Below are 71,140 nucleotides of genomic sequence, written 5' to 3' on the forward strand. Positions count from 1 at the left end.
TCCCGAAGGGAGATCCCGGGAGCAAGGGAAAGGCAGGATGGTCCCTCCTCCCCCCCGCATCTCCGCGGTGGTTTCGCCTCATCCCCCCCGGCACGCGCGTTGGTCCCGCCCGGCCGCCCCGCCGCACTCCCCCTCCGGCTGTACCAACTCGTCTCCGCGGGGGAGGATGGAAGAGGGCGGGAGGCCGCGCTGGATGGCCTCACCGTGTTGGCGGCTCTCTCTGTTCTCTATCTGAGAGTTTTATTGAGAGAAACCCCGGGAGGCGCTTTGGGGAGAGCGAGAAGGCGAGCGCGACAGGGGTGCTCCCCCCGCGGGGCGGTGGGTGGCACAGCCCGCCCGCCCCGCGCGGCCGAAGCCGGAAGGTGGCGGCGCACATGGGAGCGGGGCCCGGGCCCGGGGCCGGCACCGGGATCGGGATCGGGATCGGGATCGGGAACGGGGCGGGAGGAGCCGCCGGGGCGCTGGGCGCTGCCGTGGCTGCCCTCTACACGGCCACGCTGCCGCCCGCCCTGCCCGGCGGGGATGCGGGTAACGTACCGGGTCACGGCTGGTGCATGGCGGGGGCGTGAGGGGGACGAGCCCTGAGGGACCGGTGCGTCCCCGTCACCCCACGGGAGCTCGTGCATCAGTGACACCCACGTAGGGTTGGTCCCTGCAGAGGAGCCGGTGCGTTGATGTCACCCCTGGAGGATCGGTGTCACCCCGCTGGGTTGTCATCACAGCGAGCTGCTCATTCCAAGGGGCTGGTGCATTGTTGTCACCCCATGGGCTTGCTGTCACCCCATGGGGATGCTCATCCTATAGGGGCTGGTACTTCACTGTCACCCCATGGGGATGCTCATCCTATAGGGGCTGGTACTTCACTGTCACCCCATAAGGATGCTCATCCTATAGAGGCTGATACTTCACTGTCACCCTATAAGGGTGCTCATCCTATAGGGGCTGGTACTTCACTGTCACCCTATAAGGGTGCTCATCCTATAGGGGCTGGTACTTCACTGTCACCCCATAAGGGTGCTCATCCTATAGGGGCTGATATTTCATTGTCACCCCATAAGGATGCTCATCCTATAGGAATGGGTGCATTGCTGTCACCCCACAGGGTGACTGGTGCATGGCTCTCACCCCATAGGGCTGTTCTCTCCAGAGGGGCTGGTTCACTGCTGTCACCCCTTTAGGCTGGCTGTCATCCCATAGAAATGCTCATCCTATAGGGGCTGGTATTCCCTTGTCACATCATATAGTTGCTGTTATCCTATAGGGACTGGAGCATTAGTGTCACTCCTGGGGGTTGCTGTCATCCCATAAGGATGCTCATCCTATAGGGGCTGGTATTTCATTGTCACATCATATAGTTGCTCTTATCCTATAGGGACTGGAGCATTGGTGTGGCTCCAGGGGGTTGCTGTCACCCTTATCCTATAGGGGCTGGTATTTCATTGTCACCCCATAAGAATGCTCATCCTATAGGGGCTGGCACTTCACTATCACCCCATGGGGATGCTCATCCTGTAGGTGCTGGTATTTCATTGTCACCCCATATGGTTGCTGTTATCCTGTAGGGACTGGAGCATTAGTGTCACCCCTGGGGGTTGCTGTCACCCCATAAGGATGCTCATCCTATAGGGACAGGTGCATTGCTGTCACCCCATGGGGTTGCTGGTCCCATTAGGTCCCTGTGGCCACTGGTGAGGTACAGCCCCTTTTGGGGTGCTCATCCCATTGGGGTTTGTGCATTTAAAGCTCCCCACAGCGGGGTGCAGCAGGGACACCCTGCATTGGGGTGTGCACCCCTCGGAGCCAAAGCAATGGCCCAGTGGGGTCAGCACAGCAAGGTCCCCTCTGGGGTGGTGCCCTCGGGCCACCCCATAATGGTTTGCCTGTGTTTGAGCCTTTCAGAGAAGGATTTAGCCAGGGGACAGCTGGTGGCTTTAGGGGACAGATGTGGCATGATGCCAGCTGTGCTGTCACTGCTTGGACTGTCACTGTCCCGGGCTTGTGCAGCAGGGGAATCTTTGGATCTGCCTGTGTGCAAGTGCAGCTTCCTAGCAGTGTCAAACTGAATTTTTGTGTGGATTTTACTGATTTAACATGTTCTTGCTTTAAAAATACTTCGGTTTTCTGTGTGTGGTTTGGAGATAGGAGGGCTTGTTTTTTCTTGGGAATGTGATAATTTTTATTCCATGGAACAAGTGTCCAGGATACTTCCTTTCTGTGTCATCCCAGAACAGTTCAGTGCTTCTGCTTAATGCTGTGTCTCCTGGTCACCAGCAGTTTCAAATCCAAGCTGTGCATGAAATTCCTTCTAAATAAATGGCATTTTAATGGATTAATGTGTTTTACAGGCTCAGGATGTGTGGGGAGAGAGAGGGGCACTAGCCAGGCTGGCCATGAGCATCCTGATGGCTTTTGTTCTGCTCCCAAGTTACTAAAAGTGCTGGGTTTGCTCTTTCTGGGTGTGTTAATTAATATGTGATGATTGATATATTTACAGTTGTTACCATTTTGGTTTTTATGATAATTTTTGCCTTTTTTTTTTTTATTGTCTGTGGAAAGCACCCTGTGCTCTGAGCTGTTCATGTTGCACGAAGCCTCAGGAATTTGGTTCTTAATTGTGCTTGAGCCTGGATTCTCCTTCTGGGATGCAAATAAGCCTTAGCAGCCTTTGCAGAGAGGGATGCAGGTTCTCCTTAGGGTGTCATGGATGGATGCTGGGATTTGGTTTTTTGTTTGATGTGAATTATCCCAGTAGATAGAGCAAGCAGCCAAACAGCACATGGGTTCACCCCACTTTCCACAGGTTATTGTGGTGTTAGGGGAAATCCCTCAGGACAGTGTCCCCTGACCAGCCCTGTGACCTCGCTCCTTGTCACTCCTTATTTATTTATTTTTTGAATTTTCTTCTAAATTTGCTGCCTGACTTCCTTGTGGTCACTGGGACTGAGCAGAGGTGCTGTCCCCTTGTGCCTGTCCCAGCCAGCATCATGTCCCATCACAGTGTCAGGAGTTTTTTGGGCATTATTCCCCTGGTTTCTCATGGCTTGAGCATGGAATGCCTCAGCTGGAGTCCCTGGAATATCTGTGTATGGCCCTGCTCAAGGTGTTTGATTTGCCTGTGCCTGAAACTTGTGCCACCAAAAGCACTGAGGCTACTTGTGTGAGTAAAGAGCTGCTTAAGGATTTGCTGTATCTGCTTCCAAGCTGGGAGCCTAGTATTTTATTTATTTTATTTTATTTTATTTTATTTTATTTTATTTTATTTTATTTTATTATTTTATTTTATTTTATTTTATTTTAGTTATTTTTAAAATTTATTCTTATTTTATTGTATTTTTAAGCTATCTGTATTTTTAATTGTTCCCAAAATTTGCACTAATCTAAAAATGTCAAAGGCAGTTGGAATTTCCATTTCCTCGTGTTACTTAGTGTTAGAATAAAGAAATTAATGGGAGAATAATAGGGGCAGAAGGAATTATAATTCAGAAACATCCACAGATGTAAAACAGCTTAAAAAGGGATCAAATAAAGTTAAAAAAAAAAACAAAACAAACAAAAAAAAAACAACCAGATGTTCACTGTGATGTTTTGAACATCATCTCCCAAACTTGCTGGGAATAAATCAGAGTTCAGGCAGCACTGGGGCTGTTGCCTGAACACCTTTATGGGGGAGTCAGAAAGTAATTTACATTCGGAATCATGGAATATTCTGAATTAAAAGGGGCCCACAAGGATCACTGCTCCAGTTCCTGGCCCTGTGGAGTTGGAGGGAATAAACATTTCAGTTTGAGCCAGTGCCTGGAGATGCCACAGGTCATTCTGTCTCACAAGACGTTGAAACCAAGTTTGTGGGTGCTGTAATTCTTCCTCTGTGTGTTTTGTTATTTTATATCAGTGCTCCTCACTCCTCCAGCCCATGGGGGCTGTGAGGCATGCTCCAGTGTGTGGGTGGGAGCTGTAGAATTAACCTTATCCAAAGTAGTGGCTCTTATGTCCTTATTTTCATTTTCCCACTGGAATTCAACAGGCCTGCAGCCTGTGAGCTTATCTTTTTATGCTTTTTTTTTTTTTCCCCTTAATTCTTACAAGGCAAAGTTTTGCTGTTGTCTTTCAAAGCTTGGTGGTGGCTTCCACCAGTGTTTTATTTATATAATTTCTGCAGCTTCCTGTTTGATTTGTGGCTATGTTTCTTTGGGGCTATTTCTGCCTTTGATATAAATGTCACAGCAATGTGAATGAAGTTAAATTTTTGCATTTTTAGATGCACATATTGCTGCATCCCAGGAAGGACTTTAGTGGAGGTGAATTCATGCCTGGCTTGGAAGCATGTGGTGGGTGATGGGCATCACCAGCTGCTGCACACTGGGCAACCCCCACAGTACCAAATTTAGGGTTTCCTTTATTATCACCATCCTTTGCTGTGTGCAGGAGGATTGATCCCTTCCCAGCCCTGGAAATTTTGGAGCTGCTGACCTCTGAAGGGCTCAGAACTGGGATGGGTGGTTTTCCCACTGCATCCACTTTTTGGGGGCTGTTTTGCAGTAGGGTGACATTTTCCTAAAATAAGAATAACCAGTGTTTGCAAGTGCAGGAGACTCCATGTCTGAGAGATTTTGGTGCAGGAAGTGGCAGGTTTGGCCCCAGTCACTGCCAGCCCACAGCTCTAATTCTGCAGAAGTTGCCACCAGCAGTAATGGGTTGACTTGAATCTTCATTTTAAAATGCAACATTTACTGCATTTTACTTTAAATCCCGGTGTCAGGACTTAAAGGTGCCATTTGTACAATCCCCCCTGCCCCCCTTTGCATGGCATGATGAAGACGTGATTGTACAGAAATTTCAAATATTGTTAATTTAGCATTTAAAGCCACCAGCGCCCTTCATTTGTGTATTTCCCATCTAACAATGCTGCCATGACCTTGGTGCTTGCAAAATTAGCAGGACCAGTAAAACTGGATTATGAAATTTGAGGGAAAGAAGGAAAACCAGCCGCAATTTTTAATTTTGTTTCTCCCTGAATGCATTATGCTCATTGAATATATTCAATGTATGTTGTTCAGGAGAGTTTGCTGCAAAATGTTCCAGTGTCGAGTGCTCTAAAAATGCCAGCTATTCTGCTAATGTGGCAGTTTATTTTTGTGGCAGTTATTTGTCCTGGCATAAAATACAAACAAAATGCAAAATCTCAATGTTGTTTCTATTGGGAGCTGAGTGCAGCATCCACTGACAGGTAAAAGTGAAGCAGAATTAGCTTTAGCATCAAGGGAGAGCAACCTTCCCAAATAAATGGATGCAGATTTCCATGATCAGTGATTATATTTTTCCTCTTTAAAAACTGCAAAACTCTGGTTTTGTTTTGATTTCTATTTTTTTGTTGTTGTTGTTGTTTTTGAGAAACAACTGGGCTGTTGAACAGACAATTCAGCTTACACGTTTCAAACTGTAGTGCTTGAAAGTTATTGAGTCAGATGGTTTTAAATTAAAAATGCACACACACACAAACGTCTGCATTTTGAGTGTCTCGGGCCATTCTTTGCCCGAGCCTACCTATATTTTCACTTATCTATTCATAAAAGTCTCGCGAAAACATACAAAAGATATTTTGTGCAATGACATCAGAGGGAGAAAATATTCTTAGAAAATTTCATGCTGTTAAATCTCCACAGATTTACAGTTTTATCCAGTCAAATTAATGCAAAACCCCAATGCAAGCATTTGGATTTTGAAAACTTTGGAGGAGTGTCATTTCCTAATAGTAATTATTGGTTTTACATTATTTTTTCACAGGGGAGCTGATCACAGCCGCATATGAGCTTGGAGTAAGTATTAGTTTTATTGTTTAATCAATGCTCTCATTAACAGTTTTAGGAATTAAGGAAGTTTAATTAAGCATGGAGTAAAGTAGATTAATTTATTTTCAAACCACAGTTTTTACTAACTTATAAGTACAGCACGCGACAATTTACTTCAAGTTTTAAATCCAATTAAACTAAATTATAAAGCAAAGGCTTTACTGTATATACAGTAGCTGGCTTATTATCAACCCAAATTTTGTATAAGCTGGGGAGAATAAAATAAATCGGGTTAACAATTTTAATAAGTTTTATTATTTAATAAACTTTATTATGGTGCATGATCCCTTTAGGCAAGACCTTAGGACTGTCAGCGCGGTGGTAATCCGATAGCAGTGTGGTCTTTCAACTTGCTAACCAATAAAATAGTTGAGAAGCTGCTTTTTTTCTAAAAAAAAAAAAAAAATTGGGGAAAAAAAAAAAAAACAACAGCCTTTTGAATGACCCTAATATACTGTGAACCCAAACAAGGAGCCCTTTAAGGCACGCTAATGAAACGTGGCACCTCCTTTTCCTTGCTGCCTCATTATTATGGACGAGGCGCGGAGCCAGATCCACTGAGGGAAAAATCTTGCTGGGGTTGGGATGGCTACCAGGGTTTGGGATGGGTATGGGAATTTGGGATGGGCACTGGGAGTTGGGATGGGTATGGGAATTTGGGATGAGCACCGGGAGTTGGGATGGGTGTGGGGATTTGGGGTGGGCACCGAGGGTGGCTCGGGGAGCGGAGCTGCTCGGGGCTGCCCCGCTCCCATTCCCGGCCTCTCCCCCCATTCCAACCCCGTGTCCCTCTGTCCGTAGGTCGCCCACCCTCCCGGCTACCCCCTGTTCACACTGCTGGCCAAAGTGGCCACGGAGCTGCCCGGCGGCTCCCCCGCCTTCCGAGTCAATCTCCTCTGCGGCTTGCTGGGAGCAGCTGCTGCCTCTTTGCTTTTTTGCACGGTTTTCAGGTAAAGTCCTCGGGGGTGCTTTTCCCTTGGCTTCGTGGTGCTTCCCCGGCGGCTCGGGACGTTCCTGAAGGCTCCCTCTGCTCCCTGCTGCCCTTCGGACAGGCGTTCCCCCCCCCTTCCCTAATTAGTTCCTCTGATTAACCTAACAGCAACTTAATCTGAATTTGGCCTTCTTTCCCGCACAAAAGCCTCCCCCTCTTTTATTTTTCCCCCCCCCTTTTTCTTTTCTGTTAAATAATAATAATAGCAATAATAAAAAGTGCGCCCTTTCCCTTGCCCAGCTGTGACAGGTTGTTCAGGCTCATTATCACAAATCACCGCTCGGTTTAACTAACCAGAACTAATGAAGTTTGTCGTTCTCGAAAGATGCAGATGGTCTGTTTAAATTAACAGGATGAGCTTCACCTATCGGGAAACCGTGAACTTGGTTTAATTGCAGCTCCCGGCGGAGGTGGATGGGCAGTTGCCTGCCCGTGGTACCCAAGGAGCAGGGAGAGCATCCCTGCCTTTCCCTGGAGCAGCTCCGGGCTGTGGGGGGATATCCAGAGCCTCCTCTCTGCACCTCTAACCTTGGGAGGACAGGGAACAATCGGGATGCTCACGTGGTTGCGGGGTTTTCGTTAACCCTGCTCGTCTTTGATGTGCAAGTTCTGGCTGCTCTTAACCTCAGCCTGACCCATATTTGAGAGGATTATGGCAACCCGCATAAACAATTTCTGATGTTCTTTTGCAGGGAAAATAGGGCACGTTTTGAGGCTGCAAATGGTATCGGGGCGCTTCGGGATGAGACGGGGTTTTTCCCGACCCAGATTATTTTGACAAAAGCCCTTTTTCTCCCTTCCGTTTCCAGAGCTACCCCTAAGGGAAACCTTCCCAGGGAAGTGAAAGCAACCTAGAAATAAAAGCAGGAATAAATGGGGAGGTGGTAGGGTGCAGATTCTGCACAGCTTGAGAGCCCTGAGCTCGCTTAAACTTTGTTCCACAGGGTCCATCTCTCTGTGCTGAAGAGGAGCTGCTTTTTTGCACATCACCTCGCACATAGCATCAGCTCCAAAGCACACCTACTGGAATTGCTTGAGTAGTTCCTAAGTATTTCTGTAGGCATTTAAAGTGATTGCTTTCACTGGTGGGTAATACATGTAATTAAGCCGGCGTTATTTAATTTAATATCCTGTATTTCACAGCCGATTTGGGAAGCTGGAAGCGGCGCTGCCTTCCCGTGCACAGCACCCAGTGCAGCATCAGAGCACGGCTCCATTCTGTTAAAAACTCCTGCAAGGAGTTGCTAAAGGTTTTCTATATTTGATTCTGATTTCTTTTTTAATGATGGTTGTTCCCATTATTGAAGATCTTCCCCAGTTTTCAGTTTGAACCGCAGTGTGACAGTTCCTTGGGTGCCCGCTTTGTGCTTTGGAAATGATGCAATCACTCCTTTAGAGAAATAAGGACACAGGAGAGAAATGACAGGCTAAATTTCAGAATTATTTTGGGAATTACTTTAGCACTTCTGAAGGTTTAGGTGTTTTCTTGGTGTTTAATTGGATTTGGAAGATGGCACTTCTGTCAAATTTAGAATTTGCGTGAAGGAACGGAAAATGTGCAAGTGAGAGATGATAAAAACTATTAAGACTTACAGAAATTATTTCATAGATACTGACAGAATCAATTATTCAGCCTTGCAGTGATTGCTTTTTTTTTAATAATTTTAAGGTCAGTTTTATTTCCAAATTAGAATGTTAGAATTTTCCTTTCGAGCACCTTAAAATTGATTTATTTTTTGGGACATTCATTTGGCTAAAAAAAAAAAAAAAAGGAAAATTACTGCTTTTTTATTTACTTTTAAAAGAAAAAAAAATTAGAAAGTGTTCACTGGCACTGTCTGCTTGAAGCTGTAGCTGTCTGGGGGTGATGTGGTGTGTTTTAAACTGGGCTTGTCCATCTTTACAAAGGAACTAAACGGGTCTATCAAATCCCCCCGTTATTTTTGTGTTTTAATAAAATTATCTGATGGGGTAGCCCTTACGAGGTACCGGTGGCAAAATCAGCACCTGCTCCTCTTGCCGTGTGAAACGTGGCTGTTAATATGAAAATATGTAGATGTTAGGAGTACAAATAATTGATGAAGTACACATCCTTGGGGAGCAACACGGTTCAAGTGGCAAATCTGCCTGCTCAAACAATAGCCACCCTCCAGCGGGGAGGAAGCCATCTCTATGGAAATGGGGCTGACGCTGCCCTATTGATCGAGTGAAGAAGACATTATACAATGTCAGTTGGGTTGTTACGATTTCATTTGTCGTCTGACCTGAACTTAACCTCTAAAACCTTTCTTCTCTCCCCGCCAGCCGGGCAACGTTGCTGTTTACCCTCGCGTGGGGGTTTTGCCGTGCCTCCCTCCCTCCCTCCCAACATCCCCATACAGTAAATCTCTCCCTTTTATTTTTTTATTTATTTTTATTATTAATTTCCCCATTGATTCTTTTTGTTTGAGTCATTTCCCGCAGTTTATTCCTCGGCAGGTCGGGATGATTTTATTGCTTAAGGAGAAGAGTCGTGGTTCCCTCCGTGGTGTTTGGGATGTTGTGGCACGTGTGGGATTAGGGTGGAATTTATTCCTTGAGCATATTTCTCCTTTGCCAGGTGATGGCTGGTGGGATGCTCCACGCTGTGGTCGAGAGGAAGCGGCCGCCGCATCACTTCTGTTTGTTAATTTTATTGTGTTATAATATACAATATTACTCATTTAATTACATTTTTTTTTTAAGCCTGGATTGTTCTTCTCGGAGTGAAATTATGTCGCAGCACATTGATGCAGAAAGCCTTTTTGTCAGTAATCCAGACTATCTCTGAACGAGCTGTTTGCTCCTTTGAGTTACTTCTCAAGTATGGATTTTTCCCCCCCTCTGCACAGTCTTAATAAATTGCTTGTAATTATCGTAAAATGCCATTTACAAAGAGTTTTCTCAGACTGCTTGTAACTGAGGCAAATAATTCATCTTTGCTTTGAAGGAGGGGGGAGCTGCTTTATGTTTTTAGGACTCAGCGAGTGCGGCTGTAGGATTGTTTCTTTAAACAACTATTTATTTGTTTTACTGTGGGAGGCAAAGCATAGCAAGTTTACAAAGTAAACCAATTATCTTCTTATAATATGATTGCCAAAGTGTCATTTTGTGCACAGGGGATGCATTCTTTGCGTTCTCTGCTGCAAAGAGAAATAGGAAGCTTTCCCCTGCTCTAAGTGCATTTTTTTTTCAGTCTATACCTTTCATAGTTTGGCTGTTTTGGGGTTTCTGAATACACAAAGCTGTTTTATTGCAGAGGCAGGAGCAGAGGAGACGGTGTCATTGCCCAGGTATTTTTAGGAAGTTTTTGCCAGCTGAGTTGGACACAGGGTTTTGAAAAGGGGGAAGATGTTGCATTAAATTAAGCAATTCACATCTATTTGGTTTGCTGTTCTGGGTATCGTGTTAACTTTGGTACTAATACATTACACAAACATATATTTATATGTATATATATGTATTCCTTGCTCACTAAACCTTCCAGGCAACAAACTGTGAGTGTGTATAAAACCCAGAGCCAACTCTTCTCCCACCACCAACAGAAAGGAGAATTAGGCATGTTGGAAAATGAAATAATCAAAATGATTCCATCATTTTGAAATCATAGGAATGTTTTGGAAGTGCCACTTGACCCTCTTGATGGCACTGAGCTTTCTGGCTCCCAGGATGTGTATTCTAGAGCTCTTGTGGGAAGGTCCCTGTGGAGGACCAGGAGGATCTGTGACCTTCATGGCCATCCCAGAGGGACCTCATGGCTGATGCTCCCTTAAAACTGCCCAGTGCTGGGAAAAGTTGTCTGCTGCCCCAGTGAGTGAGGAAATGCTCCATGTCTTTGGCTATATAGGTTTGCCAGAGCAGGATTCATCCCTGAGAACAGTTTGACCCCTTTTTATATGAACATGACTTGGGGAAGATGGAGGGATGAGAGAGGAGTCCAAGCCTGCTCAGTCAGAGTGGGAAATTAGGAAGTTGGGCTTTGGGGAAGGAGGAATCTCCTTAGAGGGCATGTTTGGATTTTTCCAGATTACAGATTATCGTAGATTATCTCTGTTGTAGCACAGCAGGAATGTTTTGGGTGTTTGGGAAGCAGCTGTGCTTAGTGAGAAGTAGTTACAAAGTTTTAAGAGGGACAGAATAAAAGAATGTACTCAGGTTCTAATTTGCTTTTAGAAAATCTGCCATGACCTCTGGCTAATTGATCACATATCTATTTTTATTTTTTTCCCACTTGTCCCCAGAATAAACCGGAGTTGAGTTCAGTCTGTTTGAAGACGCTGCCAAATCTGTTCATTTGCATTTGGCTCTAAAGTAGGCACACGAGGCTGCAGTAACTCTGCTTCATTTTGAAAAGGGTGGAGCGGGGGGGGGAGAGAAAAAAAGCAGGGCAAAAAAACTCTTTTTTTTTTTTCTTTTTTTTTTTTTTTAAAGACTGAAGAGTCTTTTCTGACAGCTAGTCAGAGTTAGAATTAGTTCAAGGAAATGTTAATAATGCACTGCCTGGCTTAATCCCTTTGATATCACCAGGTATCCTCCTGTTCATGGGTTAATTGCTTTAAAAGCGGAGGCAATATTCTGAGCGGTGGGCCGCTTCACCTTTTCACAGCTGTTACCATTGAGTGACAACTAAATCCCATGTGTAAGATGAGGAAGAGCTCAATCTCCAATTGGGAGAAAATTTATGTAAACCGCAATCCCTTCAGAATGTGCGGAAGTCACAGACTTTCTTGATTTACTCTGCTTTTCCCAGAAAGCTCCATTGTTCCCTTCCCTAAGTCCCATCAACCCTTTGTAGCAGAATATCACAGCGGCGGCAGATAGCTTGAAATATATAAATGCTATCATAGCTCTGATTAATAGCGGCGCTTATGAGTCAAGTCTGATAACGGAGCAGCTCTCCACTCAATTTCAGATACCGCTAATGGAATCTGTCTCCTGCAATTGTAATGTGAGAAGGGCTAATTTGCCATGGAGCTTGGAGCTGTCACCAGCCGGGGATTGGGGGGTCAGATGGGAGCTGCCAGGTTTTTGCCCTGCAGCTTGTATCTCTCGCTTTGAATAGCGCAGCCCCCTGCCTGCCAGGGAGCTGATAGGCCGCCGGGGGGTTTATGCCACTCGTACAATAGCGAAGGGCTGCATGGGCTGACTTGGTAATTGTGAAGCTAGCTCATTTTTATTTTATTTTATATTTTATTCTATTTTTTTCCCCCTCTCAACTCCTTCCTTCCCCCCCCCCCCCCATTTTTTTTAAATTTTTTCTTCTTTTTTTTTTTTTTTTCTGCGGCTGCATAATTTCTAATAAGGGGTTTTAACAAATGTCAGATTAGGAAAAGTTTCTGCAATTACCCAAAAAAAAAAAAAAAAGCCAACTTATAAAACATTTAAATAGCTCAAGTCGGCTCCTACTGCGGGTTGGGGTTTTTTGGCTGCTGGAAGCAGGCACTGGTTATTACAGGAGCCTGGGATAAAGGTGTATCTATTTTCCAAGGATTGTGAATCAAATAATGGGTTGAACTAATACACCCTTTGCACTTGCAAAGACACCAGGAGAGAATTTCTCATTTGTAATGGCTGGAAGCACAGTTTGTACAACTGAAATGTGAGTATGGGGTGATATTTCTTAAAGCAGAGAAGCCCTGCGTGCATTTTATAGCTCTGTCATGAGCTGTTCCACTCGTTGAGCTGCTCTGGAATAGCTTGGCATGGAGGTGTTGAATTTAAATACCAAACTTCCTTGTCAAGGGGCTGCTGCAGGCAGGCTCTGCTCCAGTGGTGATGGACATCCTGGAGCCTGGAAGGGGTGAGGTTGGGATGTCTCCTTCCTCGCTTCCCTGACGAGTTGTCATGGGGGCCTCTTCCCATCCCTGGTGTCCAGACCCAATGTGGACCCACAGAGGTTTTTGCTGCCATCCCAGAGCAGTTTGATCCTCCCAGCAAGAGGATCCAAGGTGACTTGGCCCCAGGGCACAAGGGATGGGGTGCAAGATGCCTCTTGCACGTGCTGGTGACCTTCACAGGTCCATGTTTCCAAAGGGGTGGACAGAGACAATATCCTTCAGAGCTCCTGTCCTAACTGAGCACCTCCAGTCCAGGAGGATGTGTGTGAGAGGGTGCAAGGACCATCTCCCCTTTGCCAAAATCCTCACTGGCTCAGCACTCCTTAACACCCTGGACCATCCGCTCTCCAAATTCTGGTGTTTCAATAAAATAACTACAAGAAAGAAACGTCAAGAAGTGGTGGCAGTCCCTGGCTGGGTGTGAGGCATTCTGTGCATATGGTGGAAGGTGAGGGTGCTGCCTGCTCACCCCCATCCCAGAAATCATGGGTCTGTGGGAATTCTGGAGCTGTGGGAGGCTGAAGTCCCATTTCACAGGAAGGACAGCAGCTGGTTGTGACCAGCCTGGTTTGGTTTTATTTTATGGTGGCCCTGCCTCTCTGCTCGGTCTCTTTTCCCTTCGCTCCTTGTGACCATGGGACTCAACCAGGAGAGATGAGCCAAGCCCTGCTCTCCTTCCTCCTCCTCCTGCTGCGGGCAGGGCTTAAGTGGCTATTGAGCTCCAGGTCCTTGAGGAAGAATAAAATCTGGTTTGCTATTCCCTGTAGTACCTGAGCTGGCTCTTCAGCGCTGAGAGCAAGAGAAACCGCCTTTTGTCATGGAGTGTTTGTGGCTAAGAGGCAGGCAAACCCAGAGGGATTGGGGTTTTTGGGGATAATTATTGTTACTTAAGCCCTAAACTCCTGTTTGGATTTTAATTTTTAAATAATTCTTCTATTTCAGCGCCGATTCGCGTGCACGCTTATAATTTATCGGTGGGAAGCTTGGTTGTTGAGTCTTCTATGTCCCTTTCTGTTTAACCTCATAAAAAAAAAAATAAAAATTATTAACAAGCAAAACCTCTCAAAGTCAAAATGTTAACTCTTTAGTGCACTGCCTTGAAATGAAAATGCAAAGCCACAGAATTGCAGAGACTGAAGTTGCTGGAGTCTGTGGAAGTGAACAGGGAACCATCGACATCAGGGTCATCATCTGCAGGTGCACGGAGAGACAGAAATTTTTAAAAATCCATTATTTAGTTAATTAGTAGAGATTTTATAAATCAGGAGAGTTTTTCTTATTCTACTGCCTGGAAAAAAAAAAAAAAAGATGGAAGGCTAAGATCTCCTGCCTGTAAAGTTTTGGAGGGAAAAGAAGGCAGAAATAATCAGCTTATTTCACTAGGTACAGATAGGTGTTGCCAGTGTTAAATACATCAGCTTCAAATATAAACCATTCCAATTATCTTACTTTTCTTAATGAATCCAGTGCACTGAAGATTGCAATTAACGAAAACATTTTAATTAAATTCCAGTTCCCATCCATGTATAGCTTTATGCCGATCATTTAATACGTTTTGGGGAATTATTAAATATAGAATGTCTGCCATTGTTTTATAAATAAAAATGCTGGTGGTTTTTTTGTTAAATGCATATGACTTGTAACGTTGGCTAAAGGAAAATTTTACCAAACTTAAAGGAAAGGCTAAATTTTAAATTCCAGTTTTGCTTGTTTTAGTGATTGCCAACAAGTGAGAAGCTAAAAACTGTAATTGCAAAAAAACAAACAAACAAACAAAAAAAAACCCAAAAAAAAACCCAAAAAAACCCCAAAAAAAAAACAGGTTAAAATATTTAATTTCAGTTTTCCAAAATGTTCCTGCAAACTCTTAATAAAAACTTGTAGCTAAAATAGTCCCAATTAAGGCAAATTCCTACTGGCTGTATCCTTGGAGCTGAGATCCAGCAGCACATTCCTTCACTTGCATGCCTGAAAAGGAAAACAAAATAATATTTTTTTTTTTTAGTCTTTTCCTTTTATGTTTGGGGATGCCATGGGAAAATATTTCTCAAAAAGGACTGTGTGACCTCTCCTTTGCTGACTCTTTCTGTCCCTTCTGAGTGTGATGTTAAATGATGGTCATGAAGACTTTCCCACTTTTTGCCATGGCTTCAGTTCTTTTCTTTTTCTATGAGCTGGCTCCTGTGTGCTGGGGCTGTTCTTTCTCATACTGGGCCCAAAGACTGGGGAAACAAGCTGGATTTGGAGAAGCAGCTATCTACCCTCCCTGCTCCCCAAAATACTGGGATAAAGCTCTCCTAAGATGTTGTTTTTCCATGAGGCCAGTCGAGGATTCAGCTGTTGGGTGCCCTTGCCATGTTTTGTAGCACCTCAGCTCTATTTAAAAAATGTTTTTAAAGACAGAAGCAGGAGTAGAAGTTGAGTGAGGATAATTCTCTGCTGCTCTCAGCTCTGCAGTCCTGATGTGCTGTCAAAAGGAGAGACAGTGTTAAGCAACTAGAAGGTATTTCCAGGAAAAATCCCAAATGTTTCCTTCTCCCAACATGGGAAGACTCCAGCCAGTGCAGAGGGCAGAGTGTGGGGCTCCAGGCTCCAGCTGAGCCCAAAGGCTCTGTGATTCCATCTTGTCCAGCAGGGCTTCATTGCAGGAAATATTTGCATTGTCAGTGCCAGGCCTGATGTTTGATTTTGGTGAGACAAGTGACTGTATGCTGTGAAAAACTTCTTCCACATAACAAGTGACCTCTGTCTCCACATTGGTCACTGGGTTGCTGAGCTCTTGCTGGACTTAGGGGAGGTCTCCTTTAGCTCTTGCATTAACCTTCTTCCACAAAATACTCTGTCTTAACCACAAGGATTCCCTCTGTGCCTGTAATTAAAGCAGCCATTATGTTCTGGCCCCCTAATGTCCTGCTGCCCTATGTAACATGTCACCAGCATCTCCACTGTGCTCCTTTGCAATTCTTTTTGTTCTTTTTAGAGAATCACAGAATCCCAGGATGTTTTGGGTTGGAAAGGATCTTGAAGCTAATCCCGTTCCAACCTCCTGCCATGGGTAGGGACACCTTTCACTAGACCAGGCTGCTGCAATCCCCATCCAACCTGGCATGGAACCCTTCCAGGGATGAGGGAAAAATCAGTTCTTGCCTTTAGGCTTCTTGACCTCAGTTTCAAAGCTGTGTCCCATTCCTTTGCTTTTTCAATTTTTCACATTTCTGTTTAACTCTCATCTTTGTTCCATTTCTGGAGAGTTCTTTCATCTCACTCTGCAGCGCTGAACACCCATCGGTGTCTTTTCCACCTTGAGGTTGGTCTTTGGCCCAAAGTGGTGTAGGTGGCTGAGCTGTCCATGCCTGAGGTTTTTTTGTCACCTCCTTGGACAGCGTGCCATTTGAGGTCATCTTGGCTCTGAGGCAAGAGAGATGTGACACATTATCACTCTGTGCTGGAGAACTCCAAGAGGCTGCAGAGGCAGAGGAGCATGGAGACCCTCATGTTGATCAAAATGAGCTGTATGACCATGTTATCCCAGCTGCAGGGCAGGATTGATTTAATTTGTCCCAAAATCATGCTGCTAATCGCATGGGATTAAATTCTACTTGTCCAGCTGGTGCTGCTTTGTGCTGTGGATTTTTGCATTTCTTCTGCCAGGTGCTCTTCATCCTCTTCTGGAGATGCCTGCTCTGATTGCTTCCACTTCTGAGAGTTTCCCTCTGAATCAGCAAACTCAGAAATCCATTCTTTCCATTGCTGGTAACAGAACCTGCAGTAAAACTCTTGGTCTCCAGCTTGCACTTCCCAAAGCTGTTTTCTTGATGTTCTTCAAGAATGCAGCACATTACCATTTGGTTTTTTGACATCTATGGTACTTAGAGGAGCTTAGTGCTCCGAGCATGAAATGGGCTGTCACAGCCTGGATTTCCCGTGAGTTTCCTAAGGAAGCTGTTCAGCCTGGAGAAGATTCCAGGGAGACTTTAAAACCCCTTCCAAAACCTAAAAGAGCTCCAGGAGAGGTGAGGAGAGACTTGGACAAGGGCCTGGAGTGACAGGACAAGGGGGAATGGCTTGTCACTGCCAGAGGGCAGGGTTAGGTGGGATATTGGAAGGAATTCCTGCCTGTGAGGGTGTGAGACCCTGGCACAGGGTGCCCACAGCAGCTGTGGCTGCCCTGGAACCCTGGCAGTGCCCAAAGCCAGGCTGGACAGGGCTTGGAGCAACCTGGAGTAGTGGAAGGTGTCCCTGCCCATGGCTTAGGTTGGAACAGGATGATCTTTAAGTTCCCTTCCAACCTAAGCCATTCTGTGATTGTTTTTATGATTCTGTGGGCACAGGTGTGTGGGCTGTGCTTAGTTTGGGCTCCTGACCTTGCTCTGCTCAGTGAGCAGAGGTGTCCTCTGTCCCACATGGCTGGGATAAATCTTTCAGCTTTGGGTTGAGTGGCCTTTGCTTAAGCCTTGTTTCATAAAACTCTACTCACATGTTAGACTTTTTGTCAGGAGGATGGGATTGCTTTTATCTCATTTGAACTCTGATGATATGTTTTAGTCTCTTCTGGGGAAGACGAGAAGAATTGGTGAATGATTGGGATGTTTGCCTAAAATGCTGCTTTTCTGAAGATTTTTGGAAAAGTTGTATCACCTTTTTTTTTTTTTTTTTTTTTTTTTACCTTATTTCCCTGCAAGAATTTCAAAGGGGTTTATGGAGTTGTTCCTTTATAACTAAAAGTTTGAAATGTTTAAATGGTTTAGTCAAAACAGGAGCATCATGAAGTGGATTTGTGTATTGGGGATAACTTGGTTTTTCATGACACATGGTCCTGCTGCCCTTACCTGGTATTTTTCTTTAGGTTTTTTCCCAACTCTTGATTTTTTGAGATTTCTTCCCACAGTCTTGATGTTGAACTCTCTGTCACCTTGAGCTTGGCCTGGAACACCTCAGAATTGTTTCCTTTTTTCTCCATACTTTTCACCCTTTGGCTACATCCTGCAGGTGCAGATCTCAAAATACTTCACAAAGCAGATAAAAATCATTAGTGATATTTTCCAGATACCTTCAGCTACTCTGGCAAACCAAGCAGAGGAGCCATTGTAGAGAGGGTTCCATCAGGAGCTTCCTCATCTCACAATCTCATGTGGAAGTCACACGTGTAGATTGATAAAGAGGTTGGGTAGTTTATAATTTTTTTGTCTTAAACCTGCTAGAATTGTTAGGATTAAATGGAACTGTGTGTGTCTGGGGTGGAATTAGAAAACTACCCAATTTGTGGTGGAGACTAGCTGAGTCTTACAGTGGAATGGTGAATTTCTGGAGTGTAGCTTTGACCACAGCCACAGCTATTTGTGCTTTTGGATAAAGCTTGGTTGAGCATGTTGTGGTGCCCTACACTGTGTTTTTTCAGGGTGACTTCCTAAAGGGGAGAGCTTCCAGACAGGCAGAGCCAGAGCTGCTCCCAGTGAGACTGGGTGGGAAGAGCCTCTGTGGTGGAATGGCTTTCCTGAATTCCACCTCGTGGCTGGCTGCAGCATCCAGCTGAGCTGGGCAGGCAGCTCCGTGGGGAATGTGCCATAATCCCATCTGGGAGTCACAGAGATGGCCAGCTTTGGGCCCACAGCCATCCCAGCTGTGGGTGCTTCACCCTGTCCCCCCTTGCTGGAGCATTTCCCACACTCCTGAACTCTCCCTGCTGGGACTGTGGGTGCTGCAATGCCCAGGACACCAAAACCCCCCCAGGAAAGCCCTGCCAATGCTGTCCATCCTCAATAGCTCTAATCCACTCTTAATTCAGCTCCTGGATGAATTGAAGGCTGTATCCTTGCTGGCATCTCCTCCAGAGTATCCCATTAAAGCCATGACTCCCTGGCTCTGTGCACCACGACCCTCTGGGCCTTCCCTCATCAGGATTTCTGAAGCAAATTGAATCCTGGAAGTTTTCATGGCGAGAAGAAGCAGATTCTTTGGTGTTGGGTGGCTGGCAAACAGGCTCTGCTCTTTCCAATGGCAATCTTTAACAGAGAAATTATTAGGGAGATCTTAACCATATAATGTTTTGGCAGGGTGCTGGGTGGCACTCATTGCTGTTGCTGCAGTATGTTTTTTTTTTTTTTAAATTTAAAAAATAAGGACAATAAAGTAAGCTTTTTTTTTTTGTTGGAAAAGAAGATTTCATGTTATCTGTGTTTGCAGGCTTTCTGGCTCATATGCTGGAGGAATCCTTGCTGCGGGGGTGTTTTCATTTTCTCGTCTAACATGGCAGTGGTCCATCACGGCGGAGGTTTTCAGCTTAAACAATCTGTTTGTGGGGCTGCTGATGGCTCTCACTGCTCATTTTGAGGAAGCATCCACTGCAGAAGAGAGATCAAAGGTAAAACATCTCAAGAAAAGTGAATGGTTATTTTTTTTGTTATTGGTGAGCACTTGTTTGTTTAATTTCCTGTTTGTTTACTGCTGATTTAGTTTTGCTTAAATAAAAAGGCCAAGTTTTGGGTCTTGTTTCAGCACCTGTGCTGGGTGGGGTCCATCCCTGACTTACCTGGATGTTCAAAAGTGGCAAACATTGAAAAAACCCTGCCCACTTTGCTTGAGGATTGAGTTGGGACCTGTTGGATGGGTTTAGGATTGATTTATTTGATACTCACAGGATGGCAGCAGGAAAACCAAAATAATTTCAATCTAAACATTTTAGTTCATCCTGCTTCAAAGACACAAACTAGGCTGTGAGTGTTCAAGGTTTTGTTTAAGAATTGGTAATTTTCTTCAGGGTAAATGGATATATTTTACAGAAAACTTCATCTAATCAGAAACCAGGTTCCAACTCAAAACCAGGGACGAGCAAATTTTCAATCAGTTTTTCTTTTGAAATTAAATGTGCCCCTAAAATAATGGCATTGTTAAACACAGAGACTTTAAATTTCATGCTGTATTTTCTACTTTATAAACAGACTAGTCAGCCAAATTATATTTTTGCTCAGCAGTCTTGTTCTTTCTACTTTTGTTTGCCTGAACATCTGATCTCTTTTCCTCCGACAGACTTGCCTGCTGTGACTCCTGTAAATTGTGTGAATAAAGGGATTTTTGTCGAGCTAGGCTAGAATTTCGGGAGTCTGCAGTGGTAGTTTACTCAGCTTCATGAGTTCTCAAATAACATGTTTTATCAATGGCTACAGAGATCTTGTTTCACCATTGGATTTTTTTGGGGTAATTATTATTTTCTAATGAGCAGCGTCCCAAGATCCCCACAACCTGAACTCTACAGACATGGAGCTGGGCATTTTCCAACCTTCTCCCATGTTTCACATGCCCAGTTTCCAATGGGATTTTCAAAATTAGATTTTCAGAAGCAGTTAAGGAGCTTGTTCCAATGTTTTTTTGAGTGTCTGGCATCCCACGCCTGGAAGAGGCCAGGCTGCCAACAGCAAGCTTGCAGTGCTTTTCATAAATCAGATGCTCATGCAGGCATCATATTGGAGCTCATCCATGTATTTAAAAAATGACTGAGGTGGTTCTGAGCCCTGCCAGGCAGCTCTGAGACCCACAGAGGTTTTTCTGAACTTATGGCAAGGTGCTTCCATGGCAGGGCAGTGTCCAGCGTGGAATGCTGAGCAGTTAATTAAAATTTACAAGGTGATCCCATCACTACACCAAAGCAAGTGGTTGCATCTCACACACCACCCTCACCAGGGGCTGAAACACGCAGGGGAGGTTTAGGTTGGATATCAGGAAAAGGTTCTTTCCCCAGAGGGTGGTTGGGCACTGGAACAGGCTTGAGGTTTTGGAGTAACGAGGAGTGTCACCTTTAATTCCCTTGCTTTAGGAAGTTTGTGCAGCCCTGACTTTAGCCCTGTGTGCCTAACAAAGAGGGAAAAATCGTTCCTGTTACAAAAAAATTAAATTTCTGTAGATAATGGCTTTATTTTAGAACATTTCTGAAAAATCACTCCTAGTGAACTTCTGGGCAGTCTCTGCTGTGCAGCTGGGCTCAGGAATTGGACTCATCCCATCATTAGGATGTGGTGATGCTGCACAGGCTCTCTGTGTGCATAGAAGCATGGCTGTTCAGCTGGACACATCTTAAAGAATTTTTTCTGTTAAACTGTTGGAATCTCCCTGTAACAAATAAAAAAATCCCTTGAGTTCTGTGTTTCAACTGACCAATGCTCACTGGTGTATTTGCCTTTCTCCTGTAAGGATGCTATGCTGAATCTTTTTTGATCTCTGGATGTTTTTGCAAACTTGTAAATAGTAATTCTGACTTTTTTTTTTTTTTTTTCTCCTCTCAGATCTCTAAATTGGGTGCCTTTTGCTGTGGGCTCAGCCTGTGCAATCAGCACACCATAGTGCTTTATGTTGCTTGTGTTGTGCCCTGGGTTCTCTCACGGCTTTTCAGAAAGAGGGTATGTATTTACACACTCACACCTTTGTTTTTCTAAGGCTGGGATTAATTCTTCTCCCCCAGAACTTGTGCCACTTTTAACTTGATGCATGTGATTAATCATGACCCACTGAAGGTCCAGTCTGACACCACAGCTACTGATCTCAAGGGGGTCTGATTTAAAGAGGGTCTTCAAGAAGGCTTTTGCAAGGGCATTGAGTGATAGGACAAGAGGCTTTAAACTGATAGAGGCAAGGATTAGATTTAGATATTAAGAAGAAATTCTTCCCTGAGAGGGTGCGGAGGCCCTGGCACAGGGTGCCCAGAGAAGCTGTGGCTGCCCCTGGATCCCTGGAAGTGTTCCAGGCCAGGTTAGACAGGGCTTGCAGCAGCCTGGAACAGTGGAAGGTGTCCCTGCCATGACAGGGGGTTAAAACAACATGATCTCTAACTTCTCTTCCAAACCAAACCATTCTGGGGTTCTGTGATCACAATTTAGGGCCTTTGCTCATGCTGGTGATCTGTGACCCACTTGTGTCCCCTGGCACAGGAGCGCTCTGCCCCAGCTGCTTGCAAATACACTGTGAGCTCAAATAATCCTTGGAACTGAAAACTCAAATTTCCCCATGCCATAGCTCACCTGGAGATGAATTTATGTGTGTTGGCTCTCTGGTGGCAATCAGCAAAAGCCACATCCACCCTGTGGTTCTCAGTAGTGTCACAGGGCATAACTAAGCCTGGGTGAAGCACATGAGCTGCAAGAAATGTGATGCAACTCAGACAAGCTTAATCCAAAATCTCTTCAGCATCCCCAGCAACCCCCTTTTCTGGCCATGTATTTCCATTAACACAGTCAAGTATCACTTCTGCAATATATTTGTGTTCTTTAAACAGTTTGTTTTGGGGTTTTTTTGAGCAGGGAGGTCTAGAGAGACCTCTGGGATTTCCAGCAAAGGCAATGCTGTGCCAATGTGATAATCCTGGGAAATACATTGGACAGCCCAGTAGTGCCTGCTGCAGGAAACCACTGACTAAGATAGAAATGGATGGAAAACTACCTTTTTAAAGCACAAATCAGACACTTTTCTTCTGGAGGAGCTCTGACCACCATCATTATCAAGCTCCTTTCTCTGCTCCATAGATCAACACTCCCAGTAACCCCAAATGCTGAGGAAGTGCTTTGATTGACAGGGCACTGGCTAACGACAAAGCAAGCGTGCAATATTCTAGGGTGGGATTTTCCAAAGCACTTAAAGGAGTTAGGCACAGAAGTCCCTTTGAAAGTCTTGTCTCCCTGACCCCTTAGGCAGTCTCGAAAATCCCACCCCAAAAGTTGGCCTATCCAATTTAGCCAGCGTAATCACGATCAAGTAAATGGCAAAACTGACTCCTGATGATGGTGATGATGTGTGCAGTTGTACTAGAGCAGCATTTATGTGGGGTGGTTTATTTTTTTTTTTTGCCAGATGGAAAACCAGCCAACTCTTAATCGCTGCAAAGTGGGTTATCTCAGCCTTGCAGTGCTTCAGCCATCTATGCATGTCATGCCATGATTTAAATGTGAAAGATGCAATGAGTATGATACTCATGAGTCCTAGCTAATATTATTTGCTTCACTTAAATTTCACCCTGCCATGCAAAGGAGATCAGTTTGATGCAGTTTCCTAGTAATCCACAAAATCGTAAGGTTTAACATAGCATTTTGTAGGGACTTACTATAAATTGAGAGATCAGCTCTGTGTAAATATATTTGATGTTTTTTCTTTATCTGTTCTTGAAGTTCCAGCGTGATTAAACTAAAATAAACATTGTTATGCAATATGACATATTTTGGTGCAGGAATTGTCCTTAGGCCATTTGCTGAAGTTGGGTTTATGCTTCTTGGCTGGTTTGCTGCCTTATCTCTATCTGCCGGCTTCGTCCTACCTCAATCGAGCCCGCTGGACATGGGGAGACCAGACGACTTTTCAAGGATTTTTGACCCACTTTCTGAGGGAAGAATATGGGACATTCAATCTGGTAAACAAGGGTCACTTCCTAAATTGCTTCCTCTTCACTTATGCAACAGCAGGAATGTTCTGTTTGTGATGATTAAGGGCTTGCGGGGAAGGAAATTGAAAATGTTTCATTTTTTAAGCATTCATTTCGGATTTCGACCTCCTGACCTGTCAGGTTTTCTGGGAATGGGTCACATGGCTGGGAAAGCAAAGAGATAATTCTCATTGCCTTATGGGGTGAGCCAAATTATTTCCTGGGAGCTATATGGGTATCTTATGTGTGTAGGAGCCCAAAGAACAAACTGTGCCAGAGGGAGTCGGTGACATCAATCTTGTGTTTTTAAGATGAATATTGTCTTATTTTTCTATTTTTAACTCAGACATTTAAAGAGGTCACAAGTAGTTTTCATTTAAAAACTATTCCTCTTTAATTTACTGATGTTGAATTTAAGTGAGTGGTTGGTTTGAGGGTTCTAAAGTATTCCTCTTAACTTACTAATGTTGAATTTAAGTGATTGGTTGGTTTGAGGGTTCTCAGGAACCTCTGATTTGAGTTATTGGGGTCCCTGCTCTTTCTAAGAGACGGAAAAATCCATGATTGCTTTCAGAGTGTAGGATTTGCATCCTTATCCTCCAGCCCTGACTTGAACATTGGGCTCTGGCCACCCAAGAAATCACCAGCACATCACCCCAGAATCTGTCCTGCTTCCAAGCTTTCAGGGCAGAGGGCTGGGAAATCACACCACTGGGAGGAAAACAATAAAAAGGTGTAGTCTACATGTTCTGTCACTCCCTGGAGTCCTGGAGCTCCACATCCTCAGAAATCACCTTTCACATGCAGCCAGCATGACACGGCATCACTGTCACTGTGCCATTCCACCCTACTCAGAGAGCTGTGTGGCTGTAGGATGTGTGTCAAAAGACATGGTAATTCCTGCTGCTGCCACTAAATCTGCCCCAAAACCCCTACAGAGATCAGGTCCACCCTCTGAAGAACTTGTGAGACTTCCCCTGTTGTCCTGTTCCCAGCTGTCTCCTGAGAATCAGCCTCCACTGGGCAGAGCAATACCGAGGCATGCAAATCCCTTAACTCCTCTCCCCATCAAATGTGATGAATTCAAGTTGATGTTCAGGAGGCTTAGGGATGGACTGCGTGTAATCCTACACCACAAATCACATTTAGGATGAACTTGTCTGAAGCAGGAGCAATAAATACAGCAAAATCCAAACGTTTGGTCCTGGTGCCAGTTGGGATAATGCCAGAGCACTGCTGGATGGACAGACAGCTTTTACATCCCATAGCTCTGTTTTAAGGGCAGGCAGGGTCAAAAAAAAAAAAGCCCAGAAAATATTTTAGGGAGGATTCCACCTGTAAGCCATGGATCAGAAATGTTATCTCTGTGATGGATGTGACCTGGGCCATCAGCTGCCAGCAAGGTGGGGCTTCAGGAGCTGTGTGCTGGCTCTGTATCCTCTAACACTTACTTTTTAATCAAATCCTGGATGCAATTAACTATTCCATTTTTATTGAGATTAAATATTCCTTCCAGACCTCCTGAATCTGTTTACCTTTTCTTTAATCTAGTGGCCACTTTTCTAACAAGCAGCAATGAAGATAATTCCTCCCCTCCACATAGCATGTCTTTTTCCTAGACATGTGCCATGGATTGCAAGTCTCTACAATAAAAATTCTCATTATCTCATAAAGATTTTGTGCAGCTCTGCATCTGTCAGGGCAGAGGAGAAAGGGGCAAGTCTGGTAAGCAAGGAGGAATTGAGCTTGTCTCAGGCTGTGGGGAGATGTCACAGAAAATAATTGCAGCATGAAGATACAGAACATGGCCTCAAGTAGTGGCAGGAAAGATTTAGATTGGATATTAGGAAAAAAAAATCACAGAAAGAATGGTCAGGAATTGGAATAGGCTGCCCAGGGCAGTGGTGGAATCCCCATCCCTGGAGGGATTGAGAAGATGTGTGGCTGTGGCACTTGGGGACATGGGTTAGTGGTGGGCTGGGTAGTGCTGGGGGAATGGTTGGACTCGATGACCTCAGAGGGCTTTTCCAACCCAAATGATTCCATGATATAGCAGAGATCATGGTTAAACCATAGGACATGCTCTATCACAGGATAATGAGTTGTCAGCACCTTGAAGAAATGCTTACCCAGGGGATAAATCACATAAAACAGGAACGTGGGAGAGCACCTTGCAGTGAAGGTTGGAGCAGAGCTTGCTGCCTTTCTTGCAAACAGAAAATGAGAAGACCTTCCTTGTCCCAGTGATACCCAATCAGTGTGTGGGTTCCTCATGGGTTTCCTTTGTTTTTATTTCAGGCCAAGTCCGAGGCAGGATGCAGTATGGGAGAGATGCTGCTGTGAGTAACACCTTGGCTGTGCCTTTCAGTGGACTCTAACCTGTTGCTGCTGCTGTCCTTTGGGCCAAAGTGGCTCCTGGCCTTCCTTTCCTCACCCTGTGCAGAGCTGGGGCTGTGTGTGTCCAGCATCCTTGCCCTCTGTCTTCCCCACTGAAGGAAAAACACTGAATCCCCTATCCCAGTGATTTTCCCTTCAAAATTCTGCCATATAACCCACCCTTGTCCCATTTCTGGTAGACTTAATCCCAGCAGAATGGGAATATATTCAGTTGTGCTTATTCCCTGCTTCTCCTGACAGTTTAATTGAGTGCAGGGATGATTTGGGGGTGACAAATCCACTCTTTAATTTCTCCACAGTTTTCAGCTGGCACAGATGAAGTCAGAGCTCTCCCTTCCTGTCCTTGTCCTGGCACTGGTGGCACTGCTGTAAGTTGAACAATATTTGCTTCAATGTGCATTTTTTCTCAATTTTTCTTACTGCCTGCATGGGCAGCTTGTTTTGCCTTCTACTTGCTGCTAAAGAGATTGCAGCAATTGGCTGTGGTCATCAATTATTAACAGGAAAATATCCCTTACTCCTGGTTAACCCCGTGGCTTGGTAGATGGCAAAATTAAAACTCCTGAAATCCTGATGGTTTTGTGCTTTAAAACCAGAAGTTTCATAAATGACAAAGATAAAGAAAGACTTATCAGCTTATCAGCTCCTTGTTTTAAGTGCATTTAGGTATGCAAGGAGTTCAAGCACATATAATTTTTGTTTCGTTTTTCATCATGTCTCAGGAGTGATACATTTTTTTTTTTAATAGGAAGAAGCAGCAGAAATCACCTGTGATCTGGCTCTTCACTGGAATGCTCTGCCTTTATTCCCTTTTCTTTGCTTGGAGAGCAAATTTGGATGTTACAAAGCCTCTGTTTCTAGGTGTGGTAAGTTGCACTTCCAAAGTTGCTCTGGCATGTTAATTCAAAACCTTAAAACCACCTGACCAGCAGCAGGCAATTGTCTTGAAACTGCAGGAGGTGCCAAAATACAACTCCAAGGCCAGGTTGGACAGGGCTTGGAGCAACCTGGTCTAGTGGAAGGTGTGGGATGGGGGGTAGAATGGGATGATCTTTGTGGTCCCTTCCAACCCAAGCCAAATTCTGGGATTCTCTCTCCTAGGTGGAGCGGTTCTGGCTGCAGAGCAGTGCTGTGGTGGCCGTGCTGGCAGGGCTGGGACTGGCCACGCTGGCCAGCCTTGGCAGGGGCACTGTGCTGGAGGGCACCTGGCTGCTGCCATGCCTGGAGTGGCTTCCTGCTCTTGCTCTCGTTGCCTCTCAACTTTGGGCAAATTACAGGTGAGAAGTTCCCTTGGTGCCACCTCGCAGGGTGACTTGGGGTGCTCCTGGGGTTTCTGTCCTTGGCTGGGAGTGGGAAGGGCACTTTTCACACCCCACCTAAGCTTGCATGGTCACAACCTGCAGAACCCCCTGGTTTGATCTCCTCAGAGTCACCAATTCCAGGCTGTGAATGGGGATGTCACAGAGGTTGAGGGAAAACAACTTTGAAGATACATAAACTTCCAAAAAACCCTTGTAAATCTGTGCTTTTTCTCCTTAAGGAGGTTGGCAGAATTAATGTGTTCCGAACTTCTCTTGCTTTCCTTCATGCTGCCTTATGGCCTGAAGTTTTTTTCTGATTTTTCCCCATTTTTAAAGATATAAATCTGTAGTTTGGGGCTTCCTTTATCCCATAACCCATGCAGTTACTTGGATGGGAATCAGTGGGATTCTCAGGTACAGGCTGACCAAGGAAGTGCAGACTTCATCCTCAGGAATCCTTTTTTTGCCACACCTTTTCCAAAGGCTTGTCCATAGGTGAGCCAGTCATAGCTCCTGTCCTCAAGTCTCACCTGAATCCATACCTGGAATATGTGCACACAACTTCAGTGAAAAGGATCCAATCTCAGATCATATGAATCAACTTCTGCCTCATACTACAAAAACTTGGGGTTTTCAATCTTAATGGAAACATTAAAGCATGAGGAGGATTTCAAATGCTCTACTGAACCAACGTTGTACTGGCACTTCCAGCACCCACTAATAAGGTTTTAGATTTAGCCCAAGAAGAAATCAGAATTAAGGTGAAGGTGTGAAGTTAGTGTGTGTATTCTGGCAAAATTGTTGTGGGTGGTGCTTCCTGAGGGCCTGTTCTTTAAAAGCTTTGTTTCTGTATCTCATTTTCTCTGAAAATGGAGATGTTAAGTTGTTGTAGTGATTTAGTTGTTGACACTCTCCATCCCTGGGAGTCCAAGGCCAGGCTGGATGGGGTTGGAGCAACCTGGGAACAACTGGGAGCAACTTCCATAGTGGAAGGTGTGGAATTAGATGTTCTTTAAAGTCCCTTCCAACTCAAACTTTCTGTGACTCTGTGATGTGTCCAGCCTGACCAGAGTGAATTTCTCCTGTGGGTGCCCGTTGCATAAAATTGCTCTGAATTTCTGCAAAGCCATGCACATGCCTGGTTTTGAGATTCTGTTTTTCATCTGTTCTCTTCAGCACTTGTGATCAGAGCAACAACTACGTTGTTGATAAGTTTGCAAGGAACGTGCTGTCCTCCATGCCAGTGGGAGCAGTGATCCTGCTAAGAGGAGACTTGCCTGGGAATGCTCTTCGTTACCTTCATTATTGTGAGGGGATGAGGCCAGATATCACCTTAGTGGACCAGGAGGTATGTTCAGAAAGTGCTGTTTAGAAAGGCAGATTTAAGCATAAGCTGCAGAAGTTCAGTTGCTCCTTTGTCTCCTTGAGACAACTCTCTCCTCTTACAACTTATGATGTAGAAATAAATAAAATTGATTTTTTTAAAAGAGTTGTGTTTAACTCTGGGATGGAGTTTGGCATGCACATTTCCTTTTTCACTGAAAAATGGGGGGAAAAAAAAAGCTACAGGATGGGTCACCCACACCTCCACTGCCACATCATCCTCACACCTGGCTTTGAAACTTGTTGGCACACCCCAAACCCAATTCCTGGTGTTTAACCAAACCAGCAGTGTCTTAACCAGCAGTGGCTATTCTATAGTGGAGTGAGGACCATGTGCCTCTGATCAGAAGGCATTGGTGACCCAGTCTGGTGCTGTGGTGTGATCATGGTGACCCAGTTTGACCATGGTAACCCAGTCTGACCATGGTGACCCAGTCTGGTGCTGATTTAACCATGGTGACCCAGTCTGGCCATGGTGACCCAGTGTGGTGCTGATTTAACCATGGTGACCCAATTTGACCATGGTGACCCAGTCTGGTGCTGTGATCTGACCATGGTGACCCAATTTGACCATGGTGACCCAGTCTGGCCATGGTGACCCAGTGTGGTGCTGATTTGACCATGGTGACCCAGTCTGGCCATGGTGACCCAGTCTGATCTCATGTTCACTGCTGACATGGTGGGTGACTTCCCTAAGCAAATGGTCATTACTCCTGCAGAAACCATTTCTTCTTGATGTAAATCTTCGGATTCCTGTTCAAATTGTGATAATAACTTTTATTCTAGATGATGACTTACGAATGGTATTTACCCAAGCTGGCAAAGCATTTACCTGGTGTTTATTTTCCCGGGAACCGGTGGAATCCTGTGGAAGGAGCATTACCCGACGGGACGCTCGCCTTTAATCTCCATCGTTTCCTCAAAGTAAATAAACAGTAAGCATTTCTTTCATATGTAACAGCTTTCCTAAAATCTCTGACCTTTTTTTTTTTTTTTTTCCTCTGGAAATTGTTTATGGAACAGCTTGGTACTGCATCCAAAAGACCAATTTTCTCCACTGACTTCCTCCCCGGTGGCGAGATTATTTTTGCAATTAAAGCAAAATATCTCTGCAGAAGTAACTCCATCCGGATATAATATTGCCTGTTGTTTTGAGGTTGGTTTGGTTTTTAGGAAGGAGAGGAAAAAAAGGTGATCTGCAGAGTGTTTACTGATGATTTTTTGTTGTTGGTGTCGATACAATTCATCACAGAGAATAGGAACGTTCCTGTGTACTCAGAACGACGATGGTTGGAGAGCAAATTGCTGCTGCTTCTCCTTTGTGAACATTGTGGCCAACTGATTAGCATAGAATGAATGTATTCCAGGAATAATCATCATATAAAAATAGCTTAGTAAGAGTGGAGAAAGGATTAGATACTCACACGAATAAGAATAGCATCTGCATTTAGACTAGCTGGGGTGAGCCCTGCGAGGGTGGGGAGGCACAGGAGCACAGCCAGGTGCCAGTGGGCAGAAATGGGCTCCTCCTACAGCTTCTGGCCTGTTTGGGAGGTTCAAGAGAGAGGACAAGATGTGCCAGCTGTCCTGGCTGCTCAAGATAGGCAATGCCAGATGGAGAATTCATTTATCTGTTTTCCAGACTGCCCCAAAACGTGCCCGTGCTGATGGGAGATGTGCTGGGTGGGTGTGTTTGTTGCACAGTGTGGTGTGGTCTGGTTTGTGGGGACACGGGGTGGCCCACAGTCTCTGAGGTGGCTTCACCATGGATCTCTCTGTTGGTTTTTTTTTGGCAGTAAGGAAGTGTTTGTCTGCATAGGTCTTCATGAAGGGGACTCAACCTGGAGAAGGAGCCACTCGCTCTGGCCCTGGGGGACATGTGAAAAGTTGGTTCCTTCTGGAGCTGTGTTTGACCCAGGAGAGTGGATTCGTCTCACAAGGAATCTCTATAACTGGACTGAAGACTATGGCAGGCACGTGGCAGAGGAGCCTCTGCTCCTTCCTGCTCAGCATTTTCTGCCAGCAGCATTGCCACACCTGCTGCAGTGTTAGAGGAATCAAGCAAGAGCCATAATCTCAATGCTTTGTGTTCTGGAGAGATAGCAGGGAGAAATTCTTCCCTGTCAGGGTGGTGAGAAGCTGGCACAGCCCAGAGAGCTGGGCTGCCCCATCCCTGGCAGTGTTTCAGGCCAGGTTGGATGGGGCTTGGAGCAACCTGGGATAGTGGAAGGTGTCCCTGTTCATGGCAGGGAGTTGGAATGAGATGATCTTTGTGTGCCCATTCCACACAAAACCATTCTGTGATCTGTGATTTTTAATAGTGTAAAAAACAGCAAGGACATTGCTAGTCAAGTATGAGGTCCAATTCTGACTTTCAAACTTGATCAGGATCTAAAATTATTAAGACATCCAGAGGTTTAAATGTCATAGGCCATGGTGATAAGAAACATCTCTGGCTCTGAGATGTGTGATGCTGTGAAACACCTGATACACCAGAGGCTCCTTCTGTGGAGAGAGAGGCACAAAGTTTTTTGAATGACAGAGGATCAGCTGAGTTCCCTGCTGTCAGAGCCACAGGCTCCATGACAGTTTTTCTCCTGCCTGGGAGGTCTGTAGCTGCGGGGGCTGGAAGGGCTGTGCTGGGTGAAACCCAGCCACGTGGATCTGATGGCTGAATTTTATTTCCATTCCCATTTAGTTTCAGCCCCTCTTCCTGGGAAGCTGTCGCCAACGAGGAGATGTGGCAAGCCAGGTAATTTTCCTTTGCTCTCTTCCAGCAGCCAGTGGGCACTGCCAGCTCACTGGTGTGGAAACACACACCAAAGCAGGCAGCTTGATGGGCCGTGGCCTTGTTGGGTCTGCAAGTGCCAAGATTTAGAAGGAAAAGGCTGGCATGATGAGAGGAAGCATGCCAGCAAAGCCTTCAGGAAAGTGGCTGTTGTATTCACCAAAAGGTTCTGCCCCAAGTCTCTCAAAGGTAGTTGGGATGTAGGGTGAGGAAATAGATTATGGAGAGAAATTTGTATCGCTGGTGGCTTTGCTGTCCCACATGTGGACGTGATCAAGCTGTGTATAACCCTGTGATGTGAGCTGGCTGCATTAAGCAGTTCCCACATGGAAGTTTTTCTTGTTTTCCTAGGATGAAAACAGCTTTCTTCATCTTTGACCTCGCAGAAAAGGCCAGTGTGACTGCAGAAATGAAAGCACAACTTTACACATTTGCATACACTGTAAGTCCTGCATTTGGGTTAGGAGTGCTCACTGCATCCTCATTTTTTAGCCTCCAGCATAATTTTTTTCCCCTCTTTTCATTTAAATTTCTGGAGTCTGTGGAAATATGGTGTTTCCACGCAGGCCCTGTAATCTGCATTCCCCTTGTTTATCCAAACTGGGAGCACAGCCGATTCAAAGAGATTTGTTCAGGGATTTTATCCATTCCTGCTTGCCCGCTCGGTCACGGAGGATGCCAAAAGCAAACCAGTCAACACCCTGCTTTTGCTATAATTATGTTGTCTGTGCTGGCCTCCAAACCCATGCCAAGAGATTGCTTGTCCTGAAGTCCCCTCTATGCACTTGTCCCCTCTGTCATTACACAGTCGTGCAGTCTGAGCCAGCAAGTGTAAAATCCGACAGTCTTCTCTCTGCAAATTAATTCTGCTGCATTTCACACCGAAGAATAACACCCATAAGCTGGTGTAGGTATCTCTGGAAATACTGGACTGCCTGAGATGCCAACAGATGCACAAAGTGATCAGTGTGTATCAGCAGAGAGGAGCAGTGTTTCATAGTCCAGCACAGAATCAACAAATGGTTTCCTAAATTCTTGCCCATTTTGCTGTGAGTTTTGCCGTTCTGCAAAGTTCCCGGGCACATGCCTGCTGTTGAGCTTATGAATATTCCCACTCAAGTCAACAGACTGCTTAAGTCCTGTGGAAGACATCCTGATCTCCTGAAATATTGAGTAAATGTCTTGCAGGCGTGGCAGTTAAATCTCTTTTTTCCCCCAGCTTGGTGTAACACCTCTCCAGGGGAAGCACATAATGTGCTGTGGGGTTATCACCATCATCTGTAATGTTTCTAAACAAACAGCTGCTGTTGGAAGGGAAACGTTTCAGCCCCCCTTGGATTTCTGATTCATGCTGCTGAATGGCAAACACAGAGCAAATTACAGAAATACTTCAGCTCTGGACTTGGACATCTAAATAGCATCTGTTTCTTTCCAGGCAGTTTTGAAGCACTGTTTAAAAGCTGTTGCTCCCACTTTGTTCAATTAATTTGCTGCCCCTACTTTCTTTTTTTTTTTTTTTTTTTTTCTTTTGCTTTTGCTTTTTTTTCTTTGTTTTTGTTCCTTTTAACAGTCATACAAAGAAATTGTCAACTCCCATCCCCATCACCCGGTGAACTGGCACAAAAACTACGCCATCGCCTGCGAGAGGATGCTGCGCCTGGGCCGGGGGGACGTGGATCCCGAAACGCTGCTCTCCCAAACTGTGAAACATTTCCTGCTCTACACTGAGAGGGCAGAGGATGATCCCCAGCGCCAGGACATCCTGCAGGCTGTGCAGCACCTCAGGGAAGAGCTGCAGGGGCTGAGGAGAAGGAAAGCAGAGCTGAGGAGCAAAGCTGGGTAGCTCCTGGCCTTGCTGAAATGTTGAAGACGGGAATTAAAATCTGAATTGGTCCTTGGCGGCGTGAGAGGGGTTTCAAAAGGTGACAGAAATGGCAGCAGAGAGGAAATCAGGTGTGATCCCCTCTGCAGGAACATAGTGATGTTTGATTTCTGTTGCCAAATGAAATTTTTTTGGGGTAAGGGAGAAGCTCACCACTAAATAAAATATTTGGATTCAAAAAAGAGAGTTTTCTTTTACAAGAAAACTATGAGCTTGTACTGTGAATATATATATATTTTTTTAATGAATGCAGCATCCATTCTAGATGTAAAAATGTATTTAGCATTTTGTTGTTTCCTCTGTTGCTGAGCCAAGAGGTTTCCTAAAGCCATTTTTCATTAGCTGTGCTGTGTCTGTGTGTTTTTGTGGTGGGTTTCCAGCAGGACAAGCTGTGGGATGGTGCCCTCCCAGGAGCCTGCTCATTCACTGTTTTGGATGTGCTCTGAGCCCTGGCTGTGCCTGTGCCCAAGGGCACTGCAGAGTCATAATCACAGAATCCCAGAATGATTTGGGTTACAAGTGACCTAAAGATCATCTCATTCCAACCCCCTGCCATGGGCAGGGACACCTTCCACCATCCCAGGTTGCTCCAAGCTCTGTCCAGCCTGGCCTGGAACACTTCCAGGGATCCAGGGGCAGCCACAGCTTCTCTGTGCACCCTGTGCCAGGGCCTCTCCGCCCTCACAGGGAACAATTCCTTCCCAATCTCCCATCTAACCCTGCCCCTCCTTCACTTTGAATCCTTTTTTCCTTGTCCTGTCACTTCATGCCCATGTAAATAGTCCTTTTCCAGCTCTCTGTAACCCCTTTAGGTACTGGAAGGACCAGATGTCCTGCTGGGATGGAGTGGGTAGAGACCAACCCATATTTTATGCCTCCCTTGCTTTTTGGGCTTGCCTGCTTTCATTCCCTTGGGATTTTAGGATGGGATGGTCTTTATTGCTTAGAGTTCCAACAGTGAGCAAGAAACTTGTGTTATTTTCCCTTGCAGAGGGTCTCTGCTGGCAGCACTGTGACATCTCCTCAGACCCCATGTGGGATGTTAAGAGCAGCTTCCCTTTCAATCTGCCCCAGCAGCCAAGCGACTTCTGGGGTTACCAAGAACTCAACTTATTTTAAATAGAAAAGATATAAAATGTGTTTTTCAATATTTTGTCAGTTAACAGTACTTCAAATGCTTAAAACAGACCCAAAACTCTGGGGTTGTTCCTGTAAATCTCTGTTAATCTAAAACTTCATATGTTATTCTCTGGTTTTGTGATATTTCAATCCAGTCTTGCAGGATACAAATTGCTGCCAGGTCAGGATTTCTTTTGGACTGGTAAAACTGTCAGAGAAGAAAGAAGTAATAAAGAGAGCTCACATTATGAAACAGCATCTCTGGAGCAGATTGGGATGGGGGCAGGAGCGAGGGGTGTTGCAGGAGGATGCTCTGCAGGTTTGGAGTTTGAGGTGTGTGTAGGGACACATGGCTGCTATTCCTAATAGATCCTTTTAAAACCTCTTTCTCTCCAGGTGCTGATTTTTCCAACTTTCACTGAATGCTTCCCATATAAAAATCAAGTTGCTGTCTAGGAATCTCTAACTCCAGTTTCACTCTCTCACTCTTATTTTTGTAGTATATGATTTCCATAGCAATTCCCCGTTAATTCCTATGAGCCATTCCTGTACAAACAGCAGATGGGAAATGAGCAATAAAAAGATGGAAAACTGTGGCTTCTGGGTTGCAAAGCCACAAAAGCAGAGGGGTGAGAGGGAAGAGGAACAGTTCAGGGGTGTCATTGTAACTCTTTGTGTTGTAATTGACTACATTTCAGGTCGCCTGTGCCTCACTTAAATCTCTTCCCTCCTCTCAATCCCTGCAGAAGTGTTTGTACAGAGAGAGGGAATATCCCACATTCCTCCCTGCAGCTTTCTCCTTCCTTCTCCAAACCAGTCCTCCAGCCCCAGCAGAAAAGCGTTAGGAATCCAATTTTTGAATGCTTTTGTTACCTGCAAATCCATTCAAGCAAATATACTGAGCTGAGGGTTTTCTTTATGTTGATTAGATGCCCTCCTTAGCTGCATAGTCTTGAAATAATTGGAAGCTTTTAGATCCCACTATCTGCTCGGGAGAAAAGAGAGGCTGTACCGAGTAAAGCATCATCCTATATTGTAATAAACAGTGGTGGTGGCTGCAAAAAGGACTTTACCACTGGCAAAATCCTTCCCAGGTGTGAAGAGCAGTGGGATGGTGATGCCTTTTTAGGGAGAAAATCAGAACCGTGCCGTTGACGTGCTCCGTGTCCTTACAAATCCTGCGCGCGCGAGATGCAGGGGTCTGTGCTGGGTGTTCAGCACGAGATATGCCACAGAGGGTGAAATATCCAGCACTGATGGAACTTCCAAAATTCCTCCCCATGAACCTGTTCAAATGAGATTTGCTGGTGCTCGCAGACGGAGCCGCTGCGTGGATGTCGCTGAGCCTGTTGGCTAAAAGGCGGTGCAGAGGGATGCTGGCAGAGTTTAATTTTTATCAGCTCCTCTTAGGTGGCACCCTGAAGTTTATCAAACAAGCAAAGCTGATTTGCTCTTCGTTAGTCTCAGTTGCATGAATCGGTTGCCAAGTAAACAGGATTTTGCATTTTCCTAATTACTTTCATATTTGTGTTTTACCTCTATTTGTTCTCTTGCAAAACGGGTCCTAATAATTAGTCAGGCTCCTGCTGCCTAGACCTGAAAAAAAAAAACCAAAAAAAAAAAAAAAAAAAAAAAGGGGTGGGGGCAGAGGGGAAAAAAAGACTTCTGAGGGTTTTTTTCTCCCTTATAAATTCATTTTTGTTACAAGCATCTTTTATACATATTACTAAAGGGAGCGCACTAAGAAATGCAAATAATAGTTCTTTATTTTATTATGACAGTTAATTAATAGCAACCTGTTTTAATGAATAAAGTCACTCAGAGTCCTTCAGCACTTCCTAAGTAGAGGCCAGAATCTGTAGGGATTCTTTTTTCCCCCCCATTGTATAGCTCCAAGACTCGGCGCACTATATAGGGGCTGTATAGAAATGCTCGCTAATGAAGAGGGAGGGTGAGGAACTTGTCTGCATTCAAAGATCACTGGTGAGTCATTCAGCGAGAAAAGGCCCCTTGCTAGGAATAGTCACAGTTCCGCGGCATTGTGCTAGCAAAAGGGTTTGATCAAAGGTCTCCTGCCGAGCTTGCATGGTTTCCTTTCATACGACGACCATAATTAAAACCACTAATTCTCTTTTAAAATGCTGCAGGATGCCATGTAGGCATCTGTCTGGAGTGTCCTTTGTGCTGTCGGGAGCTGTTAAGGACCAGCGCCGAGGGCTTTTCAGCGACATGCCAGTCAGGAAGGTGATTCGACATAAGGGTGCCTCTGAAGGCTTGACAGGGCCTTGACTACACAATTCCAGCTGAATTTGCCCCTTGTCAGCTGCCAGTAAATAAATCTCAAAGAAGAAGGAGGAGGGGGGAAAAGCTGAAGTTTCATTACCTGATCCCCGGAGCTGGAGTTGGCCATTGGAGACCACGGCCGGCGTTTGAAGACCGTCAATACTTGTAACAGTTCAGCTGTTAGGAAGACAAATAAATGGAAGAGCCCATTAATCCCCTTTGGGTACTCGGTGCCTTTTGCCCTTTTATCACAGCCTTATTAGGTTCCTACTCATCTTGAACCAGGAGGGATGAATTGAAGTTGTTGAGCGCTAATTGGCAAAGACTTTTCATTGCGGGCCAAGAACTTTCGCTGACTTGAAAGTAACTTCGCCACGGGGAGGATCAGCAAATTTTTACCTCGCCCCCCAAAATCCCGTTGGGGTTTGATGTGGTGTTTAAAAAAATAAATTAGAAAAATATATTAAAAAAAGAGGGAGCTGCTAAATTGTTGGGCTTATCCTTCATGAGGATGTTGGCAGCTTGTGTTTGCTCTTTAAAAGCGAGTGATGGAAGTGGATGTGGCTGAGGGAGATCCACCCTGAAATGCAGCTGGAATTCATGTATCCTATAGGTGTGCATTACCCAAACCTACTCATGGGACAGGCTTCCCAAAAGCAGTGGGAGATGGTCTCTGAGGGGGCACTGCTCTTCTGGATGGTTTGGAACCACTCCAGGGTCAAGCAGAGCAGTGCTGAGGTTTCCACATGCCAGGAGCCAATTCTGGCTGACCTAGAGTCATCCCTGGGTTTAGTGGTAGGATTTGTAGATGGGAAATATTTCAGCGTCGAGGCACTTGGATGTTCTCATGCAAATTGGTTTTTAATGTTGATTTTGGTAAGTGCTGCATGAATTTGAAGGTACTTAATGACCCCCCTTCTCATGTCCCGCACAATGCGCATTTTAAACAAAGACAAAAACTTCTGCAAAGTTGTGAAAGCATCTTGTATTGTAATGTAGGTGAACCTAATGGGAAGAAATGATGATGTCTGACTCAATTCAGAAGGCTGAATTATTTCTTTATTATAACTATGTTAAACTACATTAATATGTTACATAAAAGGGGGATATTAATACTATATACTACTTTCTTTGACTCTTAGCTCTAACTCCCCCACAACTCATGACCCTCTCTCGAAAGCCCAGCCCCAGTGGGTTGGATTGGCCATCAGGCTCAAACAATCCTCACCAGAATCCAAACAAGCATTCTCTCCAGGTAAATAATTCTTCAAACTCATTCCACATAGGAAAAACAAGGAGCAGAAATAGAAGTGGTTTTATCTTTCATTTCTCTCTGTGCACCTCTATTAAAAATACTGAGAGAGAGAGAAATGTGCTAACCACAATCTTGTACATGACAAGTGAGAATGTCATGGGCGACCTCCACCTGGAAGACATTGAGTTGGGGGTTTTAGGGCACAAAATCCTTCTGGTGTGTCCCCCAAACTCTGCATTTGAGGGACTCATGAACCGAGGCACCCACACTAAGGATGGCATCTCCCACTGGGGTGCCACTGAGTGTACCCTGCAAAACCCACACCATTTTTCCAGAGACTTGCAGAACAGGGAGCTTGGCATGGTGCTACCTGGGCAAAAGAGCAGCTGAAGTTCTCCCATCACGCAGTGGGGACTGAAAACATCATTGTCAGTACCTTGGAAATGCTGCTTGGTTTGGATCTGCCCGATGGGTTTGGAGCAGTGCTCCTGCCAGGTGGCTGCGAGACACTGCTCGGCTCCACGGCCACCAAGGGCCACACGGTACTGGGGAGTGCTGGTGGCACCACATTGTCCCTTCTAAGGAGCACTTGAGTGCTCTTGGTTGTTCTGGAGCTGTAGCACATTGCTGCTGGTCACCTAGAGCAGCAGCTTGCTGAAATTTGGGGAAAAAACATGTAAGAGGAGCATGAGTCTGGGTGGTTTTGAGGGCCTTTCCTGTCATGTTCTTTGATTTAAGTAGTAAAACCACTTAAAAAAGAAAAAGACATCTGAAGAACTCCTCTGCTCATGAAGCCCAGGGAGGATCTGCTGCCTGCTTCAAGCCTGAGGGATTTGCCTGCCCAAATTTTTTCCCAAAATTTATTATTTCTCCCTTGCTGCCTCTTGAAGCTCCAGTTACATTCAAAGTTGACTTTTCAATAAAGGCATTTTGTGAAACAGAGTAAAAACAAAGAAAGAATGTAGAACTGCTTTATTCAGATGGGTGGAGGGAATTTGTACTGATGGAGGGCTGGCTGGAGAGGGTACTGTGATTGATAGAATCCTTCCATCCATCCATCCATCCATCATCCATCCATCCATCCATCCATCATCCATCCATCCATCCATCCATCCATCCATCCATCATCCATCCATCCATCCATCCATCCATCCATCCATCCATCCATCCTTCACAGCCTGCTTCTAACAAACAGGAGATTTTGCCTTTTCAACAAAAGGTTGAACAAACCCAAGGCAAACATAACTTGTTTCCAGTGAATTTTATCAGTAAATCCTTGATGATCCCATTCAAAATTGGGCTTTGCTGGTGAGTGAGGAACAGACACATTGGCCTCAAGGAAGATGAAGATCAGCGTGGATATTTAGTGTATGTAAAGGTTGCCATTGTTGGAGAAAGAGAAATTTTTGGAAGTGATTATTTCCAGCCTTTGGGAAAGAACAAGTCAGAATTTACTACTCAGTTACAAGCTGTAAGGTTTGGCATCAAGAAAGTGGGATTTTTTTAGAAATCCACAATCATAATTTTGATCTTTAAACTTAATTGAACTAATTCAATTAGACTGTGCCAGTCTTGCATTTGATTGAAGACAGCAGCTTGGTTTTGCTAGAAGGTAAGAATGAACCATGGATAATCCTGACTAGATATGAAAGAGGATTTTTCTATCTTGTGGGGGCCCAGGAGGGAGGTCGGAGGTTTCTTTGGCTCAGTGGATCAGCTTATGCTGATATTTGATCAATACACTCTGCTCACCCATCACATCAACTCTCCTCCAAACCTACTGAGACCTGGTTTTTGTCACATAAAAATTGGAATCTGTGACGTGACATGAAGAGGATTCAGCTTCTTCACTTGCTGTTTTGTTTAGGACTATTTTGGGCAACTGTCACCTTCAAATAAACTTATTTGCAGAAAACATGAGAAGGGTGGACAATATGGGCTATGTGTTTTGTCCTCAATTTCTGAAGGCAGTGTCCTATCGAGGTCCCCAGCACATGGGTGACCTCAAATATCATTGAAAATATTGGGGTTCATCGTGCTTTTAAATTCAGTGACATCACTCACAACACTTCAATTCGTCCAGTTGTTCCTGGTGCTAAAAGCAACCAGTTTGAAGAGACCCCGGGGACCCCTAAATACCCTTTTTTTTTTTTTTTCTCCTCTCCCAACCGGGATCTAGCTTTTTACCATTTCCTTAATGTTTGCAGCTAGAAATACAGCTTAAGTGGCATTATGCTAAGTAATTATTCTTACAGGATGTGAAATGAAACAAATTTTGCACAGCATGAAATTATTCCTGCCATGGATGGCGTTCGGCGGCAGATTTCTCCGTTTGGACCACAAACAAGGCTCGGTGGCAGCCACACAACGCAGAGCTGGAGGAGGGGGGTGAGCGGGGAGGAAAACACTACCAAAGGTAAGTCCTTGTAGCAAAAAAACATAATTTTTTTTCTCTTTTTTTCTTTTTTTTTTTTTTTTTTGGCTGAATCAAATATTAAACCTGCTACTACAAATTTCACGCTTTGCATTCCTAACGCAGATGCCAAGGGATGATGCCAAAAATTAATTGGAAATAATATTCCTTGCTTTTGTGTGCTGCATCCAGCAGAGGGCACAACGGATAAGTGATGGGTGAGACGCCGGATCCGCCGCCGCTGATAAGGCTGTTTGGAATTATTCTCTGCAAAAAATATGTAGCAACATGCTTTGGTGCTTATTTCCATTCGGGGATGTGGTCTGGAATAGAGGGTTTAGGTTTATAACCCTTCCTCCCCCATCAGCCCCATCCGTATGTAAGAGACTTCCTGTGTTTTGCTTTGCCCACTTTATATTTTGTTAATTTGGTTTGGTAAAGTGTGGGGAGCTGGTTTGGTCTTTGAGTGATGTCTTCAATTAAAAATTCAAATCTTGGCTGCTGGTAGGGAGGGGATGTGTCTTGTGGTAGTGTGTTCTTCCAGCAGGGTTTTTATGTGGGTTTCTGTGGGTAAATAAAAATGTTACAGAGTGAAAAACCCCTAAGGCAAAACAGGCTGAAGACAATTATAAGGAGGGGAATATTGTTATTCCCTTTTATTTATGGACAAGTGTGAGTCACTGGTTTATATATAACAAAACAGTGACTGGGAAGAGAAAGTTTCCCATTAGTTTCACACATTATAGAATAAATCTTGTGATGGCACTAGGCAGGAGATAGGCAGGGAGAACATGTAAGAGAAGCCTAAAAGAACAGATTTTTTTAGAAATTTGGTATTATTTGCATTCAGGGAATTATGCAATTATAAAAATGGACCATTGGGGCACAGCAGTGCTTTCACTAGTGCAGAGAGGGTAAATATCCTAAGTACAGTCAGTATTCAGGTCCACATCCCCAGGAACAAGCATAACTCTTAAATCAGCCTCTCTGATTAGGAGAGAATTTTTTTCATAAATAATACAGATCAGAAAAAATCTCCCTGTTAACATGTTCTTCCTGCCCATCTTCATTTGGAAAGCCTGATTCTTCAAATTATTCCCACTGCTTCCAGCCCCTTTGCACAAGTGGGATGAAGTGGGAAGGAAGGAAGAGAGGGAAACGTGTTTAATGAGAAATACAACAGCACAGTATTTCTCAAACAACTGAAAAATGTATTTCACTCTGGTTCCTTCCAGTTTCTCAACACCTAAGTAGATTCTGCCTTGGAATAAGTCAACACTTGATGCAAACAACCTCAGAGCTCAGTCTGTGCAAGGGAAAAAAAAGGAATCTGTTTTCATGTTCTAGTCTCTCCCTATCTTGTTTCAGGGTTTTTGTTTAAATCAACACTTTCCAACTGTGTAGATTTTAGCTGGAGGTTTTTTTTTGCTTGCTTGTTTGTTTTGGAGAGGAGGGGGGTTGTAATTTCCCAACGTATGGGAGATAAATGAGATGTTTAAAGCGCCTCAGTGGAGTGGCATAAAAGCTGGGAAATCAGAGAGATTGTAAAACTATGTTTGTTTTAGAAATAAAATAAAATAAATCAAGCAAGAGCAGGTTAGAGCTGCTAACACTGAGCTGATTAAGAGCAGCAGTTACATAAAAAGCAGCTAGAGTCCATATTGTAAGCAAGTATTATTGCAGCCATGAGAAATGCAGCTCCAAAGCTTTTAAGGGCTGGTGTGACTTTTTTTTTTTTTTAATATGAATTAAGTGCTGATGAAAGTTATGAGCTTGACAGCTTTGCAAACTCAGTGGTGCTGTTTAATCACATAACCCAGGGTAGTGCCTACAAGACCTGCAGGAGCAAGGTTGTCCCAGACTTTTGTTGTCTCTGATTTTAGGGACAGAGGTCACTGAGTCCCCCAGTCCAGACTAGGAGGATTCAGGATCTATTTGTAGATCTTTCCAAAAAAAAAAAAAAGAAAAAAAAGCACAAATCTGTGAAGTTGGGAAGTGGTGGAGTCCCCATTCCCTAGGGATTTAGAAGCTGTGTGGATGTGACACTTGGGCACGTGGGTTGATGGTGAGCTTGGCAGTGCTGGGGGAATGGTTGGACTCAATGACCCGAGAGGGATTTTCCATCCTAAATGATCCGTGGTTCCAACTCTTGAAATCCCAAACCATTGTGCAAATCCCAAATTCCTCCCACCCCTTCTGCCAAGCTTGAGGCTGGTGGGAAGTGGAAACCTCCAGCTCCTGCGAGGCAGGAAAGCCAAGGGTGCTGCTGTTGTGGTGGGACTGAACCAAAACACCCCCTGGACCTGGATGTGCAGGATCTGGGAAGGAGGGAAGGCTCCTCGTGCCCTGGTTTCACCCAATATTTTGGAAATGTTCAGCAGCCCTGGCAGGTAATTCCTTTTCCCTTTAGAGGGAGTAAAAGCCAAGGAGATTGTCTGAATGCATTGAGGGAGGTTTTGTGTCCTTGGTGAGAACAGGGTGGTTGCTCTCCACAAGCTCAGAGCAGGTTTATGGTTGTAGATATTCCTACAACTCACAAGGCATTGCTAAGCAGGAATCCCCCCTGGGAATTATGGAAATTATTTGAAGCCAGTTGAGATTAGTCTAGGTCACTTTTTCCCTGCTGTTGAAACATTTCTTTGTGATGCTCCACTCAACAGCAGTGGAATAATTTGGCCCCTTTGGAGCATTATTTGAGCTTTTTGATTTCAAAGGCTTCTTCCTTATAGGACCATGTTAGAATGGAAACTGTTGAAAATGAGAAGTCATGCATCTTGTTTAAAACAAAACAAAACAAAAAACCAAACAAAACCCCCTCACCTCTGAATTTTCAGACTTAAATTCTGAAAATACAAAATCATGATGAATATATACTTGGCAGGGGAAAAAAAAAATCACATCTCTGTAGGTTCCACTGGAATTTCCTCCAGTTCCCTCTGTTTCCTCAGCTTCCCGGATGTCTCATGGAACATGGCACATATCCTGACCTGCCTCCTGAGTGTCCATGCAGGGGGAATTGGAGAGGCATCTCAGCCTTTCCCAGGGAAGATTCTCCTGGAAGGGCTGCACAGTGCCAGGTGATCTATCCCATCCTAAGGCAGCAATCCTGGAGGCTGGAGAGGCTGGGGGTCCCCTTCTCTCAGTCCATGCATGGCTCAGCAGCTCAGGTGTTGGCATTTGCAGTGTGGAAAAGCCCACACAAGGTGGCAAAACCTTCTGCAGCTGGAATTTGCATTTTTCTGACCACAGCAAACAAGGAAATAACCCCATTTATCTCTCTTTGTGCACGAGGTTTTAAAAAACCCCAAGATTTATACAGATGTGTATAAGCTAAATATTGAGATATATCTGAAACAACATTTTAGAGCTCAGGCCCACTGGTATATTACACTCCAAGCAAATGTGCAGCATCAATTGGCAGCTGCCTGGAATAAAATATATGAATAGAGACATCAGGAATAAGTTGCAATAGGCCAATTGAGCTGTTTTTAAGAGAAGAAAATAAGGGCAATTGCTGATTTCTTTGGCCTTTTTCTCAAGTGCTCCGTGCCATAGCAAAGACTTGTGATGAATTTGCACAGGCTTAGCTGCTATGTAAGGAAAAGGATCTTCCACTGTTTTATTTTGTTTTATTGGCAGGAAAAACCCATCTCTCCTGTGCAGGATGGTGCTAAGGAAGAGAAGAAAGAGGAGAGTGATGTCCCTGAGCACTGTAATGAACAACCAGAGCAGGGAGTGAGGGGCAATGGAGGGAGGTAAAAGGAAAAGTGATGGGAAAAGTGATGTGTGGTCAGTGGGGAGGCAAAGACAACTTGTGTGAGTGCCTCCTGTCCCCCAGCCCGTCCCTGGTGGCCCTGGGGAATGCTTGGTGTGCTGAGAGCTGTCCAGGGTGACAGAGCTCAGCTCAGCAACCCGGGGAGAAGCGCCTGGTGTGTCTGGGTTTGTCACGGTGGCTGGTGAGGAGATGCTCAGCTCTGGTTGTGTGAGTGTGTAAATGCTCAGGTGGTCTCCTCTGGAGCTCAGGTGTTGTCAGCTTTCAGGAACACACATAATCACGGGATATGATTCCATGCAGGTGCTTTTATTGACAGCTCTGGGAGTCGGGGTACAAACCCAAATATGAATCCGACATGGCTTTTGAGCTGAACATATTTTATATTCTATCATTATATAACTCACATATTAATTATTAAACTTATATTGTTCTATTGTATACATTGACATGAGTTTCTCGTGCTCTTTCTTAGGTCACTGACCACAGTTTCTCATGATTATTCTTATGATTAAACAGTAATTATATTTAATTACTAAACAATCATCACATCTAACAATTATATGAATTATCATGTACTAGCTACACAGTGCAGTTCTAGCAAGTACAAGTTCTTCATGTGCTTCAGGTGTTTATTTTTCCAGGGCCTACTAAGCTTATTTTTCCTTTTAACCCTAAATCCCCATGATTTGAAAACCCTTTTACTATCAGTGTCACCATCAGACAAGAAGCACTTTCCACCACGCTTCTCACTGGGGTGAGGTGCCCCAGCATCTCCTGGAGGAAACTCCTCAGCTCTCCCTGCAGGGCAGAGGGTGCCCAGGGAAGTGAGGGTGGAGCAGAGCTTTGTGCCAGTGAGCACGAGGTGGGTGTCACCTCCAGCTGGCAGAAGCTGTGTGAGGATAAGCCATACCAAAAGCCACCCTGGAAGGTCTGTCCGTGCCTTTGTGCATCCTTTCCTATGCATTCCTCACCCAGCTGCCTGTTTGTTCCTGTGGCTGCATGCTGACAATCTCCCTGGGCTCTCCAGGGCTTGTGTGTCTCTGAGGTGATGTCCCCACAGGCATCAGAAACGTCACAGAGCCAAAATGTAAAGGGGATGGTCCCAAATGCAGCATCCTGGAAGAAGGCATCCCTAAAGCCCTTGCTGCATGCTGAGGGATGTGGAGGGCAAAGGCTGCTCTGTGCTTTTCCCCTCGTTTCCAGGATGTGGCTGGTGCTGGAGGAGGAAGAACACACCTGCTGCTCCCAAAACTGGCCCAGCAGAGATGTGACCCTGTCCTCAGAGCCAAAGCCACCTTGCTTTGCTCCTGGCTCCAGGCTCAGGCTTCCCTCTGGGTCTGTGTGGTGTGACAGGGGACAATTCCCCCCTTTCCCCAAGCAGGGGAGGGGACAGCCAAGCTCTGCTTCCCATGAGGGGCCACACCTCCAACAATTCCAAACTGGAAGAGCCATAAGCACATCCACGAGTCTCAAACCTTTCTGGCCAAGTCCTGGCCAAGGTGGCCACGAGCACTGGAACCCCCTGAGAGAGGGGATGTGTTGTTGTATGGGCCCCCAGCCAGTAATAATTAGTATTAGTTTTATGATTCATAGAAAGTTAATTAATAATTTATCTTTATTAATAAACATTGTTTTTATAGACAGTTACGATATAAGTTGATTTTATTTTTTTTTTAATTAAAAGGCTATTACTATTGGTTCATTAAGAAGGTACTTTTTGGTAAATAAATTTTTATAACCATTCTACATGTTCACAGTAACAGGTGTAGTAAGATAAGATAAAAATTGCTTTTCATTCTTTGATCTTCTCACAGCCTTTCCTAGGGTGATGGCCAGGAAAGTTGTGTGTCTGTGGTCAGAGAGCTGCTGCCACAGGGATGCCCCTCACCCTTCAGTGCCAGCTCTAGATGCTGAAAATTTTAGACTTTTTATGTTGACCAGCTAAACATAAAAGTTTAGACTTTTTATGTTGACTCCTAGGAGAGTGTTGCATTTGACTTGAGGCTGTAGAAAAGGCTTCCAAAAATCGATTAATAACACTAAGATTATGAGTGTGTAGTTGTGTAATATCACAAAGTAGAAAATTTAAGAGTTTGAATACAGTAATATATAGAGAGCAAGACAGAGGTTTTAGGGTGCAAGCCAGTATTTTGGAGGAGGAAGCCAACGCCTCCAACTCCAAGCTGGACCAGATTGGAAGAGCCATAAGCACATCCATATGTCTCAAATCTTTTTGGCCAAATCCTGGCCAATGTGGCCACGAGCACTGGAACCCCCAGAGTGAGGGGATGCCCTCACCCTTCAGTGCTGGTGTCCTAGATGCTGACAAACTAACTCCTAGGAGAGCACTGCATTTGACCTGAGGCATTAGGAAAAGCTTCCAAAAATTGATTAATAGCACTAAGATTATGAGTGTGTAGTTGATTAGAAGTGTGTAGTATCACAAAGTAGAAAATTTAAGAGTTTGGGGTTTTAGAATATGGTAATATGTATATAGAGAGAGCAAGATAGAGGTTTTAGGATGGATGCCAGCATTTTGGAGGAGGAAGCCAACACCTCCAACTCCAAACTGGACCAGATTGGAAGAGCCATAAGCACACCCACGTGTCTCAAGCCTTTTTGGCACTGAAACCCCCAGAGTGAGGGGATGCTCCTCACCCTCCCCTGGCCCGGCCAGGGCTCTGTGGGGTGGGAGGAAGGGCTGGAGCCGGGCAGAGAGAAGAGAACACGCCCTGGCACCGCACGCAGCCGTCTCTAAAGTCCCTGACACATAATCTTGGTCCCGATTTGGTCTCCACCTCATCTGCCTTGTGTAAGCTGCTTCCCGTGACCTTTCCTCGGCGCAGGGAAGGAGGGGGAGGGATGGGGGGCATGTGAGCAGAGCCAGACCCTCCTGCCAGCGGGCAGAGGGTGCTCTTGCCTTGCATATCCCTCCGGATAGCCGAGGCTGCTCCCCTATCAAGCAGCCCAGGGATGCCCGAGCATCCCCGCTGGTCCAGCGCGCCGGTGATGGATGTGCTTCATTCACAGTCCTGAATGAATATGAGGGAGGGAGCGCTGAGCCTAACCTGCTTCATCCAAATAGAAAATGCGTGCGGTGGAGTGAGAGGGGAGATACAGGCTCTGCCGTAATTCCAGGTTTAATTGGAAATTTAGTAAATCTGCTAAAATATTTAGTGGTTTCAATTTTTACCCCCCCCCGCCCTGCCCCTCTTCTGTAAGAAACAAAGGATCCCGGTTTATCGTGCGTCTTTCAACAACTTTAATTTCATTTGTAGATTAAGGATGGAAGTAGCATTTCCACTCGATTGCATACTGGGCATTAAGGAGACAAAAACGCTCATTGTTTGCCCGAAGTCGGAGGGGTTTGTGCAGACATGAAGCTGTAGGTGGCATTCTTTATACCTGACATCAGGAGCTTTGGTCAGCCCTTCAGCTGACAGGATTCTCTGCTGACCCCTCTCAGGGGTGTGAAGGAGTGAAAACAACCAAACCATTTCTGCCAGGTGAGGAGGAAAAGTGGGACAGTCTTATCCCAACCCACTGGGCAGGGACTGCTCACAAAAATCGGTAATTCCTTTTTTTTTATTTTTTTTTGAGAGGCTGACTGAGAAAATTAAAGAGCCAAGAGTTGGTGGCCTTTCCTATAACATAGTCAGCAGCAACCCTAGCCCAAGAAGTGAGAATGAAACATTTGGGAATATAAAAACTCATATTAATGGGTTTGGAGTAAAATCTGTCCCATTGAGCACCTCCTGGGGCCAGAGCTGAGGTTAGAGGGTGGGATCCTGGGTTCAGACCCTGGAGAGTCACTGGTTTGTGGTTAAAACCAGCATCAGACCCGTGTCAGGGTGATATCTGTGCCCATCCAGGACAGGGGTGACTGCAGATAACAGAAATTGTATTTCCATGTATGATTATACAGCTAAACTCCTGTTTTTGCCTTAATTGTCCAGGTTGGTCTTAAACATCCACCATGCATGAAAGTAATCTCCCAGCCAGAGATGTTTTTGGGGCTGTCTTGCAAGATTTGTGTTGTTTGTTTCCAAAAAATGACCATTGCTCCCATGAAAATTAGTGGGAGGAGGGTGCCTGGGCAAATCCAGTCTCTTCAGTTTTACTATTTTTATTTTTTTTAATAATCCTTTGCTTGTATTTTCTCTCCAAAACTCAGCCCAGCCCCTTCTGAAGCTATCTTTCTATAATTCTCTTAACTACTGTAATGCAAACTCACCACAAAAGCTCCTCGAGAAATCAAGGCTTTTGTGAACACCAAGCATGAGGAAGAAAATTGTCACCTAACCTTTCAGCCATCCTCATTTTCAGGAGAGCAAAGGACAATCTCTGGAAATATAGTTGGTTTTTTGTTTGGTTGTTTTTTTTTTAAATCTGTGGCAGTTAAATCAGATTTATTAGCATGCCACGTTATGAAGGTGGGAAGTAACATTTGTTTTACTAGGTCTTAAGGGAATTTATCCTGTCATCGTTAAACTGGATTTTAAACCACCATTTAATGTTTTGTTATTTTTTCTCTGGTGGTTGGGTTGGGTTTTTTTTGTTGGTTTTTGGTTTGGTTTTTTTTTTTTTTTGTTTTTTTTTTTTTTTTAAGCATCCAGTGTTAATCCTGCAATTGGAAACCACAGTGGATAGAAGTACTGTGTAACTTGCTTCCAGAACAAATAAGGTACAGCAGCTAATTTTAGTTTTAGGTTTCAAGGAGGGGGAGAGGAAGGGGGTAAGGCAGCACCTTCCCTTTATGCTGTGAGACAGCCTTCAAGTGCGAAAGCAGAAATTCCCAAGCTGAGATCTGGTGAATGTAGAAAAGGTTCATTTTCAAAATTGCAGCAGCCTGTACTTAGGTGATATTAGAAGACACCATGACAGTAAAGTAGTTTTATGCATAGCGGCTTAGCTAACATTTTGAGAACTAGTTTAGTGAAGCTATCAGGTTTAAAAATACCAAGCCACAAAGTTTTAATGAAACTATGCTTGGATCAAAGTACCATAAAGAGCATCCAAGAACTGCTTAAAAGATCCTTGAGTGGAAATTAGAATGGATCTTCAGGATTTATTCTGTAAAGCCTGTCTATTTTGACCTTTTTTCAGTCTCATATTAAGGCAGCTGAAAGTGTGTTTTGTTTGGCTAATGCTGGGGACTCGCTGGAGCTATTAGGTCTGTTAAACTGAGGCTGCCACTAAAGTTTTAGTATGCATTAATTGACTGATAAGGACTTGGGAATCAAATGGCTGAAGGAAAGGGCTATCATAGATTTCTTTTTTTTTCCCCCCCTCCTTCCTTTGCTTTATTTCTCTTTGCACTTCATTTACATCCTGAGCCCTATTGGTGATCCAGATTTGAATAAAGCCACAGCTTAAGCAGCGATTAGATCTCAATAGCTTGGATTTTCAATGAAATTGTGGCATCGGTTGTGTTGGTTTTTTTTTTTGGTTTTTTTTTTATGCCACGCGTATTTAGCGGGAGGTGTGAAAATTGACACCTGGTGCAACTTTATCTTTGCAAACACTGCCTCGTTTTATGCGCAGACGTCCCCACGTGCACAAAACATTTGCAGATGCGCATAGATAGACCCGCGAGTATAAAATCCTCCTGAAATTAGGGTATTAGTTGATAGGCCTTTGACTCTGTCAATGTCAGGGGTTAGTGGGAAACAAAGACAGGGCTAAGCAAAGCTTTGCAAGAATGGAGGGAGATAAGAAGACCTCCCCCTTCTCCAGGTTAATTTTTTAAGCATGTCATCCAAACGTTCAAAGCAGTGATCCTGCAAACGCTATTAGAAGAAGAAAGCCATCAGGAATATATAATGCAGGAAGGGGGTTTTAGTTTTTACATTCTGATGTTATTATCATTACTGTTATTATTGTTATTATTATTTGGAAGCAATATGTTTAAAGTTCACCTGCTAATCCTTAAGCTGTTGATACGACGATGTCAAAAATGATGGGATTTGGTGATTCTCATTATTGTTATGTATTGTTCTTCTCTAGCATTCCAAATTAATATTTATAAATGCCAGGAAAAGTAGTCTTTTTATAGACATGAGAGCTCCCCAACTCCATTTTTATTTTCTTTTTAACAAATAAACATTGTATCCAATATAGATGATTGCATTTAGGAAGGAAAATTATTTCCCAAGCAATCCATTTGATGCTGATTGGAGGTTTTTTTAACTTATTTTTCTGCCAACAAGATGACAAGCTGTAGATGTCATCTCCCCTTGCCACCATTCTCAACAATCTTTGTCCAAATTCAAATAAATGCTGATTACAACAAGGATGATCAAACTGACACAAATGCTGAAATGGGTCGGAAATTCTGCCAAAAAGGCTCTTCAAGCACCAGTGAAATAAAACCAATGGCTGCGAAGAAATTTTGATTCTTGGTCACCTTCTTAATTTGAAGCCCTTCATTTCTCGGGCAGTCCTGTTTTTCTCCTGTGTGGTTTGTCTCAAGGACACAGCCCTGAGGACCAGCTCCCTCCTGATGGGTACGATCATGGAATCATGGAATATCCAGGCTTGGAAAGGACCCACAAGGATCATCAAAGTCCAACTCCTGGCCCCTCTCAGGACACCCCAACAATCCCACCACATGTTCCACCTCACATGGTAGAGCCTTGTCTACCAAGAGAGATTAATTATCCTTTGGCTGCTCTTAGCCAAAGGAGGGATTGTTATGCTGTTACCCCAAGGTGATGAATGGGATTGTTGGGTGGGAGACACCCAACATGGGCACACACGGCCTTGGGGATCAATTCTGGGCTTGCCTGGAAGTGCTGAGGGAAGGACATTCACTCCCTGCAGTGGGTTTGCATATTACACAGCTATTTTTAACCAGTGCCTCCAATTCAACAAGAAATGAATAGGAAAAGAAGTATAAAAAAAAAAAAAAAAAAAAAAAGAAGAAACTCCAATTCCTGCTGACCTGCACAGCTGGCTTATCTAGGGCTTTGTATCCAGTGAAGGAAAATAAAAATGTGTGCCCCAATTACCAGGCAAGCAACCCAGATCCAAACTGCCCACAAAACTCATTTCTGAAACATTTGCAATGAGAGCAGTGATCACCTGGCCCAGTTAAGAGAGATTCCCCAAATTACCAGCACTGCACACAGAGGAAATATTCTGCAAAGGATGGCCATCTTCAAGGTTGCATTGGGCTGGTCCCAGCATCTGGAGGCTTTGTGGACATCTGTCCACCCCAACTTCATCTCTGTACTGAAGGACATGATCTCATTCTTGAATCACTCTCTGCTTTTGGGGATAAACCTTGGCAGGAGCTCCTTCAGGGCAATGCCTCAGTTTGAGGCTGGGGACACCTGATGGGGACAGGAGCAGGGGACTGGTTTAAATTCAGTCAGGAATGAACAGAAGAGATGGGCACAGTCAGGATGATTTATCTTGGCTTGATGTGTGTCATTCCAGTTTTAGAAAAACTTAAGTTATTGAAGGCAAACAGCATTAAGGAGGCAAAAATGGTTGCTAAGACTGGTCCAAGTCAGATTTTACAGGTGTCTCCTCTCTTCTCTGCTTCCATGGTGGGTCCTGTTTATTTTAGGGGATGAATCAGAGGTAAAATGTTTTTACTGAAGGCTGCTGGTTGTGCAGACACTGGTTGTGGGAGGGCTGAGGCTGCCGAGCTCTAATGGACCGTGCTGCTGCAAATACAGAGAGACGGGAACTGATGGAGAATATATTCAGCCTGGATATCAGAAGGGAGTTTGAGACTCTCAGACAGCAGAGATTTGGGAATGGCCTTGGGGCAAATGCTCCAGTTCATTTGAAGCTCAGGCTTGTTCAGCCTGTGAAATGGGATTGTAATGACTTGGTTGCTGGGGAATGTGACGGGAAGGACTTGGTGATTAAAGGGGGCCCTTCTTGTCCTCAAATGGGTTTTAGGATGTTTTAGTTTCCTCTTTGGTGCTGGAGGTGCTTCCCAGAAGGTCCTGGAGCTGCTGTCATGTTTTGATGACCATGGCAATTGACACTGCTTTTCAGGCTTTTGGCACAGACATGGATGAAGTGAGTGTGGCCTGGCTGAAGAAATACCTCCTTGTAAGGGTTGGCACATTCTGCTTGTGGGATGAAGGGCTGTGGGTTTGGTACAATCAAAAGTTCCATCCTGACCTCTCGGTGGTCTGTGCTGCTTTCACATCCTCAAACGACATGAAACTGTCGATGACTCCTTTGAGCCCTTCCCTTGAACTGGGGTCTCTAATGTAACATCACATGCACTGCAAAAGACCATTTTTAGCACTTTCAGCATTTTAAATGTTGCATTTAGAGTAGCCAGTCCAGTGGCTGCCTGTTCTGCCTTCTATAATACAAACTGGCTTCGTGGCACTTGGTTGGAGAAAGGGATCACATGACAAAAATCTGGATTAGAAGCCTGGATTTAATAACTCAAACTTCTTGGTGCTCATTTTCCCCTGCAGTTTTATAGGAAGATAATCATTCCTTTTTCCTCCCAGCTGCTCCCCAGCCCCTCACTTGAGGGATCTTCTAGACCTTTTGTTTCCTAAAGACTCTGGGTTTTCCCAGAGCTTATATCCTAGAGTCTATTATATATAGACCCACAGATGATCTAAACCAGAAATATTTATTTCTGAACTGGTTTTCCTCTTCTTTGGACGTCTGTAAAATCAGTGCCACTAGTGGAAAGAATGCATCAATCAATGCTGGCAAACAGATGAAGTGTGCTGAAGATTTGAACAAAGTGGGACTGGCCTGTGAGATGGGGCTGCTGTCAGTGTGAAATGAAAACTTGGGGTTGAACTCATCCCTGAAATGCTGAAACACCCTCCAAGAACTTGTACAAAGTTATTTTTCCAGTGGATATTAACAAGTAATGACATTCTTGGAAACAAAAATGATGCTCTACTGAGGGACACACGCTTGGCAGCCACTGCAGGATCAGACAGGATCAGATCATCTATAATCAGCTTTTCCCCATGTCAGGGACCCCCTTGCACCCCAAAACTTTGAGTGTCCTTGGGACAGATCTTCCACGTGTTACTGATGGCAGATGCAGCCAAACCTCACCAGAAACCAGCAGCACCAGCAGGTGGTTTGCTTTTCTGAGGGAGAACAGCAAAGTCATTCCATGGCAGGAGATCCATTTCACCGCCTCATTTCCAGAAAAGGAATTCTTTCCTTCACTCCAGCCTGCTCCTGGAACTTGTTTCCCAGCCCAGCCAGCAGCTTTGTGGCAGGTACTGCCCTTCTCCTCCTCCTACTCTGCAGCCCCTACAGGGTGGTTTGCAGCACAGAAAGGGCATCACAACTCACAAACATTTCTCAGGAAATAATTTAATATCTCCTGCCAGGGTTTTTCTTCCAAGGGATGCTTCTGCCACAGCTCTGTTAAGGGAGGATATTGAAACCCTGGTTGCTGAGAATTTTAGACTTTCCGTGCTGTCAGGCACTGACCCCCAGGAGAACACTGCATTGACCAGAAGCCATGGAGAAACTTCCAAAATTTAATGATAGCACTGGGATTATGGGTGTGTAATTTGGATAGAAGTGTGTGATATCATAGAGTTTAAACTTAGAGTTTAAGGTTTTAGAATATAGAATATATATAAAGCAAGATGGAGGTTTTAGGGTGGAGACTGATCCTTCTTCACCTTCTTCTCCATGGGTTTGGGTGGTTTTGTGTAATTGGATAAAAAAGTCCACATTGCAGGGCATGAATGGGTGGTTATTGGGTTAAAAGTGCAAATAATTGAGGTGTCATTTCTTAATGGGACAGTTTATCCTTAAAAGACCTTGTAAAGAGAGAGATGGGGCTCCATTTTTAGTTTGTTGGAGTGAAGTGCTGCAGAACTCAGGGTTTGTGAGACTGTAACAAAGAACTAACAAACATCTGAGTCCCAACAGAAAATATGGTCTTGCACATTTGATTCCTATCTTAGCAGAAAAGAAACAGAGAATCCACAGGAGGAGTTTTGGAAGTCAGCCCAACCACCTTGACATGACAGGAGTGCTGCAAGGCTGAAGTGAAGGAGATGAAAAGGAAGGGGAAAGAAAGGCCAGGGATGGAGGGAGCTGATGTCCAGGCTGCTCAGCAGAAGGCTCATTCCCATCCAAGCAGGGCAGAGAGGAAGGGGAGGGATTGGAAAAGCCTTTCCCACGAGGAAAACTGATGCCTGCTTTGGACAAGCTTCATTCTTTCTTTCTGTGCTGATCGTTTGTTCCGCCTATTCACGGGAGGGACTCAAGCAAAGCACGGGGCTTTGTGTTCCTCCCCCGTGCCCTAATGAGGGGGGAGTTTTGGGGCTGGCACTGGGGAGTGTGTGCTCACACACCATGGAGGGGGACCTGCTCCACCAGGCCCAGCCTCCCACCTGAGCAGGGACAAGCAGAAAACTGGAAGATAATTTAAAAAAAAAGGGAATTTTATGGCCAATTCGCACCTTCTGAAGTGGGAATTTCTTAATGATGGTTTTGGGAAGTACCTTCTGCTTGTGGAGGTGTTGGTAACCTGATCTAGATCAAAGGCTCATGGGTTCCTCTTTCATCGGAGGGTCTGTGCAGCATCTCCCAGGAATGCTCTGGACACATTTGTGCCTCAGAGGGGGTCAGTCCCCTTCAATCCTACAAATTTATGGCCAGCATGTCCATAAACCTTAAAGGCACAGATTGGCAGATGCAGGAAGCACAAACACATATTTATTGTCTTCTTTTCCTTGGCATCTCTGTCCATGGTGTGTGGGGGGTGGGAATGAGATGATCTTTAAGGTCCCTTCCAACCCAAACCTTTCTAGAATTTTATCTGATTTTATGATTCTGTACCTATGATTCTGTACAAAGTTATTGCTCTGGCCATATTTCCTGACTCAGAATGGTTGCTATTAAATATTTCAGGCCATCAGCCTTAGCAAATAAAGTGTTTGAAATCAGAATCACTCTGGGTGCAGGTAGAGTTGGCAATTCTCTACCAGGGCATCTTTGATGTGCTCTACCAGAAGACCAACACAGGGTTTTTTTTTCCCTGCCAGTGGCTCAGACTTGTGTGGGTTGGATGTTTGCCTTGCTCATTTTGCTCCTGCTGCTGACAATGGGCATTTCAAAGAAAACAATGATGATTTCTTGGAATAAAATGTGCTTGTAAGAAGAAAAAAAAAAATCTCAGAGCCATTTGCTGAGCTTTTATCATTGCTCTTGGGAGCAGAAAGGAAATTGGCCGCGTGCTGCCTGTGAACAAAGTGCTTTTCACGCCCTCCTTGAAATCCACCCATGTTTGGCCAAGTTATCAGTTGAATGCATGTTCTTTAGAGGTTTGTTGAAATTTGGCTGCTTCATTTCTCTGAAGACCCAGTCTGCCCAAGGCTGTTGAATGGGAAAGGGACTTTTTTCCCCAAAACGTGCCTGACTTAGCTCCCTGTATTGATTGAGCACATCTAAGGGTAGCCAGTGAGTGAGTCAACAAGAGCCCAACACTTTGTTCCATGTGAATAAACCGCTCTCAAATTGCTTTTTTAAATTTTTTTTTTTGTAATATACAAAAAATAAAAGGTATCTTGGATAAAGTCTTGCTGATTACAAATCCGGGTTATGAACAAACTTAAAATGAGTGATAAAGTTGCAATATGGAGCACTCAGTGGCTGAGGAGCTCTCAGAACTCACACTGCCTCTGCAGGCTTAATTTTCCTTCCTACTGCCTATGGCTTATGATAATTTTTAATTACCCAATCACACGATATCTTCTCCCACAGGATCCGTGCTCCTTTGCCACACAGGATGGACAAAGATCTCTTCAAAGGTACCCAGTTGGTTTTTCTTCTCATGCTTATCCATCATGTTGTCCCCAGCCAGATGTAAATGTGGATCTACTAATTAAAAACGTGTATATTCTAAAAGGCAAAAAACATTTTACTTCTGATTTATCCCATAATGTAAACAGGGCCCACCATGGAAGCAGGGAAGAGAGGAGGCACCTACGAAATCTGACTTTGACCAGTCTTAGCAACCATTTTTGCCTCCTTAATGCTGTTTGCCTTCAATAATTTAACTTTTTCTACAACTGGGATGACAATACAGCACTATCTGTCTGGAAAAAGTCAACCTCTTTATTGCTTGAGAAGTGTTGCAATACAACGGTGATGGGGTCCTGTATAAACCAAGATATGCAGTAAAACTCCGTATTTAATACATGCCCAGCACACAAATAAAACGTGAAAAATGTTTCATTTTGGTCTTTAAGCAACAGAAGGAGCAAAGGAGGAGGTAGCAGGAAGCTTAGAATTGGAAAGTGATAGCTTTGGCAATGCAGTGCAATGATTGAAAATGACATCTTCCACACACCCAATTAAAATTCATACCTTTTAACCTCCACAGCCATCTGAGATCTGTATCATTAAGACTGATTCAACAAGATGCCTTGATATTCTAAATTATTTGTATGCCTGGTATTCCAAATAAACATTTGTGAAATTCATTTCAAAAGATGTTAACACTCGTGAAACCCATGTGCCCCAGAGGGATTATATAAATTTCCATGTCAAATATTTGAAGCAAAGCACTTGTACAGAAACAGTGTTTTTTGTGTTTTGATGCCTTTCATTTCCATAAACTAGATTACTTTCTGAAATTACTTTCACACAGAGAACAGTTTCTATTGAATTCCAGTCAGTGAGCTCCTTGGAGTGTGATGTGAATAAAATATGACTGGGTTATGTGGCTTCCAGGATGCATATGCATCTGTGCTGTGAAAGCAGGGAAAACCAAGTTTGGATTTTATCTTGAAGTGGGCTCATACACAGAGATTTACTGTCTTTAAGTAATTCTAAACAACTCCTTCATTTATAGCCTAACAAGGAAGCTCTCTGGATTCCTGAATCCAGCCCCTCCACCTGATCTCCCTCAGTAAGCAGAGATTTGCTGGCAGGCAGCAATTCCTAGCTCTCCGTGGCTCTTCTACAGAAAAGTTTTATCTGCTTCTTGCAAACACTGATTCTGCCAAAAATTCACACGCACACATACACACAAAAATAGATCTGAGCAAATATTACCTCCATTGTGCTTGTTTTGCCAACCTTGTCAAATGATCAAATACCGGGTATTTAAACGGGAGATGGAAGGAAAAATTTTGCCCAGGGTGTAGGGGAGGGAAGGAGCTGTGAGATTAAGTGTTTTTACATAAACTACACACACAATCTCCATTGTTATATAATATCCCCCATTCAGGTGTCTTAGGTCAGCTTCTGGAATTGCTTCTAGAGAAGAGGGTGAAATGCCAACTTTGGGGAAAATTCAGGGTTCAGCCCTGCATCCTGCAGCAAATCCTCTGAGTGCTCCTTGGTAAGAGCACAGCCAGAGCCGGGTGAGCCCCCTGGGCACCCTGGAGAAGCACCTTGCTGCTCAGAGCTGCATTTTTGCAGCTGTTCAGAACCTGGAGCTCCCCTGTTTACATCAGAAGAAATTTCACATGTGGAAATTGAGAAGCCAGGTCACTCCAGCCAAGACTGAATGCTGGGTCTGAGCTGTTCTCTCCTGCTGTGGCAGCTGTCCCTCTGCCCAAAAAAACAGATGCCCACCCTGGCTGGGGTATGTAAAGACTCATTTGCAGCCCAGATAGCATTTGGTTTGCTTTGCCTCATGGCAGTCCTGGGGTCACATCCCCTAACCAAGGAAGAGATTCCCTCACTTTAGCCTGGAAGTGCTGGATGGTTTTGGGTGGCTGTCACGGGTGCAAATGCCATGGCTGAACTAAGCTTGATGCTTTCAGCTCGTGTGGATGTGGGCTCCTAGTGAAATTTTCATGAATGAAAGGACAGGCTGCTGGATTTTTCCTTTTTATTTTACAGCCAACCAGAAACCTCCTGAGTCCTTGACAAAGTCAAAACCAGGGGCAGAATGCCTTTCTCTGTCCTTTAATTACTTTTATCTTTCTCTCTGTTACCTCACTCTTCAGGGGCATGGGCTCCAGACAAGCAGCATCTTATTTCCCCTCTTGTCACCTGCTATTTTCTATTCCCCCATATTTCAACAGATCCTGATAAGGAGCAGGGAAATTAGTTAATGCACCCCACAGCTGAAGTCAGCAGAATACAATGTTCCTGGTTTTAAGATGTTTCACACATTTTGTTAAACATGGCTTTTGTGTAGCAAGAAAAACCCAGTTAAATGTCGAAGGAAAGGAAAAAGCTGAAACCAGTGATGCTGAAGTGGAGCCTCATAAAAACCTCCTAGAAGATTTCAGGTTTGATTCTGCTCGGAAGTGGCTGGTTCAAAGCAGTGCTGAGGATGCCCAAAGCCTGCCCCGGGCACAAGCCAAGGGGGTGTCACCCCCACAGCGAGGAACACGATGCCCATGGCTCTGCTGGGGCTGGGCAGGGGCTGCTGAGGAGGGTGAGAGCAGCCAACAGGAGCAGAAAATCCAGCACCCAGGTGTCTCCTGGCTCTGCTCCTCCTCCTGCTCCTCCCCATGGCTGCAGTCCTTTGGCTCTGGTAGCAAAACCTGTTTTGCCTGAGTGGCAGCAAAGCTCGAATTGCAGGGAGACACATCTGCCAGAATGTCAGTGCTGGCTGTAGCTCGGGGAGGGCAGGTGGAGAGATGTGCCACAGCACCTCCATTCCCTTGAGGAGGCCAGGGGGAAGCCCCCTGCAGCCACCTGGGTTCTGTCCTTTTCAGGCTGCAGGAATTTTTTACTTCATCCCTTTCCAGAGCAAAAGATATCTGACTGGATCAGGACAACACCAGCTCTGCTCCCGCTCAAACATCAGTCCACAACCTCTCCAGTAATCATTCCTCATTACCCAAGGCTGACAATGCAGGGAGCAGAGTGTAGGAATAAGGGAAACAGAGTTGTGAGGTAGGAATACATTAAATACAGCCTCATCCACCATTTTCCACTGGCACAGCTCACCTGAAGGAGCTGAAGAGAAAGAATTTTTTTTCACTGGTTAGGGAAAGATAAAAAGCTGATTTCCAGCAATTGCCAAAGAACATCAAGCTAAGAAGTAAATAGGGTAAAAAGAAATGGGCTGCAATATATGCTCAGTCTTTGGTGCATTTCTTTAATGCCAGTCTTTAGGGGCAGACTTTGCAAAAATCCCCAATTATTTTAGCTGGTTAATCTGGTCCAAAGTAGGCTGTTGGCCAGCCTATATGCTCTGCGTATGATCTGGCTTAGCTAATCTGATAAATTCCAGTTTATTCTCTGGGTAGGTCCTGCAAATCCAGGACTATTTTAATTAGAGAAGCCAGGCAGCGACAGTTTATTGGGCAGTGGAGGTAAATTTGCAAGTCCTTGGGTCAGCGCTTGCCAGAGCTGCAGGTCATTTGGGTTAACGAGTTGCCACTGCTCTAAATGATGGCTTTTCCTTCATCACGCTGCTGCTAGGCTGCTTTTAGCCTGTTTTTACAGAAGAGCAAGCCCCTGAATATTACTGGCTCCAGTCTTGGGCTGTGGTTCAAGCACCAAGCACTTTCTGCTCAGTCCTTTCTACTTCCCAGCCTCGGTTTTGTTGTGCCTCTTTGAACCTAAACACAAAATGAACATTGATTTCTAAGACAGAGGATTTGAATCCTTGGTTTGCCTCATGTTGCTCCTTTTGTAGTGGAGCCTGCTGAGATAAAGCTCCCGGGCTGTCAGTACTGTACCCTCCTTTCAGGGGAGCGTTTGACAAAGATCTGTGGTCAGGAGAGACAGGACAGACAGAAGAAACCTCTGTACCGTGGTTCCATGAGGAGAAAGGAGGCTGCAGAGACACAGAGTGCCTGACACGAGGCAGTAGAGCTGGGATGCTCTGCCTTCAGCCACCCTCTGTTCCTCATCACGGCACAGGAAGATTCTGCTGCACAAAATACAGCTCCACTTTTGTGGTCAAAGACAAACCATTTGTCATTATCTCTAGCTGATGAACTTTGTGCCATCAAAATCGAGGACGAGGTGCACAAGACTTCCCAATTTCCAAGGCAGATCCTTTGTCAGAAAGCAAAAGCTTCTGTTCTTTTTCTTCAGAAGGATAAGTGAACTGTGCCTATACTGGGACAAGAGACCATAAATAAAGCTGAAATAATGGGAGATCACTCAAAAATTCTCCACGCTTTGGAAATATTTCCATTCACATTTGTAACGCTGAAGAAAGTGGAGTTTTATGTAAGAAACAGGCTGCAGAATAAGGACATTCCTATCTCTGCCCTAAACTTCCTGAAAAAAAAAAAAAATCCTTCCTGGCTGGTCTTTGTCTCCTCTCCTGTGAACTGAAATTCCTTGTCCTTTTCTCCAGCAGAGCCACTTGTGAACGGTTTTGATCTGTGTGTTCAAGGTGCTGGAAAAGATCAGGGGAATGCTTGAAGAGGTTTTGCAAAGAAAGGGAACCAAAACGCAGCCCAGAGCCTGAGATTCTGTAGGCACAGAATCCTTGTCCTTGTGTGAGGGATTTCAGTGTCTGGGGGGGACCCTTAGCCCCACTGCCACCCCCAAGGTGGATGCACCCAGCATGTGTCCCAAACTGGTTTTTAAGGACAGTCAAGGGAGATCCCTGCCAGGCTTTGTTTTTGTCTCCTGACTTTGTCCCAGCGCCGGGGCGTTTTGCTGCTGTGCTGGAGGACACGAACACCTTGATGGGCCCCATCTGTTCCAGCGAGGCGAGTCCAGCTGAACGCTTGCTGGGATGCCCCGCGTGCAGCTCGGGAACGCGCCTCGCCTCGCCCGCGGCCGAGCGGTTGGCATCGGCCGCGCTCCCCGGCACCCGGAGCGGGGAAATCCTGAGCTAAATTCGAGTGGACGTGACGTTAGAGCAGAACTAACCGGCCGGGCACGCCGGGGTCGCCAGGTCTCCCAGCAGGGACAGGTGCCTGCCACTCCGCGCCTGGCCGCCCGCCAAGCACGACGCCGGGCCCGCTGCCAGCCACGCACCCGGAGCAGACACAAGGCTGGGCCCGGCAGACAATGAGTGGCTTCCTTGGCTCTCCCCGCCTCTCCCAGCCCGGGTTTGTGCGTGGCTGGTGCCCAGGTTGCTACGTGACATCTCCAGGGCCAGCGGTGAGGATGCCGTGACCCTGCGCGGTGCCTGGAGAATGTTCTGCTTGCTCCCCGCTGCTGACGGGTGTGGGAGAAGCAGGAGGGGAGGAAAAAATGGGCATCCAGAGTCTGAGGTGATTTCTGGGGTGTGTGGAGCATGTCCAGGCTGGAATTTGCATATGCAAGTGTCCAGCTGTGCATCCCGACACTCGCTGTGCGCGAGCAAAGGCAGCCCTGTGCGTGCTCAGTCTCTCCTACTCTTCTTCTTGACTCTGAGTCCAAACGTCATGGGAAGGGTCTGAAAATCCAGGTGGCACACGGAGTGGTAACTGGAAGCTCTTCCTCCAGCCCTGTATTTCTGAGGCTGTTTGTTTTCCATCTCCAGATATTAAGAACGTGGTTTTCTAGCACCTTCTGTTTAGTGGAAAACACTGAATAATTTTCTGCCAGAAAACACAGATCGTCCTTAAGAGCTCTGAAAGTCGTGCCCTGTGTGTTCAGAGTGGTACAAGGAAAAATAATAATAAAAAAAAAGGCAAGTTGTTCAAGTCACAAAGAAAAAATAATTTTTTTTCTCTTCACACCACCTCTTTTCCCCCTTCTCTGCTTTGCCTTCTCTCATCTGCTAAATGAGATGTTTCCACAGTTTCATTCAACACAGGATGGCAGCGGCAGAGCTTGGCAGCTCTGGGAGCAAATGACTTACAACCAAAGGACAGCTTGAAAGGCAAACACACGATTCACTGGACTCCTGGCAATCCGGAGCCTGTCAGTGACCCTTTCCTTGCAGCTAAGGAGCACTGGACAGTTCCTTAAATAAAATGCATTTTGCTTTAGCGTAGGAGCTGACCATGCTGACTTCTGTCATCTCTTACATCTTCTCCTATTTTCTTTTGCATTTGCCATGTGTGTTGTTCTGCTGATCCCAGTTCTGAGGGGAAGTGTAGCAATACAGCTGCTGTGCATTTCTTTGTTGTTTCCTTTCCTGCCTTGGCACCTGTAGCCACTGTAACTAAGCACTTTACAGTAATCTTAAAAGCCTTCCAAAAATACTGTGACTCATTAAAACTGACTCAATAATAAAATCGATGGCAGCCTTCTATTCCTTCTGGAAAACTCATCTGCCCTGCAGTTCCAGACAAAAATAAACGAGATAGTTTTTAGTTCTGGGGTTTTTTCCCCCACAAAGCTTGACTGAAGAAATAAATAAAGTCTCACATGATATCAGGACCACCAGACTTGAAATTTTTAGGTGTTGCACCTGTGCTTTCTCTCTATGGCAAGCCCTAAATTTAAGACTGTGAGGTTTGAGGGAAGCACTGAGCCAGTGCTGCTGCAAACATTTAATAAAAGGGAGTGATAGGGAACAGCTTTGTCACAGCAGCATTTACCAGACAAAGAGCTGCCATCTCTGCAGGTGGAATGTGCACAGCCACGTGTGCCATCCATGAGCGTGCTTGCTCCTGGCAAAGACATCCTTGGAAGGCATCAGGACAAGGGGATGGTGCCTTCAGCTCTGCTCCTCCTCCACCCTGTGACCTGTGGGGAGAACCGAGCCAGCTGCTGGTACTGTGTCCGTGCAGAGTGATGAGGAAGAGGAATGGGAGCAGTCCCTGAGCTCTGTGACCCACACAGGCTGCCAGGGGAGGCACAGAGCATCTGCAGAGTGCTAAGGAAGAGCTGGTCTTATGCTGTCTGCTGATGGACTTAGACGTGGCCAGCTTAGCTCTGCTGGGGCCCAGCTGGTCTGCCCACACAGATGCAGCACAGGCTGGAGGTGCTGGGCTCTCCATCTGCAAGGAGCCCTGAGCACAACCAGCATCTGCCTCCCAGCAGGGGAAATCAGCTCCCACCCTCTCCTCACCTGCCCAGACCCGCACACCTGTGTGCATCAGCAAAACAGGATCCTGCTGCTGACCTCCTTAGCAAAGATCTTGGAGATGGACTGAGAAAATGTTCTGTCTAAGAGCTGGAGATTATCTGGTTTAGAGTGTCTCTTTCTTCAGTCCAGAGGGGATGGAGTTATTTTAAATCTTTTTTTTTGTGCAAAGAAGAAACCAGAAGATTATTTTCTTTCTTCAATGTCCTGAAACTCCTCGGGGCTGCTTATCTCCAATTGTGCTTGTCAAATACGCCCTTCTGCTGTGCACTCTTCAGGGGAATGCATTTAAGAGCTTAGAAGGCCCAGCCAGGAGAGGGGCCTGGTGCCCAGATGAGTTAACATGACAAATCCACACACAGTGAAACAGCATCTACAATGGTGGGACTGTGCTACTCCTAAAACCAAAATATATGGCTCAAAAGGCCTTTAGGCAGCTGTTCAATTCATCTTCTAGCTCCAGCACCTAACAAAACCAAAATCTTGCCAACTCTTTCCTTAACCTCTTCTTAAAGAGCTACAGTTTGAAAGGAACCGTGCCACCACCAGTCTAGTTCATCACTTCCCAAATCTCACTCTGCAGAGATTTTCCTAATTTTTAGAATTGTAAAACCTTAGAATGGTTTAGTTTGAAAGGCACCCCCTGCCATGAGCAGAGACACCTTCCACTAGACCAGGTTTCTCATGTTTTTCTTGCATCTTGATCCTGTTGTTCCCATTTTCTTTGGAGAAGGAAAACAGACTGGTTCCCATTGCAAGCTACACAAAAACACCTTGCATGCGACTGAGGTAATGTCAGTGTCAGGCAGACCTGAATTCTAGAAGTAAATTATCAGCTTAATACTGCCAGCTTTTTTTTTTTCCTGGGAAAAAAAATATAAAAAGACCTCAGTTCCTCCTCTCTAAATTTTAGCAGCTGTTCAGTTTGGGGTCTAGCTCCCCACCCAGCTCTGAAAACACAAGTTGCTCAGCCAGCAGGCAGGGGTAACTCCACTGTCCCTGACTTCAGTGCAGCTTGACCCAGCCAGAGAACTGCAAAATCCTCCTGAAAATTTGGGAGCAGGGAGCAATGGCTTGATCCAACAGCAAACTCAGGTGCTGCAGCTGCCAATGGTTTTTGTTGCTGCTGCAATTAGCAACCACCTACCATCCAATTGAGCGTTTCCAGTAGTAAACTTTGTGACATGAGGACAAATGGGGAAATCACAAGACCTAATTACAGCTAATTGCCAATCCATGGGAAACACTCCAGTGAACTGGCACTCTACAAAGGGAGGAGACAAGCAGCATTGTTTTAAAACACAAATTTACCAGACATATAATTAGCTAAATACCCACATACTCTTCTAGCCACTTGTTTTATTCTGAATCAGAGCTCCTCTAAGCGCTGAACGGGGGAAGGCATCCTCGAAGGGCAACGCTGTGCTGTTAGCAAGGGTTTTAAAGGGCTGTCAGCAGGTAAAGATCGAATCTAAATATCTTTTGTGATTTCCTCGAGGCTTGCTGTGAATCACACGTTTGTTGTGGGCTCTTCCAGACTCCACTGATGTGTTGACATCAACAGAAGAGCTCAGCAAGAGCTGTCCTGGCCATTTTCAGGGAGCAGCTTGTTTCCAGGTGGTGGGGCATCTCCTCCCTGTTGGTGGAGCATTCAGGGACACCTGGGCACGTTACTCACCTTGACTCTCCACGTGGGTTAAAAGCTTTGAAATGTTTGTTGTTTCACATAACATTTGCCCAAAGTGGAATTTCCTGCGCAGTGCTGACGCTGCTCCCCCATGAGCTGGTCTTAGATCCCATGTGCAGAGAGATTTGATCCCATGGATTGCTCTGGCTGTGGGGACACCACAGCTCTGCAGAGCTGATGTTTGGGGGTGATCCTGATGGGTTAATCCACCAGTCATACAGAGAATCAAGGATGGTTTGGGTTGGAAGGGGACATTAAAGTTCATCCAGTCCCATTTCCTGCCTTTCACCTTCCACTATCCCAGGGTGCTCCAAACCCCATCCAACATTGAACACTTCCAGGGATGGGGCAGCCACATCTTATCTGGGCAACCTGTGCCAAAGCCTTACCACCCTCACAACCAAGAAATTCTTCCTAATCTCTAATATAACCCTGCTCTCTTGCAGTGTGAAGCCATTCCCCCTTGTCCTGTCACTCCATCCCTTATCCCAAGTCCCTCTCCAGCTCTCTTGGAGCCCCTTTAGCCACTGAAAGGGGCTTTAAAGTCTCCCCAAAACCTCGTCTTCTGCAGTTCAAACACCCCCATATACTTGTCCCATATTTTGAGGTTTGCTGGTGGCAAATAAGGCCAAGGAATCTCCCCAGCGAGCAGTGTGTGAGTTGCCTCCCCATCTCTCTTCATGCTCATGCCCCTCTGTTTTTAATTCACAGCAAACCTGTGGTGGCACTTCCCTGTATGAGCTTTCACTGAGTGCAGGTGAGAGGGTGAAACTGGGGCTGAGTGCCCTGGGTTTTCAATCTTAGCATCCCCTTCTCTGAATGGCACAGTTACATCTGGCTGGTTTTGCTCATTTACAGTTTAATGTAAATACCAGCCTTGGAACTCATTTGGGAAGCTTGCATATGCTAATGTTTTGTAGCTGAATTTTTTTTTTTTTTTTACATTAAACAATAATATTGATATTTTCAAACTTTGCATGCCAAACACTGAAATTGAATTAAGTATTGTTTAAAATAACAATAATATAAATTTGTTTTAAATGAATTTAGTGTCATTTCATTGTTTGAAATGTAATGTGGGAAAATATTACTGCTGGGGCAAGAGTAAATATCTAAGTCTGTTAATTTTATTGAAGTAGTGGATAGATCCACATGAACTATTTCTCTGTGTGTTTGGTTAATATTTTATTGAAAATTGGTGTTAGCTCTAACTAATGAAAATCCAAACTCACTTCACATATGAAGGTGTAAAATACATCCAACAACTTAATAACCCATTTACTTCAATGGAATTCTTTATGCTAAAATAAAAAATTGGGTGTTTTGAAGAGATATATAGAGAGTAGAAATCAGCCAAAACAAGTCAGTCCCTATGCTGAATTAACAGGGATGGCTGTACAACCAAGTCCCTTCACTATCCAGCAGCCACTTTGAAAGGACACTGCAAGGAAGCCCTGAAAATAATTAAAATATTGTGTACTTTTTAAATAAACGCTTCCCATGCACCAACACTGGAGCACTTTGCAAAGGGCAGCGGAGTTCACTCCGTTTTCCAGGTGGTGAAACTGAAGCCTGGAGTGGGGATATTATTTGCCTGGGCTCACCCTGCCAATGGCCAGGGCTAGAGCCAGGAACAAATCCCTGTCTCTTGACAGCTAATCCAGTGCCTAAGCCAAGATGGGCTCCTGCTTCAGGAAAATGCTTCCTTTGTAGGTACCACTTGAGCACATGTTAAAGTCAAGGGGACTTAAACGTCTGCTGGAAGTTAAACCTATACTTAAGTACTTTCCAAACAGAGGGTAAACTTAAAGCCATGTTAAAGAGCTTTCCAGAATCCGGGCAAAATCTGTCCAAAGCGCTTGATTCTTCTAACTGCCACAATTAATGGTGTGGAGGAGTCGAATTCTGGAGATTCCGATCTCTTTCCATCCTTTGCTTTGTTGTTATTTCTCCAGGTTTTTCATAAAGAGGGGAAGGTAAGGAGGCGGTTTTAGATTTTTTTAGAGTCCTTCTAAATCTAGTTCTGTGGTTCCTTCTTATCTAGATGGAATTTCAGTGTTGATTCGCAGTGTTTTATTGTGGATACTGCCACGCTTGAGACACACATGTTATTATGTAATTATCAACTCCCACCTCTGTGTAAAATGAATAAATGTGTTTATTAGGAGAGGTACAAATGGTCTCAACAACACAGGGGAAAATATCAAGAAGCCTGAAACTGAACCATGTTGAGTTTTTTGACTTTACCAAGAGCCATGTTCTTGTTGCTGTGTGGCACTCATGAAGTTATGGAATTGCAGTCATGGCAGATCTTGCATGACAGAAGGGAAGAGTGGATATCAAATTGCTCTTCTTCCTTCCAGCAAATTAAAACTTTGGGGTTTACACAAGGCTCCACTCGAGAAACAGTCAAAATGCAACTTATTTCCATGGAGCACCAATAACCCCTCAGTCGTGCCATCATGGATTTGACAAGAGAGGTGAGTGGCCTCAACCATACAGGGAATTTGATCTGTGGGATGATCCTGGTGCAGAAAGGTTGGTACCTGTTAAGAAAGGCAGAGAAAGAGTCCCCAGACTGCACATTTGTCTAAAGCAGGTGAAATCAGGGTATCATAGAATATATCATAAAATTGCAGAATGTTTTGGGGCCAAAGGGCCTTTCAAGATTATTTGGTTCTAACACCCCTGCCATGGGCAGAAACACCTTCCAGGTTACTCAGAGCCACATCCATCATGGCTTTGGACACCTCCAGAGTGTTCAACACCTCCAGGGTACAGGACAACTCAAGGGTTTGGACATGTAAAATTCAGGGCGTTTCTTCAAGAGAAGATGTAGGAGTTATCTAGAATTGGTGCTGTTGATCAATGAGGTAAAAAAAAAAAAAAAAAAAAACCTACCAGGAAGGGATTTAGACCTGAGCTTTGAAAAAATAGGTTTGAAATGTGTATGTGGAGTGAAATGGAATGTGCTAGGGGTAGATTAGGGAAAGAATCCTTGTCTTGAAGGTTAGGAGATGCAGGTCTGAAGTTTGGGTATGAAACTGAAAGGATCTTGCACAGTAAGGAAAAGAAACAATAAAAGAAACAATAAAAGAAACACCAGCCCTCTAATGAAAAGAAAAATAATGGATGGGTCTACCACAGAGTGTGGGTTAGGGATTAGTGTGTGTCATGCAGGGATTGAAGAGACACTACCTGGGCTTTCCCTAGGGATGAAGATGGATAATGGGAATGAGTGGGAATGGATAGAATGGAGAGGGACATGTGCAACATGCAGAACTCCAAGCAATTCATGTGTTCAGGTCTGGGAGGATCAGATCAGCCCCAGGAGAGAGAAGGAGCTGCCACATGAAATCACCATTCCTGTGGCAAAGACTCTCAATAAACTGTTCAAAGCCTGAGTACTCTGCCCTGAGCATCTGACTGGGAAGTAGCAAACAGTACCTGTAATAAAGGATGGAGCAGCTGTTGAAAAGTGATTAGAGAAACTCCTGGCTGTACCTCAAGACTATGCAGTGCTTTAGAGCAGCTTTTTAAATAACTGAACATGTGAAGGCTCATGACAGTGGGATAAATGCAAGTGGGGTTTGTGAGAGTGCTGGGCTCCTTGGAGCTTTCTCTGTGAAGTTAAGAACAGTGTCATGCCCCAGTCTAGCTGGGCTCCTCTGAAGAATTGAATATATTGTGCTGTGCAGGGAATATGAGGTGATGATGGGGAAGAAGAGAATTAAAAGCAGTATTCTGTCGTGGGTCAAAGCGTGTTCAAAGGGGCGAGGGTGGAAGGTGACTTGGGAAGAAGAAACGAGGAGGTGGAAAGAAGTTGTGGAGTTGCTTGAGCTAATGAAACACACAGCTGATAGAAAATTTGGAAGTGCTGTTGATTGGGATCAACACACAGAATTTGGGTACTGTCAAGTACAAAGGCAATGCACTTTGGGACCAATAACAGAGGCTGCTGTCTTAAACCGTGGACTCTTCAACTTGAAAGACAGATGTAGAGAAAGACTTTGTTAAATGCTTAGGGAATGGAGATGGGCCACTATGCAACCTGGCTGTGAGCAGAACAAGCCCAGCCCTCGAATATTTCCATTTCATTGCAGGGCTGTGGCAGAGTTAATGCTGCTGCAGGAGGCACGGAGGAAAACATCAGCGGGACAGTTGTGGTTGCCCGTGTTTAAGATTCAGACTGGCAGGGTTACTGGGGTGACTGGGGAAATGGAGAACCTATTTTTATGAAAGAAGGCTGAAAGAGCAGGGCTTGTTCAGCCTAATAACATGAAGGCTGGGAAGAGATAGGCCTGCTCTCCAGAAATGCACCGAGGGGGGGGTAAACACTAGGGAGGGATAAGAGCTATATAAGCTGAAATGCTGGCACAAGAACAAATAGGCAGGAACTGGCTCTGAATAAATCAGGGCTGGAAGTTGGAGGGAAGCTTTTAACTGACAGAGGGAAGGGGATCTCCAGCAGACCCCGCCAGTGCGAGCGGGACAAAAATAATCCAACAGTTTTAAGATGGTGTTTGATAAACTCATGGAACCTGTGCAGTTTTGCTCCCTCTGGTGTAAAGAAACAGAGCATCCAGACTTGGAACAGCCCTCTGAATTCTACAGAAAATGTAACGCCTAAGATGCACATGGCAGATAATGCATGTCAGAGTAATTATTTTAGCCTCTGGCAAGCTCTAATTACCTGAAAGCAGCAGCACAGTAGGAAGGTGGAGCAGGGCAGGAATCAGCTCCTGTTCACTGCCACAAGGAATGTAACTGCACTTAGTCACTGCAGAGCAGTGTGTTTGTGTTGTGTTGGAGCATAATAATGTTTATGTTCACCAGTAAATGCTTCCTGCATCATCCATGGTGCCTGTCCTCAGAACTGTGACTGCTCCTGTGACTTCAGCAGGAGCAGAATCCTACCAGACAGCAAAGCATCTGGAAATTGTCACCTGAAACACTCTGCAGCACTTTCCTGTCTCTGGTGAGTCCAGTGGGACACTGAGGCACGTCAGGGATGGATGTTACCATAAAATGCGGCAGCCCAGCTGTGACATATCTAACTCCAGGTCACCCTGTACACCACAAATATTCCCAAGTACCCTGCAGGTATTTTTACCCTCTGCAGAGAGCATTTCTTAAAGAAATCCCTTCTGAGACAGCAGGAGTTCTGCAATCTGCTGTTTTCTAAAATGATCAATTAAAGCACCAAGTTTGCATAAGGTAATCTGATGCAAACCACCTGAAGGTCACAGAGCCTGAATATAAGGTCACCAAGGGATCTCCAGGTTCATGTCATCAGGTGGAAGAATAACGAGGGATGTGTTTTGACAATGTTTATGTTTAATTTAACAATTAACACTGGCCTCACCTATTGATCTCTGGGCAAACATTCGTTATGGTGCACGATGACATTGTAGTTAGCAACTTTGGATTCTGTTAGGGGTGGCTTCAGATGAGCTGCATTAAGAAATGCTAATTGCAAGTCATGAGGAAGGAAAGCTGAAACAAAAGCCACACATTCTTGGTGAATGTCCTTGCTCTGGGCAGAGATGCCATAACCAGAGGCCTTAGATGGGAAATAGCTCTTTTATTTTTCCAGCTTGGGTCATATATGGTTAAATTTTATCTCACTGTCAGCTCTGAGTGAGACTGATCATTTTTTAATTTACCAAACATGATTTAACCCAGTTTCTCATTGATATAAATATTACCAGCCTTCAGATTTCATTATTCCAGTGTGGGAGAGTGAAAGTTTGCTGGCAGAGAGCCCTGAGTACCCTGAATGGGCAAGTTCTGGAAGAAACTGAAAATACAGTGTCAGGAAGGCCTACAGATGGAGCAACATAATAAAAGGGTTTTATTGTCAGTACTGTCCTTACTCCTGGAGAGCTCAGAGGTAGAACCTGAAGCCACTTGCTGCTCCCATCTTCAAATATGCTCATTCACCTCCTTTCCTGTGCCTCTGCAGTAAATTGTACCTCAACCCTGAAAATAATGAAAATTTGAGAATATCAATCAATGTGAAGGACAAAGATGAAAAATGCATCACTGGCTTTATTGGCAGATGTGCTGTTGGACATTGGTCCTGAAACCACACCTGAGAGGCTGTGCCCTGCATGTCACACCACCAAAACAAGAGGAACTCCCCAGGAAAATTTTAGGTGAAGCAGTTAGGAGGCTGGGAGAGGGCAGGAGGAATTGAACAGCAGAACTGAGGGGATGCATCTGGTCACACACAAAGTCAGTGGTGCAGGCAAGAGAGAGCCAGAGCTCAGTGATTATCCTAAAAATTTTAACCATTTGAAAATGTGATGCATATTGTTTATGTCTGCTCTGGACCCCAACCAGATGTGGTATTGTGTGATGGTTGAGTTAACATTTCTCAGCTGAACCCTGGTGATGGCTGCTGTGAGAGAAATGAAGCTCCAAAGGGTGCATGGAGGTCTGGGAGGCAAGGTGGTGTTTGAAGAGCAGGGCAGCATGTGGTAAATCAGGGAAAGGAGCTGGTATTTTGGACAGGCTGAAGGAGAGGAGCTAGAAGGACAAGGAACACAGATAGCTAACAGCAGAATACAAATAGATATTTTAGCAAAGGAGCAAGTGAGAAAAGGGCTGGCTTGAAAGCCTCTTCTGGAAGCTTCCTAATCTATTTTTATAACCTTCCCCTGACCCTTTTTTCCCCGTGTCCTCAATTATTTGGGGTAAGCATTGTCCCTATCTTCGTTAGCTCATCTATATGTGCATGCAACCTAATGACATCGGTGAGCTACTTAATCCTAGTCTGTCAGTGTCATCCTGGATTAATTTACTCCCTCTTCAGCACTGGCTGTCACTCGGATGAATGTCTCCTGCACCTTTTCTTTCCTTCTGCTCTTTTCTTGCCCTCGTGCCTTTGGCC

At 44.8% G+C, this 71,140-nt stretch overlaps 1 protein-coding gene across 1 annotated transcript; it reads left to right on the top strand.

Annotated features, from left to right (window-relative positions):
- Window positions 1-347: 347 nt before the first annotated feature.
- Window positions 348-33,188, top strand: TMEM260 (transmembrane protein 260). The gene is made up of 16 exons (XM_077783905.1): window positions 348-528; window positions 5,785-5,816; window positions 6,651-6,799; window positions 18,879-19,056; window positions 20,972-21,085; window positions 22,903-23,082; window positions 25,393-25,433; window positions 25,791-25,859; window positions 26,240-26,357; window positions 26,593-26,768; window positions 27,969-28,140; window positions 28,962-29,110; window positions 29,972-30,148; window positions 30,874-30,927; window positions 31,315-31,405; window positions 32,534-33,188. Exons 1-16 carry the CDS (start codon window positions 375-377, stop codon window positions 32,804-32,806), a joined length of 2,127 nt encoding a protein of 708 aa, XP_077640031.1. The 5' UTR covers window positions 348-374; the 3' UTR covers window positions 32,807-33,188.
- Window positions 33,189-71,140: the final 37,952 nt, after the last annotated feature.

The sequence above is a fragment of the Lonchura striata genome, chromosome 6, assembly GCF_046129695.1.
Source record: "Lonchura striata isolate bLonStr1 chromosome 6, bLonStr1.mat, whole genome shotgun sequence".
Classification (NCBI taxonomy): domain Eukaryota; kingdom Metazoa; phylum Chordata; class Aves; order Passeriformes; family Estrildidae; genus Lonchura; species Lonchura striata.

What these genes read in the sequence shown, in the direction of transcription:
- TMEM260 (XM_077783905.1), top strand. Translation starts at nt 375, where the DNA reads ATGGGAGCGGGGCCCGGGCCCGGGGCCGGCACCGGGATCGGGATCGGG. An exon ending in CAGCCGCATATGAGCTTGGA is followed by an intron (nt 5,817 to 6,650) that starts GTAAGTATTAGT and finishes CTCTGTCCGTAG; the next exon opens with GTCGCCCACCCTCCCGGCTA. An exon ending in TGGACTGAAGACTATGGCAG is followed by an intron (nt 30,149 to 30,873) that starts GCACGTGGCAGA and finishes ATTCCCATTTAG; the next exon opens with TTTCAGCCCCTCTTCCTGGG.